At 53.3% G+C, this 70,347-nt stretch overlaps 1 protein-coding gene across 1 annotated transcript; it reads left to right on the top strand.

Moving 5' to 3' along the window:
- Nucleotides 1-12,444: 12,444 nt before the first annotated feature.
- Nucleotides 12,445-61,833, top strand: CEMIP (cell migration inducing hyaluronidase 1). The gene is made up of 27 exons (XM_004594580.2): nucleotides 12,445-12,634; nucleotides 12,907-13,045; nucleotides 13,885-14,121; nucleotides 16,253-16,432; nucleotides 19,276-19,346; nucleotides 22,668-22,763; nucleotides 23,428-23,549; nucleotides 29,215-29,347; nucleotides 30,015-30,206; nucleotides 36,414-36,589; nucleotides 38,272-38,481; nucleotides 40,580-40,785; nucleotides 41,604-41,673; nucleotides 42,430-42,558; nucleotides 43,755-43,840; nucleotides 44,908-45,039; nucleotides 46,415-46,450; nucleotides 46,535-46,690; nucleotides 48,072-48,252; nucleotides 49,117-49,332; nucleotides 51,942-52,153; nucleotides 52,865-53,050; nucleotides 55,001-55,205; nucleotides 55,436-55,522; nucleotides 55,885-56,042; nucleotides 59,881-59,981; nucleotides 61,217-61,833. Exons 1-27 carry the CDS (start codon nucleotides 12,445-12,447, stop codon nucleotides 61,342-61,344), a joined length of 4,035 nt encoding a protein of 1,344 aa, XP_004594637.2. The 3' UTR covers nucleotides 61,345-61,833.
- The last annotated feature ends 8,514 nt before the right edge of the window (nucleotides 61,834-70,347 follow it).

The raw sequence follows: 70,347 nt of genomic DNA, 5'->3' as shown, positions 1-70,347 counted from the left end.
TGCATACCCCCCCTTGCTTGTGGTGCCCCCCACCTCTGTCCTCACCCCGGATTCAGCCCCTGCCCAATCACTCCAGCTCAATCCCTCTCCCCTTTTTGTGATCTCCATTCCAACGTTGCCTTACTGGAGACAACTGCCCTTGCTGCACAGCAGCAGTCCCTCCGCCTCCTCCTGCTTGCAGGTTCTCTGGGATGTTCCTGACACCATCAGCATGCATGGGCTAGCCCTAACAGTGTCACAGGTACATAGGCTGTTCCTACAGCTAGGACATGTATGGGGGATGCCTGTCGCACTGTGGCATATGTGGGATGCATGTACTTGATCCTTTGTCCCTCTTCTTCCTCTTCCTGGTCCCCCATAAGTAGCCTGCAAGCTCAGCCTATAGGGAGGGAATTTTCCTGGTTTCTCCTCCTCTCCCAAGTCTCACTCCCTGGGGCATCACAATCTTTAACCTTACTAGTTAGTATGTGCGGCTGCACTCTTACTCTCTCCTACACCTCCTTCCGGTCCCTGCAGGCGGGGCACACCTGCCCGCGCTCCCCAGCTCCTCCTGTTGGCCAGTGCCCTCTGTCAGGGCAAAGTCCACACTCCCTAGCTCACTCCTCTCGCTGACCCTGGCATCCACTGGCTGTGAACTCCCATCCGGCCTCTCTGACTTGAGCTCTTTGTGGGAGTATGAGCCACTGTCCCCAAGCAGGCAGGGACCCCTCAGTGGGGAAAAGACATGGGGGAAGTGATGAGGAGTTGTGGCTTTCTGCTCCATCAAGAGGATAATGGGGAAGGCGGATTTGGCAATTCTTTTTCTTTAAAGGTGCGTTTATTTATTTGAAAGGTAAAGTTACAGAGACAGGGAGAATCAAAGAGCTCTTTCATCCGCTGATTCACTCCCCATATGGCTGCGAAGTCCAGGGATGGGCCAGGCTGAAACCAGGAGCCAAGTGCTTCATCTAGGTCTCCCCTGTAGGGGCAGGGCCCCGAGCTCTCAGGTCATCCACTTGTGTCTTCCTGGGTCCATTGGCAGAAAGTAGGACAGCCAGGACCCAGACTGGTGCCCATACGGATTACCAGCACCACAGTTGGCAGCTTAACTTGCAGCTGCGCCGCAGTGCCAGTCCCGAAAAAATCTTTCTTGGGCCTCAGAAACAAGCAAGCACACACAGGGTTACTCCAGGTCAACTGCTGGTGCTAGCGTTTGAGTTAAAAACACCGCTGATGAAGTGTTTATTGCTATAGCCACCTCTGAGCCAGTCGCACACACATGGCAGGCGGGGGAGACATGTAGCCCAGCATGGCTCCAAGGGCTGACTCCTAGTCTTGAGAGAAGTTCACCTTTCTATTGAGGGCTCTGAACTCTAAACCCACTGCTCTTGGCATCATCTGGCCTGGCCACACTGCATGCGCCCAAGCTGCTAGGAACAAAAGCCCTGGAGCTGTCAGCCTCCTGGCTCCCTGCTTTCTGCCCAGAGGAGAGCCAGCCAACAGAGCTGTGCCTGCTGCAGATGCTGCTGGGAAAAGCAGCATCTGTCTTTGAAGTCAGGTAGCAGCTCCTGTCCCTACATTCCTACTGCCTCCCGCTGATTTCTAAGGCAACTGAGGAGCCAAGGTTGGGTTGGCGGAACTTAAACCCTGTTTCAGGAGCAGGTTGTACAGCTTAGTGGTTAAGACACTCACATCCTGCTTTGGAGTACCTGCTCTCAATTCCTAACTGTGTCCTCAGAGTCCAGCATCCTGCCAATGCCAGATCAGTGGGGATGTGGCTCCCAGGGTGTGCACTGGGATCAAGTCATTGAGTTCCTGCTACCCAAAAGGGGATTGTGATCCCAGCTCTTGACTCAGCCCCTAGCCACTGTAGACCTTTACAGGGTGAGCCAGGAAATGAGAGGGCTCTCTCCATTACAAAAAAAAAAAAAATAAGTAATAAGAATGCTTTAAATTCCCCCTCCAGAATAGTCACACTTACAATAGACCCCTCTGGCGGACCAGGGAGATCAGAGTTGCAAACACAGAAAGGGAAGTGAGGCCCCAGACAGAGAAAACCCACACAAACTCAGCGATGAGGCTGGAGGGATAGGAACGGGGTAAGGATGGAGGTTACAGGGCCATACACTGGCAATGCATGGAAAGAACTAAGCAGTACAGTAGCCTAAGGCCTCGGGAGTGTTTCCTGGGGGTGGAACCTGCACCTGAGATTGAACTCCTTGCCTCTACCTCATGCGATGAGATGGTCAGCTGTCACCCCAGGAATGGAGGGGCCAGGAGAGGAGGCCATGGTTTTACTTGCAGGGGTAGAGGCTAGGGTGAGGCCAGCTGAGCCCCTAGGGAGGCCTGGGTGCCACAAGAGGCAGTGAAGTCCCTGAGAGGTGTTTGTAGGGCGCCTGGGGACAGGACTAGAGGGGAGGCACACTGGGACGTGTGTGTCGCCTTCAAGGGTGCTGGGATTTTGGGGAGAGCCTGGGGCAACCTCCTTGCTTCAACCTCTAGTCACCCCAGGCCTTCCTTTACTGCTGGGTTTTAGCTCAAGAAGAGTTGGTGGTTAGGAGATAGCTCTTCCAGAAGTTCATGGAAAATGTGTCTTGGGGAGAGTGCTGCAGAGATTTCAGTATCGTTTGCAACACAGTAAACTTATCTTTTCACTGCATTTTCCACCAATGTTTTGAAGCTCTTGTGCATGCGTGTGGTGTTCTGGGAGGATTACAGGCATCAGCTCATTTGCATGCCTGTCGCCTTGGGTGATGGGGCTGCGAGACCCTCCAGGGCAGAACTCTTGCCTTTCCTGGTTCTCCAGCACAGGCTCAGGGCCCACCTGTGGGGTGCCAAGAGCAAGAGTGGATAAGAGGAAAAGCAGATTTCAAAGCTTTGCTCCCTCCCAGCTGCAGCTGGCAATGACTTTGAAGTTCCTAGGCCCCCTGCTGATGGGCTGCTATGATAAGGGCTTGGCCCTGAGGGCACCACAGAATCAGACAGGATTAGTTCCCTGTGCTTGAAGGGTTGGGCAGATCCATGGGCCAAGAGTCTCTGTTAGACCGGGTAAGAGCAGGTGGCTCCCTGTGGGAATTTCCCAAGCCAAAGGCAGCGAAACTTCTTGGAGGAGGATGGACAGGTAAGATGAGGCATGGAAGCAGGCGTTGGGTCCAAACTGTGGTTTAAAGCACTACCACAACTGAAACAGAGGCAGGAGTGGACGGGCCCTGTCTCCCTCTCCTCTTCTTCCAAGCATGCAGGGGACAGAGAACTCGGCCATGGCCCTGCACTTGGGGATCAGACGGGGCTTTCCCTGCAAGTTCCTGGTTCCAGTTTCCATTTGCTTGCTCCCGACTATGTTACTCTGCTAGCCTCAGTTTGCAGATCTGTGGAATGACTAGGGTGGGGTTGAACTGGGTACCTGCTGCTCAGGACATGGGCTGGCAGCCAGCAGCCTCTGATCAGGTCCTGCCTGTCAGGTTCGCCGACCACCAGAGAAAGAAAGGCCTCGGTCAACTGTTGGGAATAGGCCTTTTTGGGGGGAAATCCGTTCTCAGGCCTTTCCTCCACACAATGGAGTGGCAGAGAGAAAGCAGGAGCCGCATGGACAAAAAGACGCACAAAGACGTGTACAGATGGCTTTTGTACTCCTCTTGACGCAGAAATGGCAGCGGGTGCCGCTGCGGCCCTTATTGGGAAAAAAGTGTTGGTGAGAGTTCACCATTGGTCTGCCAGGGCTCCACTGCCCGCGGACACCACCACTACCCAGACCTGCTCAGTCAGAACCTGGGTTTCATGCGTGCCCAGGGGCATGTGTGATGGACACACGGACACACGTGCTGGCTGGGGCAGGTGTCGTATCCCTGTCCGGTCTGTGAGCCCGAGGTCCCATTATAAGTTACCCCATCTCCAGGGATTAGAAGTCTCTGGAACTGGGCCTGGCCTGGGATGTCTCTGGTCCCTGAGCCATGGCAGAAGTTCTGGGCAGATGTGGTTTCACAAGGAAAGGAGTAACTCGTCCCTGTGAGCCGGTGAGATGTATTCCCTTGGAGCACACTGAGAGATGATGCTGTGAGCTGCGGGAGCCACGGAATGCTCAGAGGCTTCTCTCTCTCTTTGATCTGGCAGCAGCCGGTCAGCCCCTGTCCCTGGAGTCCCCCCACAACAGCTGTCCCATGTACCCTGCAGTCAAAGCATACCATACTGATGTCAGCCACTCTGGAAGGGTCTGAACAAGGGAGCAGGCTTTGGGCTGCATACCTGCTCGCTGTGTGACCTGGGGCGGCTCGGGCGGTTGCCATAGGAAAACAGACGTGCCAAGGTGTGAAGTATGCACAAAGGAGTCCCTGGCACCCAGCCGGGCTCATTCTGATTGTTTTTATTACCCTTGCACAGGGAAGGCCTGAGGACTTCAGAAAGAATAAGTCGTCTACCCAAGTAGTGCTTAAGCCATCTCCTAGGGTGCCCCCACCCCATATTACAGGGCCTGAGTTTGAGTCCCAGCTCTGGTGTTCCAGTTCCAGCTTCCTGCTGATGCCCTGTGAGACAGAGGTGGTGGTGACTGGAGTAGTCAGCACCTGGCCACCCGTGCGGGGGGCCTGGATGGAGTTCCTGCTCCGCCGGTGGCTTTGACCGTGAGAACGACACTGTCGTTTGCCGTCTCATGCCCCACACAGGAGCCTCCAGCTCAGCTCCGCAGGTCTCCCTGCTTCCTCCTGCCTGGCTTGAACTAACAGCCTTCCCACTCTTCTTTCTTCTGGCCAGACCATCTTGTAAGTCTGTCTTGGGGCAATGGAATTTGGGCTACCCTTGCCGATGCTGTTGCTCAGAGCCTATCTAGAGCCTGACTTCCTCCCCCTCTTCTTCCTTCCTTCCTCCCTCCCTCACCCCTTTGAACGGCAGAGAGAGAGAGTGATCTTTCCTTTGATTCTTCACTCCCCAAATGCCTGCAAGAGCCAGAGCCAGGCCAGGGGGAAGCCAGGAGCCAGAAACTCCAGCCAGGTCTCCCACGTGGGTGATATGCATTCTTGCTTGGGCCAGAAAGCTGCATCAGAAATGGAATCCGAACTTAAACACAGGAACTTAAACACAGGTATTCCCAGCTGTAACTTATCAGCTGTGCCCGTCCCACCTGCCCCCTTGAAAGCTCTTCTAACGCTCTGCTTCTCTCCCTGCAGGTGGCAAGCCTGACACTCTAGCATGGCAGTGGCTGAAGGCAGCCTGAAGGCAGCCAGGAGGAACACGAAGCAGTACTTTAGCCCTGCAAGGCATGGCAGACTGGGGGACCAGCAGAACTTGAGAACTCCAAGCATCTGGAAAACTCTATATCCTGTTACCATAGAGACTCACGGAGAATCCAGAGGACTAGCTTTCAGGAAAAGCATCACTGAGTTTCCGTTTCTTGGGCAGAACGAGGCCCCCCCTCTCTAAAAGCAACAGACCCCCCCCCGGGGCTGCAGTGAACCTGTTACCCAGCAGCCCTCCCACGCGACGAGGTCCTGCCGGTGTCCAGGTCATTGCTTCCTGCCGAGCCTTGGAGCCTTGGAAGCCGATGAGCACTTGTGTGAGCTGGAAGCGCTCCAAGACAGCGGTGCCAGCCTGCACACGCATCCTCCTTCCCGCTGCCAGAAGGCTGTTCGTGACTCCCGGAGGAATCCTCTCTCAGCAGCTGCGGAACTCCTGGGCAATATTCACGACCTCTGGGGACCTGCAGGAGAGGAGTACTTGGGCTCCGAGAGATGTCACAACTTCTAGACCTGGATCGAGTACCTGCCCGCACGCTCCTAGTGGAGTCTGCGCCCACACAGGAGAGCTAGCTTGATGGGGTGGTCATTGTCACCACCAACCTTCCTGCCTCTCTTGGTCCTGTTCCAAGTCCAAATTCCCTGCAGAAAAGCCCCTCGGGACTTGCCATGTTTGGTAATCCATTGCCGGCCAACGCCTACATCGGATTTTTGCCAACTGCTTGCATTCTGAGCTCAGGACTTTTCCCTAAGGACTATGAAAGGCTCCTGCCATCCCTGGGGTCCCCTCCTGTCGGTGGCAAAGTGGTTGAAATTGAGCCCTTCTCTCTTGGGGGATGTGGGGATGAGCCATTCTCAGGCACTGTGATGCATGACTCAAGCAGTGGGCTGTGGATAGTAGAATGGAGTCTGTTGGCCTCCTCAGACCAGGCCTGGGCCAAGCAGGGTGCCTGGGAGCCGCTCACAGGGTAGGACAGCACAGATGCAGGGAGCAACACTTTCTCCCCAGCGCACCTGCTCAGGAGGTACCTGGCAGAGGGCAGGGCTTCAGCCCCCTCTGCCCGATGCGCTGAGCTCACCCAAGGACTCCACTCTGAATGGCCATGTTGACAGAGCAGCAACCTTGTCACGTGGGAGAGATCCCAGTCCGCTTGTCTTAGTGTGGTAGCACCTGTTTGTTTCTGGCCACAACCACAGACAGGGGAGGGATCCCAGAGATGGGAGAGGGGCCAGGCAGGACACTTCCGACACTTCAGACATTTCTCTGAGTAGCCTCACAGTCTGAAAGAAAAATCTTGTCTCTTTTTTTTTAAGCCCAGATGGTTTATCTAGACATATTCTCATATTTGCTTTATGTGTAAGGAGGAAAACAATACCAATTAAATCCAGTAGATACAAGGAAACCCATCATTAGGTCTATTTAGTTTCCATACAAGGGAGGTATGGGTTCTTCCTCTCTGTTTTGCCAGCTGCAATACTTGGCTCCTACAATGTACAATGGCTGTTTTAGGTCCAGCCATTATAGCTGCCTTCCGGCCAGCAGACAGGAGGAAGGGCCCTTTCCTAAAGACCCTGTCCTGGAGTTGGCAGAGTCTTCCCCTGCTATGTGGGCCAGGACTTAATTCTAATACAAGGTAGAGTGAGACATGTGGTCTTCTTTTTTTTGTGTGAGACTGTGTGTTCAGGTAGCAGTTACTAAGAAGAAGAAAATGGGCATGGGGTGGGGGCAATTAGTTATCTTGGTGCCATGCTCCTCTTGGGTAGGTGACAAAGAGAGGGTTTTTTTTTTTAATTTATTTCTGTTGATTTAAAAGGTGGTTCTGCAGAAAGGGAAAGAGAGAGAGAGAGAGAGAGAGAGAGAGATCTTTCATCCACTGCTTCACTCCCCAAATGGCTGCAATGGCCAGAGCTGAGCTGATCTGAAGCCAAGAGTCTCTTCTGGGTCTCTCACGTGGGAGCAGGGTCCCAAGGACTTGGGTCATCTTCTGCTGTCTTCCCATGCAGCTGAATTTAAAATGGAGCAGCCAGGTCTCAAACTGATGCCCATATGGGATGCTGACACCACAGGCAGAGGTTTGACTCACTACGCCTTGGTGCCAGCCCCACATGAAGAGGGTTTATGCCATGCAGGCGTCATGTTCACGTTTCAAGAACCATCATCAAAGACTGGTTTTAGAAGCACAGAAAAGTAAAATCATGATGAGAAATCTGCTAGCCCACGGCCTCAGGTGACAGACCAAGAACCTGGAGCCCAGAGAGGTTGAGCAGATTAGCTAAGGTGACACAGTGAGCTGGTGGCATCGGACACCTGGCTCACGGTTCATGTTCAGCATGTTCAGTGGGAATTATTCTGCTTCTTAAGGAAAAAAAAAAAGAATAGAAAAAAGTCTTACTCTGGAGGAGAGGCAGCATGAACAGCAAGGATGAAATTCCATCCTCCCTCAGTCTCTGAGTACAGAACCCAGAATGGGCCAGGGCAGAGTGTGTGTGTCTCCATTTGCCCAGACCTGGGGCTGGCTGGTGAGTGCCTGCTGTGGCCTGGGCAGTGCCCTCTGTTGTGTGTGTGCGTGTGTGTGCATGTGTGCATGTGTGTGTAGCTCTGTCTGTCCCCTCTCCCTGTCTGCCCTGCATACCAGCTGCTGGCCGCCCAGGCTGCAGGTCTGATCTCCATGTTCCTCTGTTTCAGAGAACACTCTGTTAGGATGGGAGCGGCTGGCAGGCGGGACCTCTCCTTCAAGGCTGTTCTGACTGTCAGCTGGCTGGTCTTGGTCCGTTTTCCCACAGCCACAGGTGAGTCACCCTGCAGCTGTGGGACAGAAATGGCACCTCCAGCAGCACGCTGAAGCTGGGCTGTGGGAGGACAAGGTAGGGCAGAGGGTAGTGCTGTAGGGTGGAGAGACCGGGTGTCTCTAGGAGGCTGAGCTCTGGAAACTGCAGGGAGTGGAATCAGGGCTCCACATCTGTCAGCAGATAGCAAGCACCTGACACAAATGGATGGGGCTGGCCAGGAGGGGTTGAGGGACTGAGGTCACCCAGGAGCTGAAGCGCCCACCAAGATGTCATCTGCTTTTTAGGGACGAATGACATGGGCAGGAGAGTGCGTCTCCTGTTGCAGGCTCTTCGGAAGCCAAAAATCTAGAGCTTTATGTTAACAGTTCCCTAGTTTTTGTTATGACTGTTAAATTTGTCATTTATTTATTTTATTCCCAAAAGCAGAAACAAAAAGGGAGAGAGAGAGAGAGAGAGAGATCTCCTTTCCTAGCCTACTCCCCCAAATTGCCTGCACAGCCAAGGCTGGGCTGAGCCAAAGCCAGGAACCTAAAGGTCCGTCCAGGTCTCCCACCTGTACGGCAGAAGCTCAAGCCCTTGACTGTCCCCTGCAGCCTCTCAGGGTGTGCATTAGCAGGAAACTGGACTTGGAAATGGAGACCAGGACTCAAACTCAGGAGCTCCAGTGTAGAGTGCAGGTATCCCAAGCAGTGTTCACTGCTACTGCCAAGTGGTCGTTCCATCAAGCGCACCGGTTTCTAAATGTTAGCAGTAATTTGCTTCCTTTCTGACAAGCAGGTGGTGGTGTACAATCTGTGGGGTTTGGTACCACTGGTGTACAATCTGTGGGGTTTGGTGCCACTGTCAGATGCCGTGTAAACCAGTCTTTTCATTCAGTCATCTTCTTTGTGTGGGAGCCTACCAGCTCCCCATCTGGTTCTGCAGGCAGATGGTAACAGCACTGGGCACCACGGTGGCCCCACCATGCTGGGTGGGAAGTGCAGCAGCCAGGACTCTAACCAGCGCTCCTATGGGTGCTGGCATCACAGACTGCCTTATCCTGATGCACCACAATGCCAGTCCTTTGTTGATGCTCTTTTTGTTAATGTATTTTTATTTTGATTTCTGAATTATGTGGTACAGTTTCATATAGGCTGGGATTCCCCCCAAACGCCCACCCCCAGCAGATTTTCCCCATTTTACCACAATAGTGTAGTCCTTCATAAGAAATCATAATTCTGCTAGTCTCTTATTTGAGTGTACCTCGACATTGTTGGTACAGACAATGTCAGGCAGTCCAGCATCCATTGTCTACACATGTCCAACAGTTTCATTGTGGATCCAGCTTTCATCTGAAAGCAGGGATGCATGTTCCATTATTCCCCCACAACTATTTATGATAGACCCCAGTACTCTATCACTATACATTTCCATAATTGAGAAGCCATGAAACCAGGTATACAGCAAACAACCAACATTTTCAATTTCAATGCAATAATTGACTGTATGTGTCCACTGGTCTTTCCATCTTCCAGTCAGTTGATAGACATGAAGTGAATGTTGGCTGAGCTGGGAAACAAGTTGGGGCTTCACTCACCAAGTGAGGCCTGTCCTGGAAGGCAGCCTGCCTTGGAGGAGGTGAGGGGGCATTCTCAGGTGTTCCTCTCGCATTCTTGCTGCTTGTGGATGTGACATCTGGCCGGGAGGCTGTGCTTCCACGTCCTTCCACTTCCCTCTGACTTCTCTCAGTGCCAAGCAGAGGCCGACCCTCACCACTCACCCATTCACGCTCCAAGGAGTCAGGCCCTCTTCCTCCCCAAGGTGTCTTCTGGGAAGGTCATGGCGGTTGCCATGTGATGGTGCTTCAACCTTGACACTGACGCTCTTTAGTCACGTCCTCACTTAGACACGGGCGAATCCACAAACCAAAGCAAAATGCACAGCACCAGTTAAGAAAGCATTTGCCTCAGGCCAGTCTGGAACTGCTGTGCTTAGCTGTAGGGTCAGCGCTTTCAGGAGCTGATAGACTGCTGCTACTGCTGACCCCAGAGCCTGCAGAGTCAAGGCAGCCACCTCAAAGATCAAATGCTCTCACTCAGAGAGTCCAAGGGGCAGGCCAGAGTGACTCCCACCAGCACACTGGTGGCCCTTGCCTGGACAGTGAGACCTTCTCATTGGCCACCAGTGTACCCCATGCATCTGGGAGCCCCTCCTTAATGAGCGGTCCAAGAGGAAGGCAGCCTAGCCCTGAACTTTTCTGGACACAAACCCAGGGGTGAGCTTCAATGCCTCAATCCTCAGGCACCCATCCTGGCAGCAACTCAGCTTTTCACTGAAATGACAAGGCCACCCATGGGCGAACCCCAGGGAGCTCATCTAGGTCACTGCTTGAGTCCCTGCAGAGGATCTGCAAGAAACTCCAAACACACACTCCCTTCTCTTCTCAACTTTAATTGAATTTCTTTGTGAGGCAGAAAGACAAACATGTGGAGCGAGAGTTCCCAGCTGCTGGTTCACTGTCTACCCCATTGACTGCAACAGCCTCCAGGGTAAGCTGAGGCAGCCAGAGCCTCCCTCTGGGTCTCTGATGGGAGTGGCAGGGGTCCAGATACCCGAGCCACCACTGCTGCCTCCTGCTGCTCCCACTGGCAAGGTCTGGAAGCAGGAATCAGAGGCAGAATTCGATACTCCAGGGTGGGTGCAGGTGTCTGAACTGCCCCTGAAATTCCCTTCTTAATGGAGGACACTCACAACCCAGGCTGGGCCCACTGTGAGGCAAGTGGAGCTTGGAGGAGAGCTGTCAGGGGGCTGGGAGGAGAGGAGGATGGGGCGTGGGATCAGCATCTGTGTCCTGAGTGCCCACCCTGTGCTTTGCAGAGAAGACAAAGATGGGCAGGGAAGACCCAGAACAGGCTGGGGTCTCTAACAGGTGCAGACGCAGGGGTAGCTCTTTCTGGCTCTCCTAGAGATGCACAAATATGGGGCAAACGCTTTTATCCCCCAAAAGAGCAGAAGGCAATTTAGGCAGCCTACGTCACTGGACTTCCACTAGTGAGCCTGGTGCCACCACCCCTGTGAGATCATGAATGCACCTGGCTTCGGAGGCATGGGCTCTGCTCCTCAAGTTCACCTCCACTCCTTTTAGAACTGAGTCCAGGGTCTGCTCCACCAGCAACCTCCTGCTGCAGGGGCACCTGCCCGTCACCTACCTGCCTTCCTCCCCCGGGGTTATCCTGAAGTCTGCAGCTTCACACGACACAGCCGTCTAGACATTGAGCCAGGACTCACCCACCATGCTTCACCCACCCCCTTCCCTTTGGGCTTCTCCTTTCTGTCCACGCAGTTGCCTCCAGCATTTAAGATGGTGCCAGACCTCCTCCTTGCTCCCCCCCCATGGTATGGCACAGGCACACATCCTAGGTTCTCCTGTGGCATGGAAACCCCTCCTGGTGTGTCCAATTGACTCGCAGGATGAAGGACAGGAACTGCACACTGCATCCAAGCAGTGTCAGGGTTTTCTGTTTCATGGAAAAGGTTCTGGTGGCAAGACACACCGTTGTTCCAACGCTCTCCTTTCTGTTTCTCCAGGTAGGGAACAACCTGGGTTGAAGGAAATTAGATCATCACGTTGAGACAAGTGTAAGCCATCTTGGCTTAGGAACCTGAAAGAGAGAGAAGGGAGAGAGAGAGAGACAGAAAGAGAGAGAGAGGGAGAGAGAGAGATCTTCCACCCATTGGTTCTCTCCCCAAATGACTACAACAAAAGGCTGGGCCAAGCTGAGGCCGTGAGCCTGGAACTCCATCCCAGTCTCTCACAGAGGTGGTAGATGCCGAAGTACTTGGCCCATCTTCTGATGCTTAGCAGGGAGCTGGATTAGAAGCACAGCAACCAAGATTTGGACCAGTGCTCACATGGGATGCAGGTGTTGCAGGACATGGTTTAACATGCTGGGCTACAACACCGGCCCCGAGCCATCATGTCTTACAGAAACTCCATAGACATAGCTTTAGGGGCTCTCGAGATGTGCCCAATAGCAAGAGTGGCAGCCCATAGGAAAGCCTGTGGCATGCCAGCCCTGCCAGGTGTGAGTATATTTCTGGTTCTTCTTAGTTTAGAGACTATTCACCAGTCAGGGATCTATTCTGTTATAAGCAAGGTTGCTTGGTAACAGAGTTTATATAACACCATCTTTCTCGGGTTTCCTGGGGAACAGAGCTAGAAAATTAGCCAAAGGTCAAATTCTCACTTGCATTAAGGAAAAGTTTTGTTAACTCTTCAAATACCACTTTCCAGGCAGCAGAACATCTTGGAACCCAAGGAATCTGGGAAAATTATGGCTTAACACTGAATCATAGAAGGTGCTGAGTAGCCATCTGATCTACCTTTCCTGCTGTAACTGGGGAAACTGACATGCAAGGGTACTGACAGAGAACCGCATGCCTTAGGGCCAGGGGCAGTCTTTGCGTGGTGATGCTGGAGGATGGGAGTGGTGACTCCTCTTTGTCCTTGGCAGCGGTTGCTGAGTGTCCTGACCAGAGCCCAGAGCTGCAGCCCTGGAACCCTGGCCATGATGAGGCCCACCAGGTGCACATTGGCCAGGGCAGGATGTTGCTTCTCACCTCCTCAGCCACTGTCCACTCCATCCACATCACAGAAGGAGGTGAGCAGCTCGCCCCCCCTTGCACCCATCAACAAGCCTTGCAGAGAGGGGCTGCAGGCGGCTGGGACTGCTGGTGAACAGGCTGAAGGGGGTGTGCTTGGGTTCACGCTCGCATCTTCTTTCCATGGTGGTGGATGCGGTTGGGAAATGTGCCTTGTAACCCACCTCGATGGGGCCAGAGGTGCTCAAAGGCTCTGACCTCAGCCTTGCTGCACCTTGCTCTTGACTCTCTCCCCACTTTGTTAATTGCAATTCCATCCCCACTTCTCCAGGCAAACTGGTCATTAAAGACCACGAGGAGCCCATTGTGTTGCGGACCCGGCACATCCTGATTGACAATGGCGGAGAGCTGCATGCTGGGAGTGCACTCTGCCCTTTCCAGGGCAACTTCAGCATTGTCTTATATGGCAGGTAGGGAGGCCAGGCCTGGGCACCTCTTGAATCTGATGGGAGGCAGACTAGGGAGGAGGGGAGAGGCCTTCTCAAGGACAGTGAAAGGCAAAAGGATGAGACAGGAATTAACATTCTGTCCTGCCAGATGGTCTGTTTTTTTTTTATCTGTTTGGTTGATTTTCTTTTTTTAAGATTTATTTATTTGGGCCCAGTGCAATGGCTCAAGGGCGAAATCCTCAGCTTGCAAGTGCTTGGATCCTATGTGGGCACCGGTTTGTGTCCCGGCTACTCTGCTTCTCATTCAGCTCTCTGCTTATGACCTGGGAAAGCAGCAGAGATGGCTCAAAGCCTTGGATCCCTGTACCCATGTGGACACCCAGAAGAAGTTCTTGGCTTTTGACTTTAGATCAGCTCAGCTCTGGCTATTGCTGCCACTTGGGGGCGGCGGTTAATCTGCGGATGGAAGGTCTTTTTCTCTCTCTCTCTCCTTCTCTCCATAGAGCTGGTCTGCCTTTCCAATAAAAATAAATAAATCTTAAAGAAAACATTTATTTAAAAGGCAGAGTTGAGATTGAGAGAGAGAGAGATCTCATCCACTCCACTTCACAATCAGCCACAACAGCCAATGGGGGCTGGACCAGGCCTAAGTCAGGAGCCTAAGACTCCATCTGGGTCTCCCACATGGGTGGCAGGGACCCAAGTGCCTGGGCCATCAGCTGCTCCGCTCTGCCCAGGGTGTGTGTTACCGGGAGGGTGGGATCAGAAGCCATGCTGAGACTCTGTTTACCCGGGCCCTTGGGGTGAGACGTAGACATCTCACCTCCGCATGGAGCAGACAGAGCTGTCTTCCTTCATAGGGCTGATGAAGGCATTGAGCCCGACCCTTACTTCGGCCTGAAGTACCTTGGCGTCGGCAGAGGAGGCACCCTCGAGTTGCATGGACAGAAGAAGCTCTCCTGGACGTTCCTGAACAAGACCCTCCACCCGGGGGGCATGCAAGAGGGAGGCTATTTTTTCGAAAGGAGCTGGGGCCACCGTGGAGTCATCGTACATGTCATCGACCCCAAATCAGCCACTGTTGTTCATTCAGACCGGTAAGGCTTGCCTGCCCTAAGCATGTGATGTGCGCCTTCATTCTGTCTACACTTGCTGGGCGTTCAGCAGGTCCTGCACTAGGTGCCAGGTGTGTAACAGAGAACCCAATGAAAAATCCCTGCAAGTCTGATGGGGTTGAGTTTAGTAGGAATCATCAGACACACACACTCACGCAAAACAAAAAAGAAAATAAAGGGGCCAGTACGACAGTGTGTCGTACTGCAGCACGGGCATCCCATATAAGATCCCAGTCCCAGTCCCGGCTGCTTCACTGCCATTCTAGCTCCCTGTAAATGGCCTGGAAGAGCAGTGGAGAATGGCCCAAAGCCTTGGGCTCCTGCAGCCACATGGGAAATCCAGAAGAGGCTCCTGGCTCCCAGTTTCAGATTTTCAGATTGGCCTAACTCTGGCCATTACAGCCATTTGGGGAGTGAATCCCAGATAGAAGATGGATCTCTCTCTATATATATATATGTCAAGTAAAATACACAGTTCTTCAAAAGAAGATGCCAGAGGAGAACTAACTAAAAGAATTTCTAATAGAATGCCTGAAATGGGATATTAATGAACACTCCCTACACACACACACACACACACACACACACACACACACACACACACAGGCTAAAACCACCTGAGAAAGTTACCTGCAGTGGTGGGAGTGCAGGTCAGCTCCTGTAAAGTGAGGATTTGATGAGAGAGAAGGGTGGAGATGAGTGAGTGAAGACGGGCTGAGAAGTGCCACACTGGCCACTGACGGACCCTGGGAGGGACAGTGGAGGATGAGGAGGATGGGGACGGGGGTGGACCAAGTTATGAAAACAATGCAAAACAAGCTTGAGGGCTCAGCAGCCCCCTTCCAGCTCCCACTGTTACCACCCTTGTTTTTCTTGTCTTTTCAAAATCTCCTTGGCTATTCAAGCTGGCTTTGTTTTCTGGATTCATCTTAGGACTGTTTTGCTTCTTAAGTAGCAAGACAAATTCTTTTGCAATTTCTGTAGTAATTGCACAAAGTCTTTATGTTTGTGTGAGAGTTGGAATCAATATAAAAGTGCCTTTCTTTTGCCAGTTCTTACCAGTGGTCAAAAAAAAAAAAAAAGAAAGAAAGAAAGAAAGAAACCCTCCATAATTCCTGGTGTTTTACATGGATGAAGATGAGTTACTCATGTCAGTTTGGACTTCTGTACTTGTCAGTTAAAAATTAAGAAGATACATGAAAAGTGTTCCCTTTTAAGATTATTTAATTTGAAAGGCAGAGCAAAAGGGAGTTGGAGAGAGGGAGGTTGTTGGATGAGAGAGAGACCAATCAATCTTCCATCCTCTGGTTTTCTCCTCAAATGGTTGCAACAGCCAGGGCTGAGCCAGGCAGAAGCCAGAAGCCAGAAACTCCAACCATGTCTCCCAGGTAGGTGGCAGGGGCTCCAGCACTTGGCCATCCTCTGGTGCCTTCCCAGGCACATTAGCAGGGAGCTGGACCAGAAGCAGAGCAGTGGGGAGTGAAACCAGTGTTGTGACATGGGACACTAGTGTTGCAAGACAGAGGCTTAACCCTCTGTACCACAACAAAAATGATAAACCGAAAAATAATAGGAAGGAGCATGTTTCCAATGGTCAGAAGTTGTTGTTCCTGCCACTCTCAAGTCAGAGGTGACATTTTAGTGACAATGCATCACTGTAGACGGGCTGCTGTGGAGATGACAGTCATGATTCTGGAAAGTCACATGACGTCTGGTTCAGGAATTTGAGGAGGGCAATTTCAGTCTGAACCAGAGATCATATTCCAAGCCACTGACAATGTCTGAACCATCTCCCAGAGTCACACATGTTTCTCTAGGTGGGTCTGAGTGGGTGTCCCCAGATGAAAGAGGAACATGAAAAAGCAACCCTCGAAAGCCTCCTCCTACCTTCAATTCTCTGGCATTTTGTCCACCCTGGTCTAATCCCTTCTTCTTGGGTATTGTGAATCTGGTATGCAAAACCAGCCAAGCGACTTGTTCTTTGCAATATAAGCCACTTTGTTTGCCGACCACAGCCCCACTGGAAGCCTAGGCTGGCATGCTGGCTTGTCACAGCACTGATGTGTGCTCTGACTCCTCTGTTTTGAGGATTTCCTCTTTGTGTCCTTTCTAGGTTTGACACCTACACATCCAAGAAGGAAAGCGAGCGTCTGGCTCAGTATCTGAACGCGGTGCCCGATGGCCAGATTCTTTCCGTCGCAGTGAATGACGAAGGTTCCCGAAACTTGGATGACATGGCCCGAAAGGCAATGACCAAACTGGGCAGCAAGCACTTCTTGCACCTCGGATTCAGGTACCACCCAGTGCTTCCACCTCCTCCAGCTTTAGGGCTTGTTCCCCAAGGGATTTTGTTTTGAATGGCAAACATTGCTTACTGCGGTTGTGCTTGCTTCATGCCTGCCATTGGTGTGCACACCGAGTGACCTTGGCAGGAAGCTACCCTCGCAGTAACCATAGCTTGGGTCAAGCTGTCAGATCCCAGCTCCGTGACAAATCAATGCTACCTGTCCTGTGGCTCCTGAGAGACTTGGGTGCCCCTCCATTCGGCTACTGAGATTCAGGTTGGGAATAGCCTGGACAGGCCAGCCCCTTGTCTTGGCTCAGAGCACCACTTCTGGATTAGCTGGGCAGATTCCCTGTGCCAAGGGAGAGGTGTCTCAGGTTCCAGGGGGCACACTGGACAGCCCAGGGGCAGCTCCGTCTGGAAGGGAGTTTGAAGCAGGAAATGGAAGCAGCCAAAGATGACAGTGATTTGCTGGCATGGTAGATTTCCATTATTAGCCAACCCTGATCACGCCTCCACTCTACTGTTATAGAAAACCAAAGGCTGGTTTATGAGTGAATAGGAGCTAAAGCAGTGAGGGAACTGGCACCTGATGGTCTGGACTTGCGTCCGGGCCATTCCCCTCTGGGAGATATGACCACAGGCCAGTGGGTCTTTGTGTGTGTGGCTGCTGAATCAGTAAAAGGAGTTATCTTGACAGTGACTCTCAACAACCTGTGAGCAGAATGGTTGGCACCCTGACACTCAGTATATATCAGCTGTTTTTCTCTCCTTCTAGAGCCCTAGGAGGTATGATACCTGCTGTGCCTCCCTCGGGGAAGTGGGGCTGGGCAGCAGGAATTACACACTTTGCGGGATAGACTCGTAGCATTTAAAATCGGTAGAGCTGAGATCTGGATCGCCCATCCGCTTACCCGTGCAGGTGGCTGAACAGATGTCACAGGGAGATGCTTGACTGTAGGCCAAGTCTCCTGGGCTCTTCTGGGAAGGTGGAGATTAGTAAGAAGGCTAAAGGGCATGAAAGAGCAGTCAAGCGGGGCTTGGTGCAGACTTGCAAGTAAGAGCAAAGCCAAGCAGGTGTCCCAGACAGACCTGAGCAGCAGGTTCTAAGCTCCAGGGCAAAAACCTAGCTGTGTGGAAGACATGGGGAAAGTCCTCCTGTCAGGCAGAGAGGGCAGGCTGTGAGGCCAGGGTTGGAGGCAGGAAGGCTGGGATTCCACAGGAAGAACCTCAGGGTCTTGGCCAAGACGGCAGTGGGGAAGCCACTGCAGGCTTTCAAGCAAGAGGATGGCACTGCTTCATGCCCAGCCACAGTGAGGCGTCACTCAGAGACGCCTATGTGCTTATCACTGTGGATGTGAATGGTGTGTCGTCACCCTCTCTTCTACATCCTTGTCAAGCAAGTGGGTGGAAATGATACACTACAGCTGCTTTAGTGAGCTAGTGGCTAATTAGAATTCACTTTTTTTTTTTTTTTTTTTAAATCTATTTTATTTTTACTACAAAGTCAGATATACTGAGAGGAGGAGAGACAGAGAGGAAATGGAGCTGCCGGGATTAGAACCAGCGGCCACATGGGATCAAGGTGAGGACCTTAGCCACTAGGCCACGCCGCCAAGCCCCAGAATTCACTTTCTACATGAGAGGTGAAACGTCTTGGCCTTTGAGGACCCTGTATAGCCCTCACCTATTTTCTTTCTTTTTTTTTTTTTCCAGGCATAAAGGTGGTTTATTCAGATTAGCCTAGGTCTCCCAGCCATCTCCCCTCACCTATTCTCCCAGGGGACTGCATTCTTGTCCCTTGTTATTGGTGAACTCTATGTAATGGAGCCCCGAAGCCTTTGACTGTAATGTACATTTTAAATTATTTTAAAAATCCACATCAAATATTAAATTAAAAAAAATCACCAATCATTAATTACTTTACAAGACAAAGCATCAAAACAAAACAAAATAAAAGAGCTCCGAAAGCTACAGATTGCTCGTGGTAAGAGAGAAGCTGCGGGAGGCGGGACAGTTCCTTTCCTTCCTCCCTTCTCCTCACTTGTTTGGAACCAAGAACGAAACACCAGTCAACAAGAGGAAAGTGTGCAAATCCCTTTTTTCTGGGTACAAGGAGGGCCCGACAGAGTAGAGGGTTCCTGCTACCACTGTTTAGAATTCTTTCAACCTGCAGCGCCTGAGGTGCCGTGTTTTGGGTGCTGGGTCCTGAACCCATCCCTGCTTTAGGCCTGGTGAGAAAGACAAAGATATCTCAGAGAACCTTGTTGCCCCTACAGCAATGTGTGCACCTTCTTAGAGTCCAGGAGGGCAGGCAACTCTGCAAAACCTTCCACACCTCTCTCTTTCTCTCTCCCTCTCTACCCACCCATCAGCGGGCTAGGATGCTTCAATCCTTTTCGTGACTCAAGATGGATGGCCCTGTGGTCAGCCCCATTAGCCTCCGGCACGTTTCTTGAGGCCAAGTCTCAGGGAGCCGACCACAAGGAAAATGCATTTTCCTAAAGGGGAGGAGGTGGAATGGGGCACTTCCTGAGTGAGGTCCTAACTGAGCTTGGTGGGTCTGCTGGCTCGTGTGTGTGTGTGTGTGTGTGTGTGTGTGTGTGTGTGTGTGTGTGTGTGCTTGTGACTCATGGTGGGTCTACTGGCAGCTCAGAGATGAAGAGGTTCATGATAAAACCAACAGCAGGCGAGCCAGGCAGGGGACGAAGCCCAGAGGAATGCTTGCAAGGACGGACTCTGTTCGCCTGCTGGAGAACAAACTGCGGTTCCTGCTGATCCAACTCCGCCTCCACGCAGGCTCACCCATACAGCGAGCTTGACTCCTTGCTGTTGTTTGACTTTTTTTACAGGCATCCTTGGAGTTTTCTCACTGTGAAGGGGAATCCTGCTGCCTCCGTAGAAGACCACATTGAATATCACGGTAATTCACGGCTGGCGGCAGGGCTGATTCCATTCTTGTCCATCACCAGATCTCATTCTCCAAGAGACCTGATGTCTTTCTAAATGGTCCACTTCCCCAAGGGTGTGGTTACACCTGTGCTAATGCCTGGTTGAGTGACCAACCACATAACTGGCCGTGTTACATGATGGTGGTGAAGGTCAATGCCAGTTGAATATCAATCACTTGTAGTATTGTTTTCTTTGACTTAACCCAGCAGTTAGATATGTGTGCTCTAAATCCGAGTGCCTGGGTTCGATACCCAGCTCTGACTCCTGCCTCTAGCTTCTTGTTAGCACAACTCCTAGGAGCCAACAGGTGTGACTCAAGTCCTTGGGATCCTGCAACCCATGTGGGAGACCTGTCTCCCGACTTCAACCTAGTCCAGTCTTTTGGGGAATAAAAAGTCAGTGGATGTTTGTCTGTTTCACTGCCTCTCAGATAATTAAGTTTTTCTTTCAAAATAGTGACTTAATGTGAAACATAAAAGTGTCATAGCAGGTGCGTGATTTACGGCTAGGAACAGGCCCAACTGGGGAGGTAAGGGGATACCCTAACAGGGTTGAGGTTCCCACCAAGGGGCACGTGTGCTGGAATGGGGGATGCATTCTATCTAGGAAACAGTTGTAGTCACCCGAGGCACTAGTGTGGGCTGGGATTGGATGCACCAGGCCAGTTCAGACCCCAACACCATCTGGTGGCATGGAGAACCAGGGTAGATGTGGGACTGACTAGGCTGGGCCTCAATCCCCTACTGAGCCATGTGTGAGCTGTATGTGGGTATGGACGAGCCATGGCTGGGCTGAAACATCCAACAACAAGAACCAGAAGCCAGCCGGGAAAAGCCACTGTTCCTGCTAGGACAGGAGGTGAACTGAGTAGGGTTGGCTCAAGGACCCCCTGGTATGCGCAAAATCTGGCATTGGGAGGGGTTCTGATGGAGGAGCCTGGGCAACTCCTCTGGCAGGACACAGCCCCTGCAGGTAAGCGCAAGAAGCATGATAGGAAACAGCCCAGAATAAGCCATGGAAAGTTTCCCACTGGCACACATTTGACATGGGTCAGCAGCAGACCAGGCTGAATCAGTTCATGTCATCCACTGGCAAATCCAAACACCAGAACAGAGTGTGGGTTGAGCCGGGTTTGGTCGCGACAAAACTAGTACACATTATGGAATGCCAGGGTGAGGTTGCCTGTACTGGATTTGACTGCAGCATCCAACCAGCACACGTGAGATCCAGGAAGGGAGGGGCAGAGCTGGCAGGAAGGGAGGGGCTGGTCCCCTCGCCGGACAGCTGCTCCCACTGGAGAGCGTGGGCTGGGATGGGGACAGACCAGACTAAGCAAGGCTGCAACACCTGTGCTCTGCATGTGGACTAGATCAGGGAAAAGCCAGGCTGGGCTGATTATTCCTGCTGGTGCAAACATAAATTAGAGTGGGTGAGGGATGTTTGGGCCTAGCCGCAGCATCAGCTGGCAGAAGCTGGCACTGGGGACTAATTCTGTCAAGTCAAATCACAGAACCACCTAAAGAGTGCATAAACCACTGAGAGAGACCTGGGAGGGAAAAAGTGGGTTCCCCCTTCTTGGGTCACTAGTCCCGCGGGAAGGCATGAAAACTAGGATGGGGGCCGGGGTGGCTAGACAGAGAGGCACTCAACAACATCCGTGAGGGCTGGATGGTTGAGTTGGTTAGATGGAACTAAGCTTTAATACCCACTGACAAGTGCAAGAGCCAAATGGGATGGGGGACAGACTGGTCTACTGCTACACATACTGGTAAATCAGGGTAGGGGGCGGGCCTGGTGGGGGTTATTGTGGGTCGCCCCGACTAGGCTGCAGCTCCCACTGGTTGATGTAAGGGTCGAGTGTGTGCTGGGCAGAACCAGACTGGACTGCAAACCCATTGGTTCCAGTGCAACTTGGGACTGAAAACAGAACCAACCCAGCAATTGAAACCACCAGCTGATCGGGGTGATGGACTGTGCTAGGCTCTATGCTTGCTAGAACATACAAGAATCTGGTCTGGGAATACCTCAAGGTTTCTTTGGAGATCTCCCCAATCGAACTGCTGGACTCAGAACTCTAACCAAGAAAAGACAGAAGACAGAACAGGTCATTCATTCATCTCAGCTATATGTTGGCAGCGAAATATGGGGCAAACGGAGACTTTATGATGGACCATATCAATCAGTGGACAACCTCATCGAGCGAAACTGGCAGCGATTCATAACTGGAGAACTATTAAAACCACTTGAGCAAATATCTCAGAGCATGCCCCACATCCGGGACTTGGGGTGGGCGGGAAACCAGGTGGGGCTTCTCCCTCAATATCCCCCTTTACCTCAGATACATGATGGAAACAATATGGACATAATGGTGTTACCCACTTCCCTATACCCCTTGAACCTTTTTTTTTAACCGTAATTAACTATGTAAAGATTGTCAACAACAATACAATAAAATAAATTTTTTAAAAAGTGCCATAGGAAAAAATCAGACTGAGGAAGAGCAAGCAAGGCTAATAGTTTCGGCTAAAAAAGATACTTTGAAGAGACAGGCTCCAGCATCCCAAATCAGAGCACCTGCTCTTACTCCTGATTCAGCTCCCTGCAAAGGCACCTGGTAGGACAGCAGATGAGGGTCCAAGCCCCTGCCACCACACACAAGAAACCACGAGGGAGTTCCTGTATCCTGACTTTAGATGGGACTGGTCCTGGCTGTTGCAGTCATTTGGGGAGTGAGCCAGCAGATGGAAGCAGTGGTTTACTCCCCAAGTGGTCACAATTGCCAGAGCTGAACCAATCCAAAGCCAGGATCCAGGGGCTTCTAGGTCTCCCATGCAGGTGCAGAGTCCCAAGACTTTGGGCCGTCCTCTACTGCTTTCCCAGACCACAAGCACGGAGTTGGATGGGAAGTAGAGCTGCCAGGACACAAACTGGTGCCCATATGGGATCTCAGCACAAGCAAGGCAAGAATTTTAGCCACTGAGCCATCGTACCTGGGCCAAGAAAGGCATTTTGAATGAGCCTTGTCTGTCCAGCAAAGGAGGCACTGTTGCTTCTGATCCAAGGCAGGAATTCAAATCACGAGTCTGATTTTATGGGAATCTAAGTTGAAACAAAAGAGCAGGCCATGAAGACAAAAGAAATGACTTGATTTTTAAAGTGTTTTTAAAGAACCATCCAAGTTCCACCTGTATGGGATGGGTTAGGGGAAGATCTGTTTGTCTTGTAATCGGTATCTGGGCATGATGGGGTGGTGATGACGGATGGGCACTCAAGCCTCTGATTTCTCTGGCAGGCCACCGAGGTTCTGCTGCCGCCCGCGTCTCCAAACTATTCCAGACTGAGCACGGCGAGCCTTTCAATGTGTCTTCGTCCAGCGAGTGGGTTCAAGGTGAGGCTCCCGGGGACAAGGCCGGCGGGGGGGGGGGGGGGGGCGGACAGCCAGGAGCCACTCCCTCTGCAGAGTCAGTACCTCCTACTGGTACCAGCCGTCTCACTTGGTGGTGGCGTGTCAGTGACAGGTTTCCAGGTGGAACTGATTGTCATGCATGAAGCCACTCTGGGGACAAACCCAAAAGGGATGCCTCCCAACAGTTAAGACTTGGATTTTACCATTGCATTTCCTTTAATTTGAAGAACACCTGTTGTGATTCAGGCAGTGGCGCTGGGTGGGAAATGCAGACAGCAACAGGACCTGTTTCAAATAGCCCACCTCTGGGACCGCAAGTGAGCTGCCAGCCCTGGGGCAGCCCTTGGGTAATGGGTCTTCAGAGGGATTTTATTCCTCTTTTTGTTTAGTTGCTTTTGTAACAGCGAAGAATACATACTGCTTTTATAAATGAGGAATCTGAAAAGAGGCGTTTTTTTTTTTTTTTTTTTTTTTACTCAAAAATGGGAGAGTATGGATCATGCAGCACCATCCACATCCCACCACTTGCAACCAGGGACACAGGAGTCTCAATTCCCACTGCCCGAGGGTACCTGGGACCACACTGGGTGTGACCTGCCTCCCTGGGCCACTTCTGGCCTGACGCTGTTGTCTGCTTTCTGCCTAGATGTGGAGTGGACAGAATGGTTCGAGCATGATAAAGTGACACAGAACAGAGGCGGGGAGAAAATCTCAGAGCTTTGGGCGGCTCACCCAGGGAAGATCTGCAATCGCCCTATCGATATCCAGGTACCCACCCCCCAACAGGCCAGCAGCTTTGCTTCACTCTGGAGAAGACTCTGGAGCTACGGAGTCTCTTGTCACTTGGGTGATAGGAGCCTCCTAGCCTGCAGTGACAGGGAGAGCTGAGGACTGCCAGTTGCGGCATGAAGGCAGAGAGGGAAACAGATCGGCTGCCCCAACCCCAGAGCTGCTTCCTTTCTGGGTCCTGCTGCTTCATCCCCTCACCTGGCATCAGCAGCTGGGACTGGGCTTTGCTGCTCCGTGACGTACCTTTGGGGTCTGGAGTGCCGGCAGGCGTACAATGCTCCCATCACTTTGTTACAGTGAGTTCTGTAAAGCAGTATTGGTAGACTGTTAGGCGGAGGATCTCTCAACGTTCACTCTACCCAAAGGAGATCAGAAAGATGGGGTAAATTCCCATGTTTCCCAGCTCCCCAGCTCCCCAGCTCCTGGGCTCTGTGGGACACAACAGGATAGAGAGAGAGAGAGAGAGTCCTAGGTGACATAATGGCAGTCGCGTTTATTTCCCTACTCCTAACCTCATGCCAAAGCGAAATTGGAGGCCTCTTAAAAGGTTTGTTACAGAATGAGAAGTCCTGGGCTGGCATGGTGGCTTGTTGGCTAATCCTTCACCTGCAGCACTGGCATCCCATTAGGGCGCCCGTCTGTATCCCAGCTGCTCCACTTATGATCCAGCCCCTTACCTGTGGCCTGGAGAAGCAGTGGAGGATGGCCCAGATCCTTAGGCCCCTGCACCCATGTGGGAGACCCAGAGGAGACTCCTTTCTCCTGGCTTTTGATGGAATCACTTCTGGCCATTGAAGCCGTCTAGGAAGTGAACCAGTGGATGGAAGATTCTCGCTCTTTTTCTCCTTCCCTCTGTAACTCTGCCTCTCAGATAAAGAAACTAAACAAACAAACAAACAAAAAACAAAAAAAACTAGACGTCACTGGAGAACTACTCTGGTCAATGTTATCCACTTTTAGACAACAAAAATAGTCAGCTGTCCTCTGTAAACACACATTCCATACTGATGGATTCAACCAACCTTGGATCTAAAAACATTTGAGAAAAAAGATTGTATGTCGTACTGAATAATAGATAATTTCCTGCTTATTTATTTAAAGACAGAATTATAGGGTTGGGATGGATTTGTTTTCTGGTTCGCTCCCCAGATGGCTGCAAAGATCAGGACTGGGCCAAGTCAAGCCAAAAGCAGGAACCAGAAACTTCATCTGGATCTCCCACATGGGTGCAGGAGTCCAAATCCTTGGGTCATCCTCTGATGCTTTTTCTAGGTGGTCAGCAGGGAGCTGGATGGGAAGTAGAGCAGCCGGGACTCAAACTGGTGCCTATATTGGATGCTGGCATCTCTGGTGGCACCTTTACACACTAAGAATAGCTTTTTTCTTACCATTATTCCCTAAACAATAGCAAATACCAACTATTCCCTATAGCGTCCACATTGGGTTAGGAATTATAAATACTTAATAGGTAAACTTAAAGTGCGTGAGAGGGTGTGTGTGGAGTCTGCACAAGGTCTACATCTTTTTATGTAGGAGATTGAAGTGTTCCCAGGACTTTGGAGGCCATGTGGCAGGGTTGGGGAAATGCTAGGGTCTGGACACCCGCTGTTACTGTGTGGGACAGCCATAGTGACTGACAATCTCAGGTGTCCTTTCGTTCCTGCTCCTCTCCTGGGCAGAGCATACACCCTGCTCCTCGCGTGGTAGGAGGGAGCCGTTACCTATCCCGGGAAAGGGTGCTCTGGTCTGCAGGCAGCAAAGGCAAGCGAAGCTTTCTCATTATCTGACTAATGCTCTGTGCTCCCCAGGGCTCCAGGGTTACTGAGCCGGATTTACCTAGCTTAAGTTGCAAATTGCAGACTCCTCTTGGGTCTGACGCCATAACAAAGCATGGACGCCCCCAAAGCACATACTTCCCAGATTTAACTTTAATTTTCTCTTGCAACCCCGAACATTCCAGCTCTGATCAGACGTGGTCATAGATCTCCACTCTCCCGTGTCCTTGACCACAGGAAGTCCAATGCTTCACCAGCTTCCCCTCTCCACATATTTCTGGAAATCCGCAAGGAATGCTTACGTGGCCTCCAAATCCCTCCTGGTGTTGGCCGTGCCAGTTGTCTGGCTCCAGCCTGCTGTGGATGGAAAGGCCCCTTATCCATGCCAGGAATACAGCCCGGCCTTGGCATTTCCTACTCTTCCAGTTGCTTTGCTCTCAGCATGAACCAGGTCCTTCCCTGAGCCACACAAAGCACAGTTAAGCCCCAGGCCAAGAGCTCCATGGATTGCTCCAGTTGCCCATCAGCTGCCACATTGCATGGCTGAGTGCCCCCCTCCCAGGCTCCCCACTGACAAAAGAAGTATCCATGACAACAAACTCCCTGGGTTCCAGCTGCCAGTCCCTGGAAGTCCAAACAAGAACACAGATTTCCTCAGCCTTTCCACAATTGGGAAGCCTTGGAGTTTTCTGCTTAACGTTAAACCCTTGATTCTAGAATAGCATCTTGGCAAAAACCGAGGCCCAGGGAGGGCCATACCCAGAAAAGGAACAGTCATGTGTCTCCAACAGCGAATTCAAACCTGTGTCTGTAGAGACATTGAGGGAGACCAGCCACATTGGGCATGGCAGGTGCCATTCCTCCTCTTGCCACCAGTCTTCAGTCCATAGTGTGATCCCCAGTTCTAGCCTATTCATACTCAGGAGAGGTCAGACTGCTGCCACGGCACCTGCTGCTGGCTGATCCCAAGGCCAGAAGGACAAAGCCAACCTTTCCCTGTTCCCACAAGAGTGGGGAGAGGCAGGATTTCCTCCTTGCAGGGAGCCCAAGCCCCCACTTATAGAGCCCACCAACTGTCCCATATACCCATTTGTGCAAATCCATTTGCTCTGGGGTCCCTCTTCATGGCTGCACCTGCCATCCACTCCTGGCCCACCTGCTCGGCACTGACGCAGTCAGGTCCTCAGAGGGAGTGGCACTACAGAGGCAGGATGGCAGAAGGCAGGCTAGAAAGACAGAGGGAGTGGCAGGGCTGGCCCAATCTGGCCCCAAGGCCATCTTTTCTGGAAGTTTGTAGTTCTACTGGAAAAATGCAGACAAAAATGAATCCACACACCACAGTTTCTACATTGCTGTCTCTCCCTCTGTCTCAGATCTGCCCAGGGGCCGGCTTTGTGTCTCAACAGGTTGCACCACCGCTTTGCAATGCTAGCGTATCATTTCCTTTAACTTTTCTTAGCCAAAACAGAGGTTAGGAAAAGGAAGGCCGGTGTTGGGCCTATGGATCAACCTGCTTATGGGGATGCCTACGTTTCCTGGCCAAGTGCTTGCTGGGAGTCCTGATCCTGCCCTCCAATTCCAGCTTCCTGTGAAGGTGTGCCCTGGCAGGCAGCAGCAGATGGCATAGAGCTGGGTTCCCACCACCTGCTCGGATTGGGTTCCAGGCTCCTGACTTTGGCCAGACACAACCCAAGTCATTATGGGCATTAAATTATTATGGGGAGTGAATTGGTAAATGAGACTTCTCTTTCAATCTCCCCCCAGTAAATTTAAAAAAATTTTTTTAGAATAATCAGATGAATGCTGCCTTGAAATCAGTGCTAGCTGCCTTAGCTCTTTTTGGTAGTGTCTGTTGGTAAGATTCTCACTGTTTTGGGTGTTTCTTGTTAGAAAACACACAGCACTCGATCAGAGGAGTTGGACTTGACCTTTAAACGGCCTTGAGTTTGGGTCTGAACCTACTGAGTCTTCCCAGGCCTCCTCTTTTTGTCTGAAAGCCAGTTTGCAACCCCTGCCTCTGGCTGTCACCGGGGTGTGGGCGTGTGGCTGGCAGGAAAGGGCTGCACTTGAACAGGGCAGGTCCATGTGTGTCTCCTTCCAAACCACAGACAGGAGTTCAACACCCTGTTTCCGAAAAGATCTCCTCCTTGCATTTAAAAAAATTGTCTTAATTGTTCTTTCTTTTGCTGTTTCCTCAGCCCTGGTGCCTTTGGTCCTTGTGCCAAAGACGACAACAGCTGCAGCCCTTGTCTCGATTGTGTCTCTGAGTGACAGCCACTGGCTCCTGCAGGCACACCCTGGCTCCGTTGGGGGGTGGCATGCGGCCCTTCTCTGAGCCGGCCCCTGTGTTTCCACGTGGCCTTTAGGCTGCTTGCCTAGTAGCTCCCAATGACTGAAACCAGACCTGGAGGGCCCCAAGCTGGAGGCCGGGGTCAAGGGCACAGGGCCTGTGGGCAGAAGGGGAAGAAAGGACTTAGAAGCCCATTTTGCAATACCCTGAGTCCAACTTCAGACTTTGCCACGGGCTGGCTCTGGGACCCTGGACTCAAAGCCACTTACCCAGCACTGTGCTGGGAAGATGGAATGAGATAAGAAGAAAGGATGTTTTAAAACCTCATGGAAAATGCAGATAGCGAAGAGACTCACATGGGTTTCTAGGGTGTTTGCACCAAAATAAATTGACCTTTTAATTCCATTATCCATGAACTGTTTGAAATGCTCTCCTTTGTAAATGTTCTTCTGGATTGTTAGAAGAATGCTCAAACTTTCTTGTCCCTGGGTGACTTTTTTTTTTATAAGATTTATTTATTTATTTGAAAGACAGAGTTACAGAGAGAGTTGGGCGGAGAGAGAGTGGGGAGGGGAGGTTTCCAAATGACCACTCAACAGCCACAGTAAGGCTGGTCCAAAGTCATTAGCTTCTTCCAGGTCTCTCAAGTGGATGTAGGAGCTCAAACACTGGAGCCATCACCCTCTGCTTTTCCAGGTGCATTAGCAGGAAGATGGGTCAGAAGGAGAGCAGCGGGGAGTTGAACAGGCACCCATATGGAATGCCGGTACTGTAGGCAGCTAGCTGCTTTACCATCTAAGCCACAGCATTAGCCCTGTTCCCAGGTGACTTTTCAAAATTCCAGTGCCCAGGCTGACAGCAGGCTAAAAGCAGCCTGTGGTATGAGTGTTTATAAAAGATGCTCCCAGGACAGGCATTGGGCCAAACCTTTACAGCACCAGCTACATTCCCCTGTTCTGATTCCTGGTTCAGCGTTGACCTTGGAAGTGGGCTGAGGGAAGAACAGCAATGATGGCTTTGGATTCCTGCTACCCACCTGAGAGAACTTGCATTGAGTGCCTGAATTCTCCCTTGGTCCAGCCCTAGGGCCAGTGGGAACATTTGGAAAGTGAACCGGTAGTTTGTTCATCTTTTACATAAATCAATAAAATTCAGCACATTTTTTAATGTAAATTAAGACAATGGTTAAAGATCCCTTATGTGATATGGAACCAGGTTGGGGCATCTGTGGACTGAACACAGTACAAGGTGTGTGTATGTATGGGGTTCCTCAATAAGTGGTGTTGGCCACCGCCTCTTGTGGGGGGGCTCATGCAGATCCCGAGCCTGCACAAGTCTCCTGCCGGGCTCACCCACGAGTGAACAGTGATCTTAGGGGTTTGCAGACCAACTGCAGTAGGGCCCTGGTCAAGGAGTGGCCATTCCTGGACTTCAAACAATGTAGCAGATGGGGCCCACCACTGGGACAATCACTCAGGCACAATTTTAGCTCTGTAAGTGCATGTCTCGAACACTAATCATCACTTTCCTTCTCAACGGAAAAACTGACTTTGCTCTGCCATTTCCATACTATCCCCAGGCCACAACATTGGACGGGGTGAGCCTCAGCCCAGAGGTCGTTTACAAGAAAGGCCAGGATTACAGGTTCGCATGCTACGACCATGGCCGGGCCTGCCAGGGCTACCGTGTGCGATTCCTCTGTGGGAAGCCTGGTAAGTGGCTCCCTGCCGGGGATCCAAATGCTGCATGTTCCTGGAGCTGGCAACCTGGCTCTGCCAGCTGCATGGCCAGGTCAGCTGCCTCCAGGCCCTTGGGTGACACAGGACAGAGGGAGAGGAAGGGCTCAACTCCAGAGATCCAGGGTGCGGATGCACGGGGCTGCCCTCCCCTGCAGGGACAGGCAGCTCTTGGCCTCCGTGGATGCTGTTATTTTAAACCCAGCTCCCAGGGTGCTTGTTAGATTGGGTGAGGGATGGTGGGCTTGTTCGCAGAGACGCTTGGCTATCCTCAGAAGGCGGTCATTAGAGGTGGCAGCCCTGAGCAGGGGAGAGAGCTTTAGGGCTTCTGTCAATTACGGTGGATGGGAGCGATGGTCGTTGGACAGCCTGAACAGAATGGGTGGGGTGAGGCAGCCGCAAGTCAGGCCAGCTGAGGAGTTAGTGGAAAATTCCCCAGGCCAGAGATCATGAATGGCTCTTTTCTGGTTAGGTTTTATTCATTTATTTATTTATTTATTTAATAACTTTAGTACCAGGGCTGGCACTGAGTAGGCAAATCTGGCATTTACTTATTTAAGGAAGGGAAGGGCAGAGGTAGGCAGCCCTAAATTTGCTAGGAGTGAAAGGGTTGTGTCTCAGTGCTTCCTGTTCTGGCGTACAGTGCGGCCCAAGCTCACGGTCATCATCGACACCAATGTGAACAGTACCATCCTGAATCTGGTGGACAACGTGGAGTCGTGGAGGCCCGGAGACACCCTGGTGGTCGCCAGTACTGATTATTCCATGTACCAGGCTGAGGAGTTCCAGGTGCTTCCGTGCAGGGCCTGTACCTCCACACAGGTCCGAGTGGCAGGTAGGAACCCTGCTGCCCCAGGCCGGATGGGTCTAGGAAGGGCTGGGCTGGAAGCATACTGAAATCACAAGCAGCTGTGGCCGTCCTACTGTGTCACAATCAGACACCGGGCAGGGCAAGCACTACGCGCTCACCCATGCTCTGTGGTGGTCTGGGCTCAGGTGGGCTCCCTGTGACTAACAGACTTCCTGGAACACATTCTTGTGGGGACATTGGGAGCTCTCAGAAGACCCAGGCTTAGAATCTGTAGTACAATCACGGTTACATTCCATCAACCAGGGCACAGCATGTGGCCAAGCCCCACACAAGTGGAGTGACTAAGATGAGTTCTTCCATCAAGATGGACAGGGAGGGAGTGACATTGTGGCAAAGTGAGTGAAGCCACCTGCAATGCTGGCATCCCATATCGGAGTGCTGATCTGAACCCTGGCTGTCTGCTTCTGGTCCCGATCCCAGCTTATGCACCCAGGAAGGCAGCAGAAACACTTGGGTGACCCTGATGGAGCTCCAAGTTCCTGGCTTTGGCCTAACCCAGCATTGGTCACTGTGGTCATTTAGGGAGTGAACCAGCAGGCAGAAGATTAATAATAATGATAATAAAAGAACTTAGGAGGAAGGAGTGAAAATCAGAAAGCATTTCAATCTACCATCAAGTTTTAAATCTCTTCTCCCAATAGTTTTTGGGTTCCTCCCTTGTCATCCCCTAAATTTGGACTCAGAAATCTGATGGTCTAAGTCACGTGAAGTTATTGGAATCGCAGACTGTCCGTGATAAAAGGAGGCCTCGAGTAAATCCAGGTTAGCTGTCCAGGATGGAGAGAGCTATGTTTCAGTCAAGGCTCTTTGGTTGTGAGCCATGACATCCAATTCGGCTTCCTCAGGCAAAAGGACAAAAGGGGAGACAGGACTTACTGGGATTCTATTTAGCTTCGGGAACTAAAGCAAAATGAGAACTTCCACAGAAGCATGAGGAGCAAGGTGACTTCAGGGATCCGAGGAGAGGAACCAGTGGGGGTATCCCTGCGGCATCGTTGTCCGTAACACTCGCATCTCGTCCCCGGGATGGAGAGTGTAAATTTCCAGATGGGACAGAGCAGGTAGTCGTGCTTGTGCAGTCATCCTTCGGTGGTCAGAGGCAAGTCCTTCACAAACAGGCTGTCTGAGATGGCAGGCAACCTTCAGAAAGGGTGCTTCTTGGTTACCCTGCTGAAAACAAAGAACAGAGCGGTTCTGTGATTGAGTGTGTCTATGCTATTGTCAAGTGCAAAAAGTTATCAGCGGAGCCATTTTAGATGGAGGACCATCTTCTTTGATTTGGGAGAGTGATTGGGTTTGAATTCTAATGTCCTTGCAGAAAGAGCATAGGACAGCTAACCAGGGTCACCAATCCATGCAAATCTGATGACCAGGGGAAATAACAAAGTGAACGAGGCAGGTCTAAGCAATAAGAGACTAACAGAAGGAGAACAAATGCACAAGGGGGCACAGCTGAGGTTTGTAGAGGCTGCTGAGTCAGACCATAATATTTATCTGGAAGCTTCCAAGAGGCCAAGGCAGACAAGGAAACTCAATGCATGACCTAACTCTCCTGATCCAGGAAGAGGGAGCAGACTGGAGGACAAGGCAGGACAAGCGTGTGTTACCGCTGAGTGCAAAGGGTTCCATGTGGCTCCTGCCAGCAGCGTGGACGGCAACCCTGCACCCTGTATGTGGCTCTTGGAAGCTGACTCACGGTTGAGAGATGAGGACCTGGGGTTGGTCGCCTTCTGTGATGATTCTACAGAAGACATTTTTTATTCCCATTTTGTCTTGGGTTGAGGCAGGACTAGCACCAAGAGTGATGAAAGCACGCGTTCTGGGATTCGAACTGCAGGAAACACCAGCCACTTGCTGAGTGACTTTCAGCAAGGACACAGTCTCCCTTTGCCTCACTTTTCCCTTCTGTGAAATGGAAACGAGGATTGCAACTACTTCGTGGCATTGCTGTGAGGGTGAAAGGAATTGATCCACGTGAGGCGCTTAACATAGCACCTGGCATGCAGTGAGTGTTTAATAGATGCTAGCTGCTATTATCGTTAATAGGGCAATAATTTAGCCATTATAGAAGGGAAGGAAGGAAGGGCATGGCTGACAGTGGTTGAAGCTTGTATATTTTATAGCGTCTCAATTCCGGTCTCTTGGGTCACACAAGGAGAGTTTGGTAAGGGGCAGGTGGGGAGCAAGTGATTTTTGGTCATAATGATTAACTCAAACAGAGGGTTGGCCAGAGGCCACACCCTTCTTCCACGGGGACACCCACAGGGTAAGGGCATTGCCCCATTTATTCAACAAGCCAGGAAAGAACACACATCATGTGGCAGGCTGCGGGCCAGGCTGTCAGATGCCAGGCGAGCAAGACAAATGTGCTCTCTGCCCTCAGGGAACCTGTAGTCCAGTGAGGAAAATAGACATCCATCAAAGTACCACTCCAAGGAAAACACACTGGCCGCTGTGACAGCTGCTGGCAGAGCAGAGCACAGGGTTCCTGGGAGCGCTGGGAACAGGCGTGTGGCCAAATCAGGGCAGACCGGGAGCCTTCCCAGGGGAGCAAACGATGGCCCTGGGAGCTGGAGGGGAACGAAGGAGCACATGAGAGCTGAGGTGGGACATGGCAGAAGGAGAGGAGTGTGGGCTGGGAGAGGAGGGCGTCTTCCAGCTGCTGAGAGGGCCAGAGCAGCCGGCCCGGAGAAGGAGGGCAGCAGCAGCGTGGAGCTGCTGAGAGAAGGAGAGGCGATGGGGCCAGCTGAGGCAAGAGTCTGTGTGCGCGGGGACGTGACCAGGAGGGCAGAGACCTGTAGCGTTTCTCCTGGCAAGGGCTGACTTCCGGTAGCTGCAGTTAGAGCAGGAGGATCAGTCAGGCCCTTGGCTCTGCATCAGATTCCTCCTGGGTCCTGCAGGGACAATACACTGAAACAACAGATGGCCCCTTCACCCTCACCCCCATCCTGGACTTACAGTCCTGTGGACATCCTGGCCACTCAGGCTGGTGTCACTGCTGTCCCTTGTCAGGTGGTCTGGGGCCCTGCAGCATCCTCGGAGGATGGCTGTGAGCCCCTACTGCATAGTGGTGGAGGGGAAGCAGCCTTCTTCTGCAACCCTGGGTCCCACCTTCAGGTGCCTGGTTCAATTCCCAGCTCCTGCTCCTAACTACAGCTCCTGCTAATGCAGACCATGGAGACAGGGGTGATGGTTCAGTGCTCCAGTTCCTTACCACCCTATGGGGGAGACCTTACTGGCTCCTGGCTGGAACCCTTGTGGGTATTTGGGGAGTGAACCGATAGATGGGAGTGTTAGCTCTCTCTTCTCTCTCTTATTCTTTCTCTCCATCTGCCTCTCAAGTTAATAGTCAGTTATTCTAAAGAAACTGTTTGGAACCTCATGCAAACCACTGCCCAGCTTCCTTCTGCTCCCCAGGCCTCCTCCCCTCATACCCAGGGTGCTGAAGATCCCTCAGCATAATTGGGAACAAAGCTGAGATGGCCCCACCTGCTTCTCCCTGGCAGTCTCCTGAAATCAGGGCTGCACAGAGGAAGGGAGGGGTGGAGGCTGCTGAGAGAATTCTGCAGACAGGGTGGGATTGCAGCTGGGCCTGGGGGGAGGATTGAGGCCCACAACCTTGCTGGGAGAGCCGGCAGGGAGAGGCCTGAGACCGTGGCAGTGGGACAGATAACCCGGCTGCTCCCAGCGGCTGAGCTGTACAATGGCTACGATAAGGAGTGGGTGTGATGGAGGCTTTGAGACAGCATGCCCAGGGCAACTCTCACATTGCTATCCTTTCCTCTGCTGGCTCACTGATAAACACAGTCCCTCCCACTACCTGGCAGTCGCTCCTGGAACCCTCACAGAACAGACAGCTGCCAAAGCTGCTATGTACCAACTGCCATCACCATAGGCTGGCCACCATGGCTCCCAGCTTGAACTTGGGAACAGTGCCAGCTACATATGTCATTTCTTTGACTCCAGCTGTGGGGAGCATGTCTGTAGATGAACTCACTTAGTGATCGCAGTGATTTTTGGAGATAGATGCCATCATTACCTCCATTAAGAAAAAAAAAACTTATTTATTTGAAATGCGGAGTCATGGAGAAAGAGATAAGGAGAGAACTTCCATTCACTGGCTCATGCCCCAGTGGACCTGGACCAGGTAAAAGCCAGGAGCCTGGAACTCTATCCAGATCTCCCACATGGGTGGCAGGGACCCAAGATCTTGGGCTGCCCCCCATTTCCTTCCCAGTCTCATCAGTGGGGAGCTGAATTAGAAATGGAATAGCCAGTGTTTGAACCGAATCATCGCCCATATGTCACAAGTAGTGGTTTAATGTGCTGTGCCACTACCTGGGCTCCCAGAATGTGTTGTTTTGAAGGAGGACCTGTGGTGGACTCCATAGTGAGCCCCACTGTGTCCACAGCGCATCCTCGGGGCCTAGGACTGTGTTTTTAGGAGGCTGGTGGAGTTTTTCAGGTGTGGCAACGTCACGACTCTTGATAGGGATGCTGGCTTAGGTTTTCTTAGTGAACCCAGTGCATTGACAAGCATTCTTCCCTAAGGGACATGGAAAGACCGGAGAGGAAAGGGCAACAAGGAGGTGGCCAAACAGAGTAGAGGGCCACTGAAGTGAAGACGGGGCCCTGGGCCAAGGTGAACGGGCAACCACTAGAAGTTGGAGAAAGGCCAGGGGGAGATTGTCCTTGGAGCCTCCACAAGAACCCAGCCGTGCTGATACCTGGAGTCTGGCCCCTTCCAGTGTCGATGTAAGCGTCTGGCCTGCAGGACAGCACAGACTTTGCATGGTTTTATTCCAGAAGGCTGTGATGATGGTTTGTTATAGTAGCAACAGAAAGCTAATGACGGCTCCAAAGGCCACACGGTCACACATCCGTTTTGCAACTTGAACTAAAATGCTTCAAAGAAACCACTATCTCCCAAGACAGGAAACACCCTCAGCTGTGGGGCAGGCTCCCAGGAAGTGCACTGGGTGGGACCAGCCTGTGCCATGGATGAGAGGACAGGGCAAGGAAGTGGGTGCTGATTATACCTCTGCCCGTGTGGCTGACGCAAACGCTCTGTGGCCCTAGTCAAGGTCAGGGGAAAAGCCGCACGGTGCTGGCAGTGTGGTTGAGAGCCCACGTGGGAGACTGCTGCTCTCCATAATTGTGTCCTCAGATGCAAGCACCAGGGCCTACATGCCAGGTCAGCAACCTAAGCCACAGGCTGCATGGAGAACCCAGCTCAGATCTCTTTATCCCAGAAAAGAATCTGGGGCCAAGGTGGATGCAGGATTGGGGCTGTACGTCTGCACAGAGGGAGGAAGAGGAGACAGCAAGAAGGGCAGCGGGTGCATTTGGCAAGGGATTGGGTGAGTGGGGGTGGCAGGGGGGTAGGGCAGGCTGTGGACAGATACAAATCACAAGTCCAGGGGCCTTGGCCTCAGCAGCAAAGGGACTGAGCAGTGTTGGAGGGCAACAGGGTCAGGAACAAAGGTCTCCTATTTGTTCAGTGTAGAGAAGTGGGAAAATCCCTGGAAATGGCAACTCCCAGCACCAAGGGCCTGAGGAAGGAGGGTGGACAGAAGGGCCACAGCACAGGTCACAGGGCACAGGGCGCAGGGCAACTTTCCCTCAAAGACCAGAGTGGGAGGATCAGTACCAGGTGAGCACAGAAAGTAGTGCAGAGTCTCCACCTGCATTCTGCCAAGATGCCACTGAGCCCTCCCAACCACCCCAAAGCCTGCACCCACAAACCCCACTCTGGCTCCTTGTTGAGCACCAGCCTGTAGTGGTACAGCCTAAACAGGTTAAAAAGACAACAGGGATTTGCCACTGTCACAGAAGATGATTTGCAGAGAAAGAGAGAGATCTGTGGGTGGTCAAAGACGGCTTCATGGGCCATTCTGCCATCTCTAGGACACAGCTGTCCACAAGCATAGATGCACCTGGGCCACATGCAAATCTCCCACCCTGCCCTCTGAAGTGGGGGGAGAGCAAGTGCAGAATGCTAAGACTTCTGCTCTAGAGCGAGATTCCATGGTGGAGGATGGCAGGCAGCGTGTGTGTACACAGATCACCGTGATAAGGAAGCAGTAGGCAGAGGGAAGCAGCACAGGGGATGGTACAGCGTGATGGGCACAGGGTCCCTTCCCACCTGTCACTCTGCCCTCTCTGCCCCAGGGAAACCCAAGTACCTGCATACCGGGGAGGAGATGGATGGCGTGGACATGCGTGCCGAGGTGGGGCTCCTGAGCCGGAACATCGTGGTGCGGGGGGAGATGGAAGGCAAATGCTACCCCTACAGCAAGCACCTCTGCCACTTCTTCGACTTCGACACTTTTGGGGGCCACATCAAGGTATGGAGGTGCTAGCCCATGGGCAGCGGTGCAGGTGGAGAGGGTGCCAGGCAAGCAAGGGAAGAGACCTGGGAAAGAGCACCTGCTCTCCCCACCCCCATCCTTGTCCACGCAACACTCCTTGCCATGTTGACTTCATCTCCTGTCTTCCTCGTCTGAGCCTGGTCACTTCCTGGCAGAACCCACTCTTGACTCATCCCAAGCCACACTTACAAGAGGTCCCTTACAGCACAGATAGAAGCCACAGAGGCAACTGGGCGGGGGGTAGTGGGGGCGTGGAATTAAACTCATCCCTGAGTTCCAAAGTAGGGGCACCTTGAGCTGCAAGGTCCTCACTGCTCCAAGAAGGAACAGGACGCCAGCTTCCCGGAGCTCCTGTGTCCTTAAACTCAGCAAGGTGGTGCCTCTTTCCACTCAGCCCAGTGTCCTTCCCCGGCCTTTGGAATAGCACGCTCCTGCCAGCTCTTCAGTGCCGTCCTGTCGCTGAGGCTAACACTTAGCTCATCCCCCCTGAGCGGGCTGACGGAGTGACATTTACAGAAGTCACAGTGGGAGTCCTGCTTTGCCTCACCCCATGTATTAAAGGCTCCCAGGCTGCCCAGTCCTTGTCAGCACCAAGAATGCGCCTCCACTTGTCCAGTGATTCGCTGGGGGCGGGTGCGAGTGGCGTAAGGTGGTGATACTGTCCAATGGCAGTTTTAGGTCACACAAGTGGCTGCAACCCCTTTCCAATCCCCACAGTGATCCTAAAATGATCAGGGTCCTCCCCTAGTGAGTCCAAAGTAGGTTTCAGAATCCTGCTTGACATGGCACCCCAGGACAGGCATACCATTTATAAGGAATGATTAGCCCATCAATAATCCTCCTCCAGTTGAAGTTTGCTGATAGGAGTGACTTTCCCACGGTGAGTCAGCTCCTGGGGTGCAGGCCTCATGAGGGCAAGTGGTTCCTGGAAACCCACTGGGAGTAGCTATATGCGTACTGTGAAGTGAGTTCATGGTGCAGGCGCCACTGACACAGACGCTCATACAGCCACACACATACACACAAAGCCACACACATTCACTCACACACACACAGTCACACACTTACACATACACTCACTCACATAAACTCATATTCATGACACACACATACACAGTCACATACACATACATTCACTCACTCTTAAACATACACTCACACATATATACACTCTTCTACAAACTCATACACTCACACAAATCAAACACACACACACACCCCACCAGAGTGTGGGCTCAAGGACATGCCAGAGTCAGGACCCCTTTCTGCTCCCAGCAGAAGGCCTTCGATAGTGGCTGGGCCCACCCTTACCCACATGCCCCAGGCCCCTAAGGTCTCCCTGGTTTTCTCAGGATTATCATAACATCACTCAGCAGTGTAGGAGGTGGTTAAGAAGGGGAGCCCCAGCTGCTGCCCCCGCCCCAAAGCATCCCCATTCCAAGCCACCCAAGGCCTTGCGGCATTCTCTCCTGTCCAGAATGCCTTGCTGATCTCCCCTGCACGGGAAGCATCAGGCATCCTGGCCGGTCTGCAGAGAACAGCTTTGATTAGTACCAGGTAGCAAGGCCTTGAGGATGGCTCCTCTGCAGTCAGAGGCTGTCGAAGGGGACAGAAGGCACCTCCTGAGCTCCCTGTCCCTCTCATCTCTCCTCTCGCAGTTTGCCCTGGGTTTTAAGGCTGCACACATGGAGGGCGTGGAGCTGAAACACATGGGGCAGCAGCTGGTGGGTCAGTACCCGATTCACTTCCACCTGGCTGGGGACGTGGACGAAAAAGGAGGCTACGACCCGCCCACCTACATCAGAGACCTCTCCATCCACCACACCTTCTCTCGCTGTGTCACCGTCCACGGCTCCAATGGCCTCTTGGTAAGTGGGTCCCTCCTTCACTGGGATAGCAGCAGAAGGGATGGTGAACATGGATGGGAGTTGTTTGGCTCTCCAAAGCTGTGGGCGATTGAACCATCCTTAGCAGAGATGTTAGAAATTTTATCAGCGGAGAGCAGGTCATCAACCCAACAGGAAACAGCAAGGGGGTTCTGTCAATTGTGAGAGGGGACTCCCTGTTTCTTCTCAATCCTTATCATTTTCCAGTACCTTTTCTGTAATTTTTTTAATGTGCTTATTTGAGGGACAGAGAGAGATCTCCCATGTGCTGATTCAGTCCCACAACAGTCAAGGCTGAAATGAAGCTGGAGCCAGGAGCCAAGAGCCAGGAACTCAGTTCCGGCCCCTCATGTATGGGAGGCAGGAAGTCAAGGACTGCTGCCTCCCAGGGTCTGCATTTGCAGGGAGTCGGAGCCAGGAGCCAGAACTGGGAATGGAAACTGGGCTCTCAGATGTGGGATGTGGGCATCTTCACTTCTTCCAGTTTCTGAGGTTCCCAGGTTCTCACCTCTGCTTGCTATGTGATACCAGCACGGGGAGACTTTGATTTCTCCAGATGCCTCTTCAGCCAGGACTTCTGGTAGATGGGTGTGAGAAGCGAGGAGGGCAGGGGTCTGCCACCAATCAGCTCAGATGTCAGTGATAGGAAATGGGGCATGGGGTCCCTCTTTCCTTACAGTCCCTCCCAGGACGGAAGGCAGCCCTCTGCTTTCTGTCCCTCCAGCCCCTCTCCCCACCTCTGCTGGGCTGCCTTAGAAACTCATTCTTGTTCTGATTAGACAGGGGGATTTAGTTCTCTTTAGCTTTTCCAGCTTCTGCTTGCATATTCATAACCTCGTTAAGATCCATGCAAAACCAATAACCCACTTGCCACCCACTCCAAAGGAAATCTTCTCTCTTGCAATTCAAAATCATTCTTTTTTAAAAAAGATTTTATTTATTTTTATCATAGGCAGATTTACAGAGAGGAGAGACAGAGAGAAAGATCTTCCATATTCTGGTTCACTCCCCCAAAGGCCACAACAGCCAGAGCTGAGCCAATCCAAAGCCAAGAGCCAGAAGAACTTGGGACATTGTCCACTGCTTTCCCAGGTTGTAAGCAGGGAGCTAGATGGTAAATGGAGCAGTTGGAACACAAGCTAGTGTCCATATGTGATCCCAGAACTTGCAGGGGGATTAACCAATTGAGCCATTATTCCAGACCCCCCCCACACACACACTCCTTCCACCTGCCAAATAATTTCTAATATTGACAGCAGCTTGGAAATCATAAATTTCTACCTTTTCAACGTGATGCATTTGAAGGGCGTCTCACCTATGTGAATTATGTGAAACCCAGCCTGGAGGGCAGGGGCAAGTCTGAGTAATCCCTGTTTGTGTTTGTTTTGCATGGCAGTTTCTTTCTCTTGCTGTGTCCTGGTGGAGGGTGGGTGTCATGGCAACTGGAGTTGTACATAAAGTGTTTCGAAAAGTTCATGGGAAATGGGAGTAAAAGATAATTGTATTTTGGTACAAAGAATTTCAAAATCCACTCAACTGGAGTGTCTTCAAAAGGTGTGTGGGAAAGGTGTATTATGAAAAAAATGCATGAGTTCATGTTTAAAAATATTTATTTCGCTTGAAAGACATGCTGACAGAGAAGGAGACACATCCAGAAAGAGAGGAGAGAGAGATTGGATCCACTGGTTCATTCCACAAATAACCTCAACAGCAAGGGCTAGGACAGACCTCAGCCAGGAGCCTAGAACTTCATCCAGATCACCCAGGCTTGACTCAGGGAGCCCTTAGCCATGGACTCCTCTCTGACCCACCATTTTTATGTGGGACATTTTGTCTCCTTTCCTAACCCATGGTGCCTAGTCACACCGTTCCTCCAGCTGGAAGGGACTTAAAAAGTTACTATTCTACCCCCCTGCTCCTCCCTCCCCATATCCAATGCTTGTGTCAGCTTTAGCTCCAAGCCCCAGTGCTCCTCAGGGGTTGGTGTGCAAGCTAAGATCGTCTAACATTTGTTGACTGAATGCATGAGCACATGGATCGCTGACTGCTTGGTGACATATCCCCATGTTGGCCCCGGCAGGTGAAGGACGTGGTGGGATATCACTCCTTGGGCCACTGCTTCTTCACAGAAGATGGACCTGAGGAACGTAACACCTTTGACCACTGCCTCGGCCTCCTGGTGAAGTCGGGCACCCTCCTGCCTTCAGACCGTGACAGCAAGATGTGCAAGATGATCACAGAGGATTCCTACCCCGGCTACATCCCCAAGCCCCGGCAGGACTGCAAGTAAGTGCTGTCCCAGCTCTGTGCCCCTGCACTGCCCAGGACACCTGGCTCCTGTGCCCAGATGGGGGCAGACACCTGTGAGCAGGTGCGGTCTCTCAGACCAGGACCACCTCTGCTCCTGGCTTCCCAGAGAGAGGACGGAGGATGCCTTCTCCCTTCTCTGTCTGCACTGGGGGGTTTGTTCTGTGCTGGCCAAGCCCCCTTCTCATCTGTGGGGCTGGGGCTCTCCCTGAGGTCACACAGGATTCCATCATGGTGGGAAATGGGGCATCTCCAATTTGTCCATCTTTTCAGCCTGCTTCTTAGAAATGGGCAGTTTTCTGCACTCAATCAGCTTTTGTTTCCTTGAGAGACAGTCTCAGATCTGATCCCATACCTTGATTCTACCCTAAACAGCCATGTCCTTTCCAAGAGAGACCACCTGCTATTTCATTCCCCAAATGGCCACAACCATCAGGCCTGGGTCAGACTGAAGCCAGGAGCCTGGAACTCTATCCAGGTCTCCCGCATGCTTGGGCTAGTCTCCACTGCCAGGCACATTAGCAAGGCACTGGATCAGAAGTGGAGCAGCCGGGACTTAAGCAGGTGCTTTGTGTCATAGGCAGTGGCTTAGCTCACGGCAACACAAAGCTAGTTCCCTCCGCACCTTTGGATTTCTGAATTTTGCCTGTGCTCGATAATCAAAGTGGGTTTCAGACAGGTACAGTGCTAGTGTCTCACACCTCTCACACCAGTGTGTCAAACACTGGTCAGCTGTGTGGTATAATGAGTGCCAGTGGCTCCAGACATGATGCTCCCCGCCTTGTCCTCTCCTACAGTGCGGTGTCCACCTTCTGGATGGCCAATCCCAACAACAACCTCATAAACTGTGCTGCTGCAGGTTCAGAGGTGAGCAGAGAGTGGGGTGGGGGCTAGGGCTGGGGAAGCCAGTTGAGACCACCCTTGAAATTGCTGTGAACCGACCTTGGCTGGAGTGAGCAGGGAACACACACACACAAACTCAGGTTATGTCCTAAGAGTGATGACACAAGTGCATGAGGACCAGGTGTTTGTTGTGTGGAACTCATTGTTCCCTGAGAATGTTTTAATGCTGAGTGGTCCCTGGCAAATCAACATTGTAAGCTGGCACAATGATGGCACATCATTGGATCCACCTTGTGATGTAGGTACTGGCAGGGGAGGAAACCAGGACAGGATTGAGGGCTGGTGTGGGGTAGGGGAGAAGAGCAGCAAGGCCCCAAGGGGCATACAGAACTAGGAGATGGCAGGTAGGGCGGGAGCACCCCAGTCCTTTGGCACAGCCCTGCCCCCTTACCTGCCATCTCTGAGCCCGAGAGAATGAAAGGGAAAAGGTTTGCACCATCCTCTTAGATGTATTGAAGGAGGAGCTACAGAACTCTGTACAAGAAAGTCATGGTCGGGAACCCACCATGGCCCTATAGGGTGGGATGTCACAGTGGACCCCATCAATTACCCCTGCCTCAAAGTTTGTGTTGCTTTCCTTCGAGAGCTGGGCTGTGTGGATGTGATGGGGGTGGTTGTAGGTGACGAGGGCTTGCATTGTCTCCTAGGTTACTCTGCCCCAGAGCTCACTGGACCTGAACTCATGGCCCCCTCCGCTCTGTACCTGCCTTCTTTTCACAGGAGACAGGATTCTGGTTTATTTTTCACCACGTTCCGACAGGTCCCTCGGTGGGAATGTACTCCCCGGGTTACTCTGAGCATATCCCGCTGGGAAAATTCTACAACAACCGGGCACATTCCAACTACCGGGTGAGCCTCCCCAGACTAGCCACCTTGCGTCCCTTCCCTCACATTGGTCTCAAAGCAATCAGAGAAGCATTGTCAGGCCTTCCCGGGTCAGGAAATATCCCTGGAAGCAGCTCGTGGGCTGGCACTGACTGAGCATCAGATGGAGCATAGAGCTGAGCACCTGAGCTTGCCCTTGCCCTTGATCCGGTGGGGGTGGTGTGCCATCAGCTAAGAGAAGTTAGGGCTAAGTGGAGAGTTCAGCAAGCCCGGGATGCACTTTCTGAAGGGCACAGATGGACTTCGGCCCCGCTTCTCTCCTCTCATTGTGTTTCTTGGGGGAAACAGCTGCTCCATCTAAGAGCTACGCCGGTAGGAAGGAGAGCAGAAGTGCCCCAGTCACCAGAGTTCCCTCATTAACATGTCCTGAGCGCCCACTGTGTGCCCATCCAGCTCCATGCCAGGTTCTGTAGGTACCATGGAGGATGGCCCTAGCACGTGGGAGACCTGAATGGAGTGCTGGACTCCTGGCTTCAGTGTGATGCTTGTGGCCACCTGGGGAGTGAACCAGCAGATGGAAGATCTTTCTCTCTCTCTTTCTGTAAACCTGCCTTTCCAATAAAAATAAATAAATCCTAAGAAGAAAAGAAAAGAGAGAGAGAGAACCTGGACAGTGTAGACACTGAGAAACCAAGAACTTAGATGGTTTCATGGGGCAGAAGGCAAGGGTAAGCAAGGAATAGCCTGATCTTGACCCAAAAACATCTTGAAGAGAAGCCACCTGGGGAGGCAGGTGCATGGCTGCAGGGGATAGATAACTCGGCTGAGAAGACTTCCCAGGAGCAGGGGAGGTCGGCCTTGGACCTGTGGGGTCTGGAGAAGGCAGAGAGGGAAAGAAAGTTGGTGGAGCACATGGTTAAGGACTCTGAAAAACAGGTGGAGGGGCGGCCTTAGCCACCTCTGAGGATGGGACAGGAACAAAGAGGAAGCTCCCATTGGCTTGTGGGATACTCGGAGCAGGGGAACAGGCCCTTTCTTTGGTGGCCCTGCCCACTGAGCCTCAGCTCAACACCCTTAGTGTGCCAGCCCTAGTCTAGGGGTCTTTTCCCCATAGCCATCATGAGCAATCTTCCATGTTGGCCCGTTTCTGCAGAGGGGCTGGGTATGGGAAGGCATCCCACAGCCTTGTCCAGAACTCAGCATCTCCTCTCCTTCTCCAGGCCGGCATGATCATAGACAACGGGGTCAAGACCACCGAGGCCTCTGCCAAGGACAAGAGGCCCTTCCTCTCCATCATCTCGGCCAGGTAATTAGCCCTAAGGTAGATGCACTCCTGCCTCCAGCCATGACTCCTGGGTCTCACGCCTTCCTCTCTCTCATTTCCCCTTCCATTCCCTGAAATAGCCATTGACCTCTTTCTTTCTAAGTGCCAGACACTGTCGGGTGGGTTTCTAGAGAAACCCTGGTAAAAATCTAAGCAAGGAAATATCTGAGTTAGGACGCAGACTCCAGTAAAGAAACTGCTAGAGGGTTCCAGATCCCTTGGCAAAGCTAATATCTGATCAATCGACAGGAATGGCTAGCAGGTGCGCCCAGCATAAAAGGGAGACTAGGCAAGGAGGGATGAACTTCACTTTTGGTCTAAGGAGCTGTGACATGCAGCTAGTGTCTGTCAATAAGCCCGAGACTGAGTCTAACAGGCCAAGCCTACAGCAGACTTCAAAGAGACTAGTTGTCCAGCCCCATCAGACATGATACCAGCTGAAGACCACTACGCTTAGTGAAATAAACCAAGCCCCAAAAGAAAAATAGCATGTATGTTCCCTGATGCATAGCAGTTATATCATATATTGTGACATGATTGTTGTCTTTAGCCTTTGCTTATACTCCTGTGCAATGGTGGCTCTCTTCCTCTCTACTGTGGGTAGTGGTGCCTGAAGCCTGGGATTATACAGTGAATGGAAAGTTTGTAAGACGTTTGTCATTGTAAAACTTAAAAACAGAAGGAAGGAAGACAGGAAGGAAGGAGAGGGATCGTGGGAGGGGAGAATGGGAGTACCGTGAGGTACATGAAATCTGTTCTCTTGATATTAATAAGAATTTTGAAAATCATTAAAGAAAGAAGTGGGTGACATAAGTAGCAAGAAAATGCTCTGTGGGTAGACCAGGGGTTGGAGAGCATCTGGCTACCCACCCCTTTGTGGGGTCCAGAGAGCTGACCTCTCAATTCTGTGATGTGCCAGAAAAGCCCCTTACGGGGCTCTGTGAGGCTAATGGGTGCCCTCCGGGTGCCGTGAGTCAGAGAGGCACTTAGAGGATCCTGAAGGGTCCCCCCAACACTGCTCCCTATACCCGCCCTGTGGTGTATTACAGATACAGCCCTCACCAGGACGCTGACCCGCTGAAGCCCCGGGAGCCGGCCATCATCAGGCACTTCACCGCCTACAAGAACCAGGACCATGGGGCCTGGCTGCGCGGCGGGGACGTGTGGCTGGACAGCTGCCGGTCAGTCGGGAGCTGCCTGTGACAGTGACACTGGGCGGTGGGCTGTGTGCCCCTAGCTCTGGTAGGGGAGAGGAAAGAAGGCGTGTTGGCCTCTGTCCAGGCTGGAGCAGAGAATGGTGCCAGGCAATGACCCTTCCTCTCCCAAACCAAACCCCAGAACAGCTTTCACCCCCTGTGCTCTGGGGGCATGAGTGGCCTCTAGATGGTCACTGGGCATGGCTGTCTCAGGGTCACATGCTTGGTCAGCAGGAAGAGTGATTGATGTTAGAGTCCCCAGCAGGTGGATGAGATAGAAACTGTGAGTTTCCTTGAGATTTCTGGCCACGTGGTAGAGGCATGAGGGGCACCTGGCCAGAGCACGGGGGAATAGCAACAAAGAGGAGAGGACCAGGAGGGGTCTGCAGACAAGAATCTGGAAGATTCTAGAAGGAACTAGACAGCACTCAACCCTGGGAGATGGGCTTCAGAAAAAGGGGAAAGCATTCATGTCCTGAATAAAAGTTATGGGGAAGCAAACTGGGATCTAGGGAGTAGCCAGACAGACAGGGCTGGGCCCAAGTGGCTGAAGCCCAGGGAGTTGTGCATTTATCTACGACAAGAATGCAAAGGCAAGACGTGAACTTGGGCTTGTGGGAGTGGTGAGGACACTGGAGCTTCATGAAGGCTATAGAGAACTGCATCCTTAGGAGGTGAGCCTGGGAGGGTGTGCAGGGCAGGTGGGAGGAGCAAGGGCCTGCCTATGGCACCCCAGGGGACATAGGGGGGCAGGTAGCCCAAGGTCCAGCTCAGCTTCTATTCCTGACCCTGACAAAGAGCAGAGGGGATGGGAGTGGATGAGAATGCCTAAGTGTGATCGGGAGGTGACCCCCTGCCTTTCTTGGAGCCAGGGGCCAATGGACTGCTGGCAGCCTTGGAAATGAACTGTGTATGCTTCTCTGAGCCCATGGTGGATGTCTATGCATGCATCACCTGAGCCTACAGTGGATGTGATGGGACTGGCAAGACACACATCCAGCCCACAATCAGTGCTGGCTCTGGCAGGGACCCTAAATGTCCTTCCAATAAAATCTCCTGTTGAGCCCTGAAGTCTCAGGTGGTGGGGCCTGGAGAGGGAGACAGGCAACTCACTCAGCCTGTGTGCTATGGATACAGTATGTTGTCCATACCAGGAGCCTCAAGGAAACCAGAAACTAGGTGGGAAGGCACTTGGAGAGCCCTGGACATGTAGAATGGGCAAGGACAGTGCCCATGCCTCCTTTACGCTTCCCTGCCCCTACCCCTCAAAGGCAGGGAGCACTGTAACTCCCACTGTAACTCCCACTGTGACCTCAGGGTGCAACGAGTGCATGCATTGACTCTCAGCTCTTGTCCACAGGTTTGCTGACAATGGCATCGGCCTGACCCTGGCCAGGTAAGAGCACCTACTATTGGGTGTCACCTCTGCAGAAACTTGTCTCTGAGCCACCTCTCATCACCAAACATCTTCTCTCTACAGCGGTGGGACCTTCCCTTATGACGACGGCTCCAAGCAGGAGATAAAGAATAGCCTGTTTGTTGGCGAAAGTGGCAACGTAGGCACAGAGATGATGGACAACCGGATCTGGGGCCCAGGTGGCTTGGACCACAGCGGAAGGACTCTCCCCATAGGCCAGTAGGTTTGCAACCACGGTCGCTTCCTTGCTCTGCGTAGCTCACCTTAAGTGGCAGAAAGCGAAGGACAGAGGCAAAGGAGCAATTTCTTTTTTTAGCTTATTTGAGAAACAAAAAACACAGAGAGAGCTTCCATGTGCCAGGTCGGCTATAAAGAAACCAGGCAGTCGAAATTCAAGTTGAGTGTCCAACATGGATGGCACGGACCCAGTTACTTGAGCCGTCGTCACCACTGGCTCCCAGAATCTGCATTAGCAGGAAGCTGGAGCCAGAACTGGAACTCAAACCCAGCACCAAATAGACACACATCTGCACCTTGCAGCCTTGTGTGGCCGTGCATCTTCAGAAAGATTTTGCACAGTCAGGAACCTGCCTCCTTGACCCTAGCTTCTATGTAGCATGGTGAGGAGTAGGGGTACAGCGGAAGGCTGTCCCCAGAAAGACCTAACATAGAAGGCCACATTGAGCCACCCATGGAGATCTGGTGCTGATATCAGTGAGGGCAAAGACCAAGATGGAACGATGTTGTAACCAAGGCGAACCCAGGCTGGAAATGGGCCCAATCCCTTCTCCTCTTGGTTCTCCCCTTGGCTGCCCTGTTTTCCTTGTGTTCCCCATGGAGGGGAGTGGCCTGACTCAGAAGCAGAGATGCCCATCTAAAGGACAAGTTTGGGCACGGCCAATAGAAGTGAGCCTACACACTGGGGCCAAGGCCAAGAGAAGGCACCTCCAGCAAGCCCAGTCAGCAGCTCCCATGCCTTCATTTCCAATGGCCTGCTCAGGAGTCCATGACAAATGGCAGTACTTGCAAATTCTCGTCTAATGTCCCACCTGCACTTCCACCCCTCCCCCCCCTTTCAGCTGTGGGTGAGGTCCCCAGGCTCTTCTGAAATTGTCCAGAAAGTCATATGGCAATGGTGTCTCCCCGTGTGTTCAAAGCCCAGCCCCTGTCAATTGTTCAAAGCTCAATGCCAAGTGCATTGGTTTCTCAACCAGCTCAAAGTGCTGTTAAAGCAACTGATCCCAAGGTGATCATAGCTCACGGCACTCGCCTCCCTCATGACATAGCATTGGATCCACTGGATTTGCCCAGTGACTCTTCACAAGATGGGAAAGTTAGGGGGACTATTAATACAGAGGAGCACCTCCCAAGCCCCACGACAAATGACTAGGCAGTTATTTATTCATCTACCACCCATCATCGTCATTCCTTCCATGTCCTGGGTCTGCACTCACCTTCTCGGTGAATGAATAAAAGGACTCGATGGTCCTGGATGGGGATGGTTGCTGGGGTGGTGAACAGGAAGTCAGGGTACCTGCCAATCTAGGAAGAAGCAGCCGTAGTGTTCAGACTGCCTGTTCTGTCTTGATTCACACCACAGAAACTTCCCCATCCGAGGGATCCAGTTCTACGACGGCCCCATCAACATCCAGAACTGTACTTTCCGAAAGTTCGCGGCCCTAGAGGGCCGGCACACCAGTGCCCTGGCCTTCCGCCTCAACAATGCCTGGCAGAGCTGTCCCCACAACAACGTGACCGGCATCACCTTTGAGGATGTCCCGGTGAGTGAGGCCCCTGGGACTGGCAGACCCAGGCTTGGCATGGTGATTCCCCCATTCCCCAGGAGAGCCAAGGGAGCGAGCTGCATCCAGAGGCTGAGAAGGCTCTTCCTCTCTGCCCAGGTAGGCGAGCCGTGTCCCAGTTCACGGTGCATGTACACTGGAAAAGTACAAGCAGAGAAAGCCAAGGTGGCTCCACACTGCAGGCCAGCGCTGGACAGAGGCCTGTGTGCCCTCATCCAGCATGAGCAGAGATGCAGGGTTTGGAGCCTAGGTCAAGGTCAGGCCTGGCATTCCATTCAAGGTGCTAAGGTCATTCCTTAGGACCTTGATTTTGACCTGAGTTGGCACAAAGAATCCAGCAAGCCCAGAAGTTTCCAAGGCCAGTGTGTGCTGGAGATATCCCCTGTAGTCCCTTCACAAGAGGAGAATGGAAACAGTGGCCTCCTGGCCGTGGACAGCCAAGCGGGAGAAGGTCAGGCCCAGGTCTGCCCCAGGGTTAGCCAAGTCCTTCTGGTTGTGGAAATCTCTGGCTCCCACCTCATGCCTGTCTGCCCAGCTCCCAAGAGAAGGAAGTGACAGTCTTACTCAGGCCACGGAGGGCCTAAAAGAGGTCAGCCAGAGAAATCTACTCATACTGCCAGACTGGCTTCCTGAGACACACACACACACACACACACACACACACACACACACACGTGTGTGTGTGGATTCACTTCCTCATACAGACACATGTTTCTCATGCACACACTACACACACGCACACAACCAGAAACCTTGCCCCAGGGTCCACCACTGATGTCAGGCTAGTGGCTGCATTTGCACTTGCCCTGCTGGCCCAGCCTAACATTCTTGGGTTCTGTGCAGATTACTTCCAGAGTGTTTTTTGGAGAGCCAGGACCCTGGTTCAACCAGCTGAACATGGATGGGGATAAGACATCTGTGTTCCATGATGTAGACGGCTCGGTGTCTGAGTATCCTGGCTCCTACCTCACCAAGGCTGACAACTGGCTGGTCCGGCACCCGGACTGCATTGACGTCCCTGACTGGAGAGGAGCCATCTGCAGTGGGCGCTACGCACAGGTGGGGATGCTGTGCACAGATGGGGCACTACGCACATGTCGGGGCGCTGTGCACTCCATCATGCATGAGTCAGGCATTCAGCAGGTGCCTGTTGTATGCTGTGCTCTGCAGCAGGCCAGAAGGAGACACACAATTCTTTCTTTCCCTCTTATTTCATTTGTCTTTGCTCTTTGTTCGATAGCGTTTTCATGAAGTCAAGGTTGAAATTCCTGGAAAGTAGAATTCCTAGAAAGCAGAACCTTCTGCAGGGAGAGTGTTCAGCGCAGTGGCTAAGCCGCCACTTGGGGCCACATACCTCATATCAAAAAGCCTGGGTGGGAATCCTGGCTCTGCTTCCGACCACGGCTTCCTGCCAGGGCACACGGTGGGAACCAGTAGGAGGTGGCTCCAGTTGGGTCCCTGCCAGACACATGAGAGACCCGGATGGAGTTTCTGGCTTCAGGATTTGTCCTGGCCTAGCCTGAGCCATTTAGGGCAAGGAACCAGCAGATGGGCGCTCGCTCTCTAAATAAATAAATAAATAAACATGTTTACAGTTCAAGCCCTGAGCTGCACTGGCCACAATTCCATTGCTTCATGGACCAATATGGGCAGCAGCTTCCTGGGCTGGATAGAGTGAGTCTCAGTGGAGCCTGGAGTGAGGCAGAACGACAAATGTCCGAGAGCCACTGTGGTCCATCAGAGATGCCATTTGGGTGACTAACTGGTGAATAAATGAGTAAGAGGAGAGAGCCCTCTCTGAGATCAGGAAGAATCAACATATAGAGAGGGCAGCGCCATCCCAGAAGAGGAGGGACATGTGTGTAGGAGAAATTGTCCTCACAGCCATCCTATGAGGCAGGCATCATCATCATCATCTTGGATGATGGCAGTTGGAATGGCAGTGCTAGTGAACAGTTGAATGGTGTATCAGGGTTTGGGAGAGGAAAAAGGGAGGGGAGGGAGCTTCCGGGGCCAGGGCCTGCAGGGACGGCAGGAAGGGGAGGTAGTGGAAAGGGAGGTCACAGCCATGGTTTTGGGGGAGTGGACCCCAGGAGGGAGCCAGCAGAGAGCAGCAGGAAGGAGTGACAGGAGAAGTGTAGGCGAGAGTGGCTGGCTGTGCTGGTGGAGGTGGGATATGTGAGAGGGGCCTTTCTCCCAAGGCAGGGGATTTTCTCAGCCCTGCTCCAGAGCCCCGGAAGGAGGACCCTGGAGCATGAGTTCTGCCGAGTATGTGGGCAGAGCAATGGCACAGACAATACTAGGGTAAGTGGCTGCTGTGCCGGTGTAAGGGAGTGGAGGTAGGCCCAGCGTGACAGGAAGCCCAGAGCTGGGAGCCTTGTGTGTGTCCTCAGCAGCACTTGGAAAGGACACGCACTGCCCTCCAAGAGCCTTGATGCTCCTGGCCATCCTCTTCCTTCCCACCTGTCTTTAGTAGAACATAGCTGGGGTCTCAGCTGGCTAGGTCATCTGGGCTGGCTCCTGGGTAATCATTGTTAACAGCCCCCTCTCTCCACTTCCTTAAGTAAGGCTTTATTAGAAAGACAGAGTTACGGAAAGACAGAGACAGATATCTTTCAATCATTGGTTCACCCCTCCAATGGCCGCAACGCGTGGGGCTGTACCAGCCAGGAAGCTGGAGCTTCATCAGGGCCTCCCGGGTGGGTGCAGGGGCCCAAAAATGCAGTCCATCTTCCCCTGCCATCCCAGACATGTTAGCAGGGAACTGACTTGGAAGCAGAGCATCCGGGACTTGAACCCATACTCATGTTAAGATGCCAGCGCCGCAGGCCATGGTCTACCTCGCTATGCCACAATCAGTTGCTCTTCGATAATTTTCACTTCTTCAGTCCTCATCCCAGCTCCATACGATGGGAAGCTTCTCTCTGCAGCCTGTGGACTCCTCCTTCTAAAGGCACAGTGTCACTGCCCACCTATGAAAGGGTCTCTGTTGCCATAGCTACAGAGAAGCTCCCCCTAGGAATACAGAATGTGTCATCCCAGAGGACAGTGTTTTCACAGCTTCACTGACTTGCTCTGAGCCTTCTCCTGGCAGTGGGACACAGTTCAGTGTGTACCAACAACCCACCAGGTTGGGCCGTGGGGGCCCACGATGGGAGCCCAAAGGGAAAGTGAGGCAGCTCCTCCAGGAAGTGAGGCAGCACTCCCAGGCACCCTCCTCCATGAAGGCCGTGCACCTGCTGCTGCTCATGGCATCTGTAGTAGAATTCTACAGCTCCCCTTTCCTCTCCTTCTCTCCCTTTCTCCCTCCCTCTCCACCCCTCTTCTTCCCTCTCCTCCCCTCTGCCTCCCTCTCCACCCCTCCGCCTCCTACACCATCCTCTTTCTTCAAAACAGTTGCCCTCTGATGGCTGTGTCCAATTGTAGCCTGTCACTGGTGTGCTTCTTTGGAGATGCACAGCATCTGGCACACTTACTGGATTGCCTGGGAAATGACTGGGGCCACGTGCCCTTATTTGGTCTGTCTTCCATCCCCGCCTCCTATGAAACGGGCTCTGCGGAGAACAAGCGCCGTGAGTGTGTGCTCTGGGGACCGTTGCTAAGCAGACACTCTTGGAGCGAGCCATGGCTGCAGCCTCATCATGTGTCTCCTTCTTGGGTCCTGACAGATGTACATTCAGGCCTATAAGACCAGTAACCTGCGGATGAAGATCATCAAGAATGACTTCCCGGGCCACCCTCTCTTCCTGGAGGGGGCCCTGACCAGGAGCACCCACTACCAGCAGTACCAGCCGGTCGTCACGCTGTATAAGGGTTACACAATCCACTGGAACCAGACAGCCCCTGCGGAGCTCACCATCTGGCTCATCAACTTCAACAAGTGAGTGTGTGCAGACGCAGTGCTGAGGTCAATGCCTTCTTGCAGGGTCTCTGGGATTGTTGTATTTTTGTTCTGCGTACAAACTCAGGCCAGCCCCTGGGGTCTGTGCCGGAAGCATCAGGGCAAGGGTCCAAGCATCCCCAGGGCTCCTCCGACTCAGCCCCCTCCCCCGCAAGATGGGGCGCCTGCTGTCTAACGGTCCGGGGAGGGGGCCAAGACAAGTGTGTCCCAGGCTCTTTGCTCTTGTCCTCTGTGGAGGCCAAGTTTTCAGCACAGGGCTTTCCAGGTTGGCATCCCTGCAGGCATTATGCACGTGTCACAGAAATTTCTTGAGACAGACACTTCTCAGTGGCAGGAAATGATCCCCGAAGAGATGCCACGGGCGCCACATTCAGGAGGGCCATGGAGCACTAAGATGCTGTCTGCTTTGGCTCCGCCCACAAAAAGGGCGGCCTGGCTCCAGCCTACGTTGCCTCCACAGCACCCCCAGTGGGAGTCGGGGGGCGTGCACAGTCCTCCCTTTCTGAAACACTGCAATCATGGGCTCTCCCTCTCTCCTGGAACAACTTGCAAGCGGCTCCTGACTGACAGCCAAACAATCTTTCAAAACTCCCCACCTGGAAACCAGAGGTGTTGTTTGGCACAAAATGCTTGGTTTCTCGAGGCCCTTGGGGCCTGGACGTCCTTGCCTGATTCTTCTTCTGGTCCTAGGGGCGACTGGATTCGAGTGGGACTCTGCTACCCACGGGGCACTACCTTCTCCATCCTCTCCGACGTCCACAATCGCCTGCTGAAGCAGACGACCAAGACAGGCACCTTTGCCAGGACCTCGCAGATGGAAAAAGTAGAGCGGAGCTATCCTGGCCGGGGCCATTACTTCTGGGACGAGGACTCAGGGTGAGGGGGCTCCCTTGTGGCTTTGGAGAGTGACCTGGCCTCCCCTTGTCCCCGCGTCACCCTTTCCCATGACCCACAAACCACATGGGGGAGACTCCTCTGGGTGCTTTGATGCTGAGGCTGATTATACCAGACACAAATGATATGGAAGATGTATTTGTTATTGGACACAGAAAGGGAGAGAGAGAGAGAGAGAGAGAGAGAGAGAGAGAGAGAGAGAGAGAGAGAGAGAGAGAGGATCTTCCCATCCACAGATTCACTCCCTTGATGCCTGCATCAGCCATGCCAAAGCTAGGAGCCAAGACCTGGGTCTCCCGTGAAGGTGACAGGGACCTGAATACTTGGACCATCATCTGTTGCCCGCGAGGCACATTAGCAGAGAGCTGAATTTGGAAGTGTGGAATACCCAGGACTCAAACTGGCACATCTAGTACAGGGTGTAGGCGTCCCAGGCAGCAGCTTAACCCTCTGCCCCAGACTCACAGTTTTAAAGTTATTAAGCTTTGGGGAATAAAACAAAGACTCTACCCTACAGGCATGCATTTCGTGAGGAATGTACCTATTTCAAATTGCCACCAAAGGCTCTTAGAGGCCAGAAAGTTCTGTCCTGTGTCTCAGTACTTCGCCACTGTCCAGCTGGAAGAGCTGACACTGTGTCGATGAGCGAGAAGGCCTGCAGGGGGCAGGAGAGCTTCTCTAAGGAGGACTGAACCCTGAGGTGCTCCCGGGCAAAGTTCCTCTCTTTAAATAAGCAGTGCTAGATTGTACCTGACATCTGGGCAGTGAACTACTGTGTGGAAGACTGACTCTCTCTCAACACTTTCATTCAAATTGGTGAATTGTTTTTTAAGACTTATTTATTTTTATTGGAAAGTCATATTTTCAGAGAGAAGGAGAGAGAAAAATCTTTGCGCTGATTCACTCCCCAAGTGACTGCAGTGGCCAGAGCTGAGACGATCTTAAGCCAGGAGCTTCTTCCAGGTCTCCCACATGCACGCAAGGTCCCAAGGCTTTGGACTGTCCTTGACTGCTTTCCCAGGCCACAAGCAGGGAGCTGCTTGGGAAGTGTAGCAGCCGGGACATAAACCGGAGCCCATATGGGATCCTGGCACATGCAAGGCAAGGGCTTAGCCACTAGGCTACTATGCTGGACCCACATTTTAAAAAAACAGTATTAATAAAGCAAAGACCTGTGATACCATCCATGCATATTTTTCATCTTCTAGCATTGTGGGAGATAGGTTCTTCCAAAGATGTGCATTTTTTCTTCCTTTTTTTTTTCCCAATGAATTAATTGATACACTTGAAAAACACAGTGAAAATGAAATGGAGAGAGGAGGTCCTGTCTGCAGGGTCCCTCTCCATCTCCCACACGCCTGTAAGGAGCTGGGAATGCAATCCTGGTCTCATGCATTAGGATTTGCTCCTAATGATGACTCCCGGGAGCCCTGAATCAAGCACTTTCACCATGACAGTGGTCTCTTCTGCACCAGTGGTCAATCCCGTCTGGTGTGAGTTGAGATGGGAAGAAAAGTCAGGTCAAGGAGTTGGATGGTGTTTGCTCACCAGGAGTGACAGTGAGGGCAAAAGCCCCACTCCACCATTCCCAGCCCGGAGAGTTGCTCCACTTCTCTGACCACAGGGAGGTTTCCTCATCTGGGAACCAAAGATGAGAATAGGGTCTCCTGGGCAGAATGGTTTGGGGAGCTGGATGAGAGAATTTGTTGACTTGGCAGTGTGCACAGCGTGACTAACATTGTGTGCACAGGCTGCGATGCTTGACATGGTCGTTAACTTTACCATCATGGGTGCCTTTGCTTTTTGTTGATTTCTCGGTCTTTCTGGTAAGGCACAACCCCCTGCTGTTTTGAGGCTTGCAGGGTTCACCACGGCAGAGGGGAGGGCGGGAGGTCCTGGCCGCCCAGAGACACACGCCTCCTTTGCGTGCAGGCTGCTGTTCCTGAAGCTGAGAGCTCAGAACGAGAGGGAGAAGTTTGCCTTCTGCTCCGTGAAAGGCTGTGAGAGGATCAGGATCAAAGCTCTGATACCCAGGAACGCAGGCGTCAGCGACTGCACGGCCAGTGCCTACCCCAGGTTCGCCGAGAGGGCCGTGGTGGACGTGCCCATGCCCAGGAAACTCTTCAGTTCCCAGCTGGTGAGTGCCCGACACGGTCCCTGAGCCTGGATGCCCTCAGGCTCCTCCACAAGCATTCGCAGCACCTCCACACAGTGGTTCCCCACACCCAGCGCCCCACACAGCAGTTCCCCCCCACACCCAGCGCCCCACACAGTGGTTCCCCCCCACACACAGTGCCCCACACAGCTGTCTGGGGAGCATGGGGGATCTAAGGGGTTGCTACTTGCTGGGCTGTGTTCACTTTGCAGAAAACCAAGGACCACTTTTTGGAGGTGAAGATGGAAAGTTCCAGGCAGCACTTCTTCCATCTTCGTACCGACTTTGCGTACATCGAGGTACGTGTGCTGGGATCGAGGTCCTGGGCTTCCTCAGGCTGCTCCTGGCAAAGCGACTGGCAGTTGCTGGCCTCTAACGACACAACTTGGCAGCACACAGTCATGGAACCCGGAGACTGAACTCTTGGTTCCTGCAGGGTCTGTGCACACCTCTGCTTGCCGCTGGTGGCTTTGGCATGCACTCTCGTCACCCTTGTCTTCACGTGGCTGCATCTCCCGCGGGTCCACATTCCGCATCATGGATACATCTAATGGAGGGAGGAGCGCGGGGCATGATTCAGACCACTGTGGGACTCAGTGGGGCTCTGCCTTCAGGACACCCCTCCACACAGACACACCCGTGTTGCTTCGCTGCCCTGCAGGTGGATGGCAGGAAGTTCCCCAGCGCTGAGGACGGCCTCCAGGTGGTTGTGATTGACGGCGGCCGCGGGCACGTGGTGAGCCACGTGAATTTCCGCAGCTCGGTGCTGCAGGTCATCCCCTGGCAGCTCTTCACTTACGTGGCAGCTATCCCTGACAAGTGAGTTCTGCTCGCTCTCGCTTGCTCTCACTCTCTCTGACTGGGGATAATACAGAACCCTCCGGTCAGGGCCAAAAGCTCTCACTGAGCAGCCTGGGATGGTCCCCAGCCCCACCCCACCCGGCCAAATCATGCTGTGGATGTGGGTCAGACTGGGGCTGACACTACCCATGACAAGTTGGGGAGGTCTCCTGGGCCTTCTCCCCCGTGATCTCATCACCTCCCACTGCTTCCCTTGGCTCCGAGGGCTGGCGGTTGCTCAGTTAACTCCAGCCCAGACATCGTCCTCGGGGCCTGACCTTCCTGTCCAGTTGTTGCTTAGAGAACACCGCCTGGACGTGGCATGAGGAACTGAACTTTTTAAAAGATGAATTCACCTAGCTGAGTGGTACAGGGACATAGAGAGAGACTGGAGAGAGAGACAGAGAGAGGAGAATCTTTCATCTGCTGGCTCATTCCCCAAATGCCTGAAGCAGCCAGGGCTGGGCCAGGCTGAAGGCAGGACCCAGGAGCTCCTTTCTTGGCCTCCCACACTGGGGGCAGACGCTCGGGTTCTGAGCCATCGCCTGCTGCCTCATGGGAGCACTAGTAAGAAGCTGGATTGGAAATGGAGGAGCCAGGACTCAAACCCACACTGCAGTGAAGGCTGCAGGCGTTCCAAATGGCGACTTCACCCACCACACCACAGTGTCCGTCACCACTCCCACCCCCACCGGGTGTTTTTTTTTTTAATTCCGCTAAACCAGCCGTTCCTCCTATTTTAGCTAAATAGCCATTGGCCATCCAGGTGGTCAGACCACACTCTGCCTTTTGTGCGAGTTATTTTTTCTCTCTTCCCCCAGTCTCAGTTGCCTGACCCTGCCGATCCCACTTGCACGGTCACTTTCCTGTCAGTGCTCCCATGGAGCACTCTCTCTCTGCTCCAGCTGGGCCTCCTCTGCAGGTCCCCGGCACCACCATCACCACCTCCGAATGAGCCTCCGCCTTCCAACCATCTCCTGTGTGTTGGGACTCTGCTGTATTTCTCCCCTGGTGTCCCCTGCTCGTTCCTGGTCCCCTTCAAGTTACACACATGCATCACTTCCTGGAGTGGCTCCTCCCACCCCACCACAGAGTTCCTTACTAGACCCCTGCTGGGCAGATATGCACCTGCTGTCCCATCTAGTGGGTGGACTTCCGGGCACTGGACCTGGCTCATCCTTCTTCAGCCAGCGCAGCCCCGGCTATTTAAATGGACAAAGAATTCACTTGAGAGTCACAGCCTGGTGGAAGGCGCCCAAAGCAGCACCTGCCACCTTGTAGGTGCTTCATAAATGGGTGACACCACCCGATGGCCAGTTTCATGAGCTGGACACCATGTGAGAAGCTTGTAAATGACAGGGTTTTTTTAAAAAGATTTATTTATTTTTATTGGAAAGTCAGATTTACAGAGAGAAGGAAAAACAGAGAAAAACTTTCTGTCCACTGATTTGCTCTCCAAGTGGCCACAACAGCTGGAGCTAAGCTGATCCGAAGCCGGGAGCCAGGGACTTCTTCTGGATTTCCCAAATGGGGACAGGGTCCCAAGACTTTGGGCCATCCTCTTTGGTCATCCTAGGCCACAAGCAGGGAGCTGGGTAAGAAATGGAGCATCCAGGACACGAACTGGCAAGCCTGAGATGCCAGCAGTACAGGCAGAGGATTGGCCTCTATGCCACCGTGTCCCTCCCCCCATACTTTTAAATTTATATACATTTGATATATTTTATATATTTGAGAGGCAGAGGGAACAGACTGAGCTTTCATTTACCAGTACTCTCCCCAGACATGGCTGGGCCAGGAACAACTTTGGGAGCCAGGAGCTCTCTGCAGGTGTCCCAGCGGGGGAGGCAGGGGCCTGGTCATCCGAGCCATCACTCCTGTCTCCCAGAGTCCACATGAGCAGGAAGCCAGAGGCAGTTACAGAACCCAGTTTCTCTGATGAGGGGCGGGTGGGGAACGTGGGAATCTTGGCCATCAGGCCAAGTGCCCCCCAAGAATTCATTCACCGACCCACATTCAGCGCTTCCTCCAGCCCCCAGCTGCTGGCTGCCCATTGTACTTTGTCATTCGTTCACACAGAAGGATGAGATGTTCCAACTCAGCAAGAATGCATTTACAATGGTGAGGGCAGGGCTTTTTGTGCCTTTTTTTCCCCCTTCATGGAATTTCTTCTTGAACTAGAACAGGAGGCAGAAGGAAACTCAAGCACAGCAGCATGATAGGCTCCTGGGGGGAATGCCAGGCCTCCTGGCTGGCACTGAGTGCCCACCCACCCAGCAATCGGGTACCACTTGGCTCCCCCTAGCCTCCTGAAAGGCAGCAGGGAATGGGACAAGGCAGGGGACCACCACTGGCAGCTGCTCCCACCGAGTCCCTGGAACTGACCTTCTGGAGCTGTGGCAGACCCCGGACTGCCATGTGCAGGCTGCAGATGCACCCCAAGCAGAAAGGGGCTCCTGTGATGGGGCAGGCCTCTGGGCACTGCCAGGAGGCTGTGGGAGCCCAAGAAGTCCTGTGCCCCTGTCCTGCTTTTGTAAACTAACCCAGAGGGCCACCTGGAAGCTTGGGTGACCTCCCTAAGCACCCATTTCAGCAGTAGGCTTGTTGCAACCATGGCTCTCTGGTGACTGTTCTAAAATGCAGTGAAGGACAGACACCTCCCGGGGCACACATAGCCTGACCTCCAGGTCGAGGCATCCTCCCAAATCCAGCCCCACACTGCCCTGCCACTGTGGCTCCCTTCCCAGCCGATCTCAAGGGACCTGATCTGGGTTCAGAATCCCACGCTGCTTTTCCATGTCTGGGCTGTGGTCTGTGGTTGTGGAGTTGCTTTGAGATATGGGCTGACTTGGAGCCCCACAGAGCCTGTTCTGCCACCCGGGGTTTCTGGTCCCCCATGGAGATGCTCCCTTCCCCGCCTGTCTGGGCCGACAGGAGTCGGCCACCCAGAGGGCTGTCTTCCCAGCACTCAGCCAAGGCAGAAAGGGAGGCTGGATGCATGCAGGGCTGGACACCGTGGGGATCCTCTTGGATCCCTTGCCACTAGTTGCTTCCATCTGCTCCTCCTCTGCATGATGGAGGTGACAGGACACGGTGGAGCACGAGGTGACCACACGGGGTCCAGTGAGGCTCTTCCGGCACAGTACTTCTGAACCGTTAGGATGCTCACAGCCACCTGGAAGGGTTGGTAAAGCACAGCTACCGAGGCAGGCTGGCTCATTCTGAGTTTCCGATGAGTGGCCGGGTGCCCCAGGCAGAGCGTCCCCCTGGGACCCCTGGGTGTCTGTCATTTGGTGGTTGCATCCCCTGCTCCTTCAGCCCCCTCCCCATTTCCTGTTCCCTTTGTACATCCTCTTTCTCACTTGATCTTCCTCTGCTCCTCTCTGGGCCTACCCAGCAGGGTTGAGAAGATTCACATGAAGAGAGGCTTATCATCTCTCCCCCAGCGCACGCACACACACACACACACGCTCTCACACACACACAATGTGTGACCTACCCTGGCACAGGTGCTCATGTGGTACCCCCAGGTGCCGTGCCTGGTCTCAGGTTCTCCTTGCGTGGCCACGGATATGTGCGAGCAGCCAGCCGATGTACAGGCTTGAAAAGGCCATGGACACCAGCTGTGGCCAGATGGGTGGGAGGGGCCTCAGGATGCCCCTGCGACTGCACTCGCAAAAAGCCTGTCAGCTGGGCTCGCGGGAGAGGCTGGCCTTTCCCTCTCCAGGGGGCTGCCAGCTCCAGCAGATGCCCTCCCCATGCACTCCTTGCTCTGTGCGGTCTGCTCGCTCAGTTTAACAGGTCCCTTTTCGTTCAGTTCCATAGTCCTCATGACATCAAAAGGAAGGCACGGCAGCAGGGGCCTGTGGACCAGAGTGTTGGAAAAGCTCGGGGCAGACAAGGGCCTCAAGTTGAAAGGTAAGAGTTCCAAGGACCAACGTGGAGGCTGCTTGGACCCTCGCTCAGTCTAGAACATTCTTCCCCCCCACACCTACGTATCTGTCTGCCTGAAGCCCTCACCTCCATCAGTGCTCTGGAATGGAGAGGCGCAGGGGCCACCTGGCCACCTGTCCTAGACACAGGGCTGCCAACAGTGTGGAACAACACAATCCAAAGATATGTGTGTTTGTGTGCAAACATTTGGGGGGGGTTTGTTTGCTTGTTTGTTTTTGCAATACACATTTCCATGAATGTTTAGAATACCCTCTTGCTAGCAGCAAGTTTATTTTTCACTTGCTACCCCACACTGAAAGAAGATGGCCGGTGTGGCTGATGGGTCTGCTTAGCAAGTAGCCTTTCATTTGACAAAAAAAAAAAAAAAAAAGTCACGAAGAGGATTCGTGTTGGCCTGTACACTACACACGGTGGAATCCCTTACTCAGATTAGGATTCAGACGCTAATCCCCTAGCCCAGAGCCAGGTGCTGGGGCCCTGTCTGCAGACAGGGTGTTGAGCCCTGACTTGGGACGGAGGAACATCAGGAACCACAAAAGCCCTTCAGCCCAGCCCGGGCTCAAAGCAGAACTTGGGGATGAGAATAGCCCAGTCCTGGAGTCATTTGGAGGTCCCTGCCTCTGGAGTGAGCCGCCGGCTGCCGAAGCCAAGTGTGGGGGCCTCTTCTTAGTGTGGCTGGCCTTTCAACCACATGGCAAGGGAGTGCCACGCAGGGCCACGGGGGGGGGGGGGGGCTGGGGGTGAGGATAGACAGTGCCGCAATAGGGAGCTGGCAGAGATGAACGCCAGCAGCTGCCACAGGGGAACCCAGGGTTTAAGGCAGGGACTTGCTGGTGACTGCAGGGTCCCTGTGTGTGGTAGTGGTGGCGGGGAGGGTCTGCCTCGCTCCCCGCTTGCTGTGCACGGCCCTCCTGGGTAGAAGGAAGCTACTCCGCTGCCTAGGAAGCTCCCACAATATCAGGGACACCTCGTGCCCCAAATGAACAAATGCCAGGCACCAGCAGTGGCTGTGCCCTGAGCTCTTCCCAAGGGACCAGAGTGCCATGTGGCTAAGGGAGGGGGGAGCTGGTGTCAGTGAGGGAACCTGCAAAAGGGGTGGGTGTAACTTTATCCGCCCTTCCCCACCCCTACCCCATCACACCCCACCCCTCCACCCCAGGACCTCCTGCTCAGACGGTTTCTCTGCTTCCACTTTCCAGAGAAAATGGTGTTTGTCGGCTTCAAAGGCGGCTTCCGGCCCGTGTGGGTGAGCCTGCACACCGAGGACCTCAGTGCCAAGATCTTCCAGGTGGTGCCCATCCCTGTTTTGAGGAAGAAGAAGCTGTGAGCAAGAAAACCTGTCACCCGGATACCACCCTGCTGGCGGACAGGCGCCCTGGGGGTGGGGCAGGATGGCGGGTTCCCCATCTGGGGCTCTGGCCAGCTGCCACTGGGGCTGGGGCTGGGGGCAGAGCTCACATCAGGTCAGCCCTGCTGAGCCAAGCGGAGGAATCAGAAACACCTTCCCATGCTGCCCCACGCCACATACCCACCTGGTGCTGCCGCCTGCCCCATGAGCCTCCACCTGCAGCTGCCTGGGCCAGTGCTGGCCTCTTCTGGAACCCTGGCTCCTGCAGCCTCCCGGGTGCTTCTCACCGACGTGTGCCTCTTCACTGGGAGAAGTGGCGGGGAGGGTGGGGAGGAATTAGGGACCCCAAGAGGAGGCCTGAAATGTGCTGGCAGCAGAGGAGGTGGCCTGGGAGTGGGGGAGGGACTGGGCCACCTTGGAGGGGGGTCCCTGTAGTCTCCAACGATGCCTTAGGGTGGCAGATGTAGGACAAAGGGCCTGGACCTAAAGAGGTCTGCATTCCTGTGGGCGGAAGCCACCTTTCACGGCTTAGGAGCCCCGTGCGCAAAGCCTGCAGAGCTGGACCTGTCTACCTGTTGGCTGGCAGGTGGCAGAGTAGGAGACTTACGGCGTGGGTGGCTGAGGTAGTCTGGGACCTGGACGAGGGCTGTGAGATTTCGGGTCTGTGGCTTCCTTCACTGTACCTGGAGCTGAGTAGTAGAAGACGCTGTCTCCAGCTGGGTGTCCCCAGGATCCCCAAGGATGGAGGGGCGGACCCCTCTGAGGGTGCACGGGAATGTCAGAGAGGTAAAAGGAGGCACGAGTTCCCAGGCTGTGCTGATGAGTGGGTCAGCCTGGTTTGGAGGTTGAGTCCTTCCTGCACCACCTGCTGGAGCTGGTGACAGAATTCAGTTGGGATGGAGCTGGGCATCCCCTGAGTCCCAAAAGAAGGCGGAGTCAGGTGCACAAACTGGAGCTCTTGCTGCAACCTCGGTGTTGCCAGGAGACACACGCCAGCCTGGGGGTTTCACAAGGTTCAAGTCCACAGCCTGCCTTTGACAGGAAAACGAGGCCCTGAGATGGAAAAGAGCCACCAGCAGCAGCCAGGGCAAGGGCTTTGGGGGTGGGGGTGTGGTGTGAAGGGCTCCCCACTGCCAGCCTGGGCTGCCCCCACTGCATTAAGTGCCCAGCCTCCAGAAACAGCTTTGGGAAAGGGCAACAAAAGCGCGCCCCGCCCCAGCACCCCAGGGAGGCAGCCTGGCTCCCTCCCACTCTTCTGCGCACACCAGGCCACCCCCTCTCTTGGGCTGGGTGGTCTTGGCCTACCTTGTCACACTACCTGCCGGCGTGCAGCAGCTCGCAGGTCCCTTGGTGCTACCTTTGCTGCTCTGCAGGTGGGGCAGCGGCTGCTCCTGGGGCTACGTCCCTGACGCCCGCCCTCCCGGCTACTTCTCCATACACTGCTAGCTCCTGGAAGATGGGAGAATTCCACCTGTGATTTGTCCGGGCTCACCAGGCCCCAGGCTCGCCCCCGGCATCTTGGTGACCAATGATGACTGTTAACCTCTTTCCTGCCCCGGGGAACCAACTCCTGTAACAGGGCCGCCTCGCTGCTCTTAGGGAAGTTGACCCACAAGTTGAGGGGCCGCTGCCCCAGAAGATCTTGCCTGTGAGTCAATCAATGGGGAGTCAATCAATGGGGAGATGACACTAGCTCCCCTCTTCCGGGAGAGGGCTTGTGAGATGACCTTGTGTCTTGTCTGTGCCTCTGTTGAGTTTCCATGCAAGGCTCTCCCCCTGTGGATCATTTTGGAAGGGTTGGGGACATTGGCTTGGTTCATTGGGAAGGCCTCAGCACTGTACACAGGTGTTCCGGGACGGATCATTTCACAGACCCATCCTTCCTGGACCATTCGCCAGACCCTCTCTAGTTTACAAAACCGATCTGCTGGCTCTGGCTGTGGTGTTCTGCAGAGTCGAGCCTTTAAGAGGACAGTGACCCTCAGCAATGCTTGTCCATCTCTTCTTGTTGACAGCTGGTCCTGGTTTTGTGTGTTGGGGGTGGGGGGCAGGGAGAGCTGGATGTGTAAGTGGGTTCTGTATTTAAACATTCCTGGTGAATCAGCGCCATGGACAAAGATATAGATATCTATTTATTTATTTACCTATGCACTGCGAGGAGTCACTGGTGGACGAGGAAGAAGGGGTCGTGTCAGATGGCGTCACGGTGTGATCCCTTCTGGTTGCGGATGCTCTTGCTGTGTCCTAGTAAAAGATGATGAAGGATGCCTCCATCTTGCCTGCTTGTCTCATTTCCCATTCGAGTACGCCTCATTGGGGGATGAAGAAAGGGACCACCCATGAAATCACCCCGGTATCTCAGCCACTCTCAAGTCCGTGACCTGGCTCCCAGAATGAAGCTGAGCCCAGGCCATCCCGCAGGCCAGTTTGGAGGTTCGGGTATAGGAGGACCCTCTCTCACCCCGAGCTGTCACAAAGGCTGTAGGGTTCCTCCAAGGCAAGTGCTGGAGACAAAAAGGAAGTGCTTGGGTCCAAGGCATCAGCAGGTAGTTTGGGCTAATCCAAACACATCTGATACCAGGGAGCCCCGTGTGCACAGCTGCTGTGACGGAGACGCCCAGGGAGGGTGGACAACAATGCCGGGAAGCCCGCATTCCCGCCTCCCTCCTCTCCCTCCCTGTAAGGAGCAGGAGAGGGCGCGCTGGGCAGGAAAGGGTGAGGGCGGGAAGCATGGCATTAGAAGAGCAGCCAGGTCTGCCCTCCTTCCCTGTGGATGCCCAGCGGGGACATGCTCCTGGCCGTGGCTGGCCCGAAGCACCTGACCTGCTCTGGCCTTCCCTTGCACGTCTTACAACTGCCCTTATGCTCTGGCTTGTGTGTGTGTGTGTGTGTGTGTGTGTGTGTGAGACTTGGGCCGCCCCCCACATACACCCTGCTGCCTCAGGCCCATTGCACCTCCTCCTCCTAGTTGCAAAGCTCAGGGCTTGCAGTGACAAGAGGTTCCATTCTTTAGCGAAGCCCTCCCTCCAGCACAAGCTCATGATATCCCCTTCCCCAGGTGGAGGGTCATGATACATTCTGACCCAGGGCTGATGTCAAACTACAAATAGCAGTAGGCCCCAGGAACGACCTGCCTTGGACCAGCAGGATCCTAACCCTGGGTTGGACTGAGCGTTGGCCCCGCTCCTTGCAGACCTTTCTAGACCCTTTCAGTGTTAACTGCAGGCCTGACAAGACTGGCGACTCCCGTTTATAGAAAAGGAGCGGGGTAGGGGTGTGCAGGCCAGGGCTCAGAGCCGACCCTGTGTGGGGCTGAGGCAGGAGGCAGGGATCAAAGCAGCCTGAGCATCCCCGAGCCCTGGCCGCAGCCCCAGGCTCCCAGCAAGAGGAATGTGGGCAGGGCTGGGGCAGAGGCACAGCCCACAGGTGCCCTGGCTGTCCATTCCTCACATTCCACCTGTGGGCCACCGTCCTGGCTCCAGCCACCCTCACCAGGCTCCCTAGGGGTTGTGGCATCTCCCTGGTGCCCTTGGAAAACCAGGAGACTTTTCTAGAGGAAAGAAAAAAAAAAAAACCACCCTGTCTGTGCCAGGGACTGGGCTCTGAGATTTATTTATTTTTATTGGAAAGTCAGATTTACAGAGAGAAGGAGACAGAGAGGAAGATCTTTAATCCGCTGGTTTATTCCACAAATGGCCACAAGGGCCAGAGCTGGAGCTCTGAGATTTAAAAACGCCCACAGGAACAGGTACTCGGAGCGGACTCGACGAGGTTCATGGCAGGTAGATCAAATGTGGCTGCCCCCAGACGCTGGGCTGAGTGGGGAGGGGCTCGGGACACTCGAGTGGAACTTCCTGAGGCCATCCACTGGATGGCAAGCCTCCCTGTCCTGACCAATAGCACCTCGCCTTTGGCCTCCTGCAGCCACACTGGATGCCACTCAGGGCCAGGGAGGCCATCCCACTTAGCGGTGAAAGGGCCTCAGTCTTGCAGGTGTCTGAGAGCAGAGAGCAAGGCACCAGGAACAAAAGCAGAGGCCACTTGTGCTGCCCCGAGTGGACCAGATGCCCCGGACATGAGAGGTCCACAGGGATCTGAAATAAGGCGCGCGGTTGGGGCCCTGTGATCACAGCTGTCTGCGTGAAACCTACAGTGAAACCCAAACACAGTCGGCTCATTCAGCAATGAGTGTGCCACACTGCAGTTTCCTCCTTAGAACAGTTCTGGGGTAGAGACTTTTATCAGCACCTGTAGACATTAGCTATTGGCCTGTCAGAACTCACTCAAGACCACACAGCTAAGAAAATGCTGTGCTGTAAGCATAGTGGGCACTGCCACAGCATGAAGCACCCAGTATCCCATATGGCTACTGGTTCAAGTCCCAGTTGCCCCACTTCTGATTCACATTCTTGCTAATGTACAGTGGAGGACAGAGCACAGCCTTGGGACCCTGCACCTGTGTGGGAGAGCCAGAAGAAGCTCCAGACTCCTGGCTTTGGATTGGCTCAGCTCAGCCACTCAGGGAATGAATCAATGGACGGAAGAGCTTCCTCTCTGCCTCTCCTTCTGTCTGTAGAGAGCGCCCCAGCACCAGGCGCCCACAAGGTGCACGGCGAGCACTTGGGTGGACCTCCCGGGTGATGCAGAGCACGTGGGGTCGGCTGTGCTGCACGCATGGCAACACATGCACAGCTGGACACGTACCCAGAGCCCACACACAACACACAGCAGAACACGCGGACCGGCCCTCTTAAAAAACAAGCAAGAAACGATTTATCCTATTCATTTGAAAGGTAGAGTTACAGAGTAAGACGGCTGACAGGTGTTCCATAGTTCACTCCCCAACCGGCCGCAATGGCTGGGACTGGGCCAGGTGGAAGCCAGGAGGCAGGAGCGTCCTCTGGGTCTCCCACATGGATACGGCAGGGGCCCACACACTCAGGCCAGTACCTGATGCATCCCCAGGATGGTAGACAGCACAGACATGTGAGCTGCGTGCTGGAGTTCAAATCCTGCCTTGCAGTGATTGGCTGTATGCCTCAGTCTCCTGGTGTGTAAAATGGGGGTGAAACCACAGGTGGGCAGTTGGATGGGCTGAGCATTCTCCCTGGTGCTCGAGACACGTCCACATCCCGTATCGGAGCGTACATATCCAGTACTCGCCTCTAGCTCCTGCCCCCGACTCCCAGCCACGGCAGAACAGCAAGGCGGTGGTGGGTGATGGCTCGAGTGTTTGAGTTCCTACCATCTGTGTCGGGGAACCCAGAGTTCCAAGCTCCCAGCTTCCACCCTGGCCCTTCCCCAGCCACTGCAGGGCATCTGGGCCCTGAACCAGCTGTCACTCCGCTTTTGAAGTCATCCATGATTCTTTCCAAGTTTCAAACTGGCATTAGGAAGTAAGATTTATTTTGATGCCCAGCATTTAAAATCCATGTAGATGAGGCAGCCTGCCAAGTTGGTTGCTGAGATTGAAGTTAGGCGCTGCGTTAGAGTGAGCAATCTCTTTTAGAACAGTGACTGTAGTTCGGATGATCCCGTGGGTCGCAGGGAGAATGGTGCTGGCAGACTGTCTCAGTTGCTTTGCAAACCGGGATTGAGTAATCTGTGTGCTAGCTGAGGCATTCTCACGGTTGGGGGGGGAAATCAGAGAGGACTCCAAAGAGGTGAGCTGGCCTCTGCTGCCCCCTAGTGGACACATCCTTTCTTTGCAGGTGGACCACTGGAGCAAGCCGCTTCCCTAAGCTGTACTCTGCTGTTCTGGGCCGCAAGGTGGGAGCGCACCCACAACTCCACAGCCTTACAAAGGCGGCAAAGCCCTCACAGCTATAAACATGGCCACATCCTTGCACAGTTTCCCTGCTAACCTGTCAGCTGGTGTAATGCGGACAGAAGTGTGTGTGTGTATGTACTCTGGCATCACAAACATCTGCGAGCGACTCACACTCCTGAGCTTTTACAACTTTTTCTTCTTGGACCCAGAGTCTGATGGAAGTGAAAGGGTTATGCTGGCATCCCATATAGGCACTGGTTCAAGTCCTGCCTGCTGCACGTCTCATGCAGTTCCCTGCTGATACGCCTGGGAAGGCAATAGGGGCTGGCCCGAGTGCTTGGGTTCCTGAGCTCAGATGGGAGACTCAGTTGGAGTTCTAGGCTCCTGCAAACTGGAAAATGAATCAGTGGATGGAAGCTATGTCCCTTGGCAGGTTAACTCTGCCTTTCAAATAGGAAAATTTTTTTCTTTAAGATTTATTTATTTTTATTGGAAAGTCAGATATACAGATAGGAGGAGAGACAGAGAGGAAGATCTTCTGTCCGATTATTCACTCCTCAAGTGGCCACAATGGCCAGAGTTGCACTGATACAAAGCCAGGAGCCAGGAGCCTCTTCTGGGTCTCCCGCGCGGTTGCAGAGTCCTCAGGCTTTGGGCCGTCCTCGACTGCTTTCCCAGGCCACAAGTAGGGAGCTGGATGGGAAGCGGGGCTGTCGGGATTAGAACCTGCGCCCTTATGGGATCCTGGCACTTCAAGGCGAGGACTTTAGCCACTAGGCTATTGTGTCAGGCCCTCAAATAGGTAAATCTTTAGAGAGAGAGAGAGAGAGAGACAGAGAGAGAGAGAGAGAAAGAGAGAGAGAGAGGAGAGGAGAGGAGAGAGAGAATGAAGAAGCTGGACCTAGCAGGGTCCTTGCAGGTAGGTGGCCATCTCTGTTTTCCCATGTTGAGAAGTCACATGTTTGATCATATGTCAGAAGCAGAGGGTCCTCAATCAGTGGACTGACCCCTACGGCCACAGAGGTGGAGGCCCAGGAGGCCTGGTTAGCGCTGGGAGAGGAGGCAGGGTGAGGCTAGCGCCAGGCTGAGGCAGGAGGGCCTCGGTCCTCCTTTCCTCCAGTTCAGTCCTTGGCCCAGGTCAGGGCCTCTCAGCTCCACACCCTGGGCTCAGGCCCTGACCTGTCGGCAGAGCGTCTCCCAACCTCACCACCAGGAAGGGTTCCAGCAAGGACCCTAGGCCGCCTTGGCAAGACCCCCCTGGCCTTGGCAGGCAGCGCTGCACCCGAGGCCCCCCTCTGCCCTGCGCTCCCTGAGGAATGCAGAGTTGAGTGTGCACTCCTCCCCATGTTGCACCAGGGGCCAGAGTCGGGGCTTGGGGTCCCTTCCTGGAGATCGCCGGGATCAAGAGGCACAGAACCGAGCAAATGCTTTACGCAGCAGGAGCGGGATGTTTTAGTAGGTCTAGGCTACCAAGTCAAGTGACAGCAATTCAAAAATGAATGAACATTCATGTACCTGGAATCAGAAGTGTTGTTTTGCTGATGCCAAACCTTTTCTTAAAATCATGTGTTGTGCATTTTCTACACACTTTGGAAGATTCTTTGTGAGTTAACATGCTATACTTTCTGCACTATGCATGCCATGTAGGTACACAATTTTTTTTTTTTACGAGAGTCTTTTTTTAAAAACCAAGCATTTTGAATCCTTTTATTTGAGAGACAGGGCGCTTCCAGCTGCCAGTTTGCTCAGTCCGGGACCAGAGCTGGAAGGTCGAAACTGAACTCTGGTCTCCCATGTGGGTGGCAGAAATCCAACGATACATGTTACCACTGCTGCCTGCCATGGTATACACCAACAATTGGATGTGGGGTGAGCCGGCCACAACATCCACCAGAACACACAAAGGCCAAGACTCAGGGGCAGATTATGCTGGGTAAGAGCCTAGCACCCACTGGCATGCATGAGATCTGGGTCTGGGAGAGGGCCTGGTAGGGGTACTGGGGGAACCCCCCCGCTGAGCACCTGAGTCAGTCTGGGTGTTGGTCATGCTGGGTGAGAGTGCTCCTCTTGTCCACAGGTGTATGGGCTGGCCTGGGAATCAGGGGAGGGGGGGTTCAGACTAGGCAGGGCCAGGCCAAACCGTAGTGCATGTGCAGGAGCCAGGATGGGTATGGACCATGCCAGGCTAGGCAAGGCTATCACAACTACCAGTCTGCACAAAAGCCAGGGATGGGGCTCAGGCACCCACCGGAGAGCCGGGACTAGGGGCAGGCTGGGCCATGCCAGGCTGCAGCATCCAACGACAAAGGCCAAGATGGGGGGATGGGCTATCCCAAGCTGGGTCAGAGCAACCACCAGCACGTACAAGGTAAGGTCTGGTACAGGAGCTAAGGGTGCACCCTTGGTGGGCTACAGTTCTGACTGGTGAGTGAAAGAGCCAGAATGGGGGCAGCTAACAAGGCTGGACATGGCTGCAGGGTCCCTCGGCATGGACGTGCACTGGGTCTGGGGTATGCCAAACCGGGCTGGACTCCAGCATCCACTGCTGCTCATAAGAATAGAATGGGTGTAGGACAGGCTGGTCTAGGCCTCGGCACCCACTGGGCCGAAGGGGCTGGGCTATAGCACCCAATGGTAAGGGCCAGAATGGGTGTGGGCCAGTCAGGCAAGGCCACTGTACCTGCCAGTGAATGTAGGGACAGGAAGTGGGCTGAGGTCAGACTGCTCTGTACAAGATCTGCAACTGGGAGGTGGCCTGATAGAGGAGCTTGGGGAGCTCCTCTGTCAGGATGCAATCCCTGCAGGTGAGCACATGAACTGAGACTGGGAGCAGCCCAGACCAAGTCAGGTTACAGCACCCACCAGTATACATGTGGGTCAGATCTAGGGCCAGGCCTGGCAGGACAGGGCCAGTTTATAGCATGCACTGGCAGTTATGAGAACCAGGTTGGGGTATGGGACAGGCCAGGTTAGGCCACAATACCAGCCAGTTAACATTAGGGTTGGACCTGGGTGCTTGCTGGGCTGAGCCAGGCTGCAGCATCCGCCTGTAAATGCCAAGGTTAGGTATCCAGACTGGCTGAGCTACCCACCAACATAGGTAAGACCCAGGAACAGGGGGTGAGGGCGTTGGCCTGCGAGCCCAGTCTAGGAGATATAGGGCTCCTTGTTGGGCCACTGCTCCTGCTGGTGAATGTGAGAGCTGGGACTTG

The sequence above is a fragment of the Ochotona princeps genome, chromosome 6 (assembly GCF_030435755.1).
Source record: "Ochotona princeps isolate mOchPri1 chromosome 6, mOchPri1.hap1, whole genome shotgun sequence".
In the NCBI taxonomy this organism is placed as follows: Eukaryota; Metazoa; Chordata; class Mammalia; order Lagomorpha; family Ochotonidae; genus Ochotona; species Ochotona princeps.
This window is presented reverse-complemented; position numbering and strand designations above follow the sequence as displayed.

Bases quoted from the DNA above. Each gene is read 5' to 3' on its own strand.
- CEMIP (XM_004594580.2), top strand. From the start codon at position 12,445: ATGCTGGAGGATGGGAGTGGTGACTCCTCTTTGTCCTTGGCAGCGGTT. The intron at 22,764-23,427 runs GTGAGGCTCCCG...CTTTCTGCCTAG, and splicing joins GTCCAGCGAGTGGGTTCAAG to ATGTGGAGTGGACAGAATGG. The intron at 38,482-40,579 runs GTAAGTGGGTCC...TGGCCCCGGCAG, and splicing joins ACGGCTCCAATGGCCTCTTG to GTGAAGGACGTGGTGGGATA.